The 72,089-nt window shown below is 40.5% G+C and overlaps 1 protein-coding gene across 1 annotated transcript; it reads left to right on the top strand.

The window, feature by feature from the left end:
* Positions 1–13,678: 13,678 nt before the first annotated feature.
* On the top strand, positions 13,679–50,668 carry AKR1D1 (aldo-keto reductase family 1 member D1). Its single transcript, XM_081147371.1, has 9 exons — positions 13,679–13,827; positions 31,323–31,490; positions 32,069–32,185; positions 37,133–37,210; positions 38,952–39,074; positions 43,611–43,720; positions 44,485–44,650; positions 47,179–47,261; positions 49,691–50,668. The coding sequence occupies exons 1-9, from the start codon at positions 13,735–13,737 to the stop codon at positions 49,731–49,733; spliced, it is 981 nt and encodes a 326-aa protein (XP_081003497.1). The 5' UTR covers positions 13,679–13,734; the 3' UTR covers positions 49,734–50,668.
* The last annotated feature ends 21,421 nt before the right edge of the window (positions 50,669–72,089 follow it).

Raw genomic sequence — 72,089 nt, 5'->3', positions numbered from 1 at the left:
CTTTCCCCGCATGGTCCCATTTCACCCCAAGCATAGTAGGCAGTTAGACAGACATGAACAGAGCAAGCATGATGGGCCGGTACAGAGGTCACCAGGGTGGAAAGCCCCGGCCCCAGGGTGACGTTTCCTCCCCTAGCATCTCTCTGGTCATGTGGTTCGCACACTCCCCTGACCTTTCTTCCCCTGGCATGTTGCTAGTTTTGCAGGCTAGACTCCACTTTAGAGGGGACCAAACAAGGAGGTCAGAGAGCAGCCCTTAAACATTAAGCCCCCAGGACAATAAAGTTCTGACCGGTATCAAGTTCATCTAGGCCTCTGCTTTGTTTCAGCTCCAGGCCCAGAAAAGCTCCAAAGCCAGACGAGTGGTGTCATGACTGACTTCAGGACCAGCTGTATTGATGAATGACCCCCTGCCCTGGCACTGAACGATCAGTGGAGACCCCAAGGACACACCTGGAAAGCTGATGAATAGTCTATTGTGATCCTTCCCTGAAATCTCTAGATAAAACTCTTCAAGACGAAGGACCCAGTGTGCTCCCCCTCTCTGAAGCACGCCCACTCGAATCTTCTTTTAGAGTGTACTTTGCTTTCTTTCTCCTAAGCTTTAAGGGCCCTTCTTTTGCCTCTGTAACTTGTTTCCTGAGCCCACGCCCAGCTGGCTCACTTTTCCTACCTCTGTGACTCTAAATAAACTTTCTCTACAATTTGAGTGTTGGCTCTGAATTCTTCTCTTAGCCAGAACTCAAGATCTGAGGTTGCTGAACTGAGGTCCAGTCACCAGTAATAACTGATGCTGTTTTCATCACCAACACAAGCAAACAGTATTAATTAACAGCTTGGGATACACCTTTCCACACTTCTTTATGCTCATATAATTCTATACAGATATACATACATTTAGGAAAGCTTGGTCAGTTTTTTTGAGGGGGGAAGTGCTTACTTCCTTACATTTTGCTTTTCTCACTTAATAGCAGATCTTGAAAATCCCCCAAGTCTTTCAATTGTGGGGCCTAAAAAATATTAATAGTTTTCCTCCCACCTTCTAAGCTCTTCTGATTGGGCTAATAACCAAATAAACAGGTTAACAGGAGAAAATCAAAGTTTACTACATGCTCATGGGGGAAATCACATAGACATGATAAATCCATGAATATTCCCAAGACAGAGAGGCAACATTGGGTATATAATACATTTTGGACATCGGAGGAAAAGTGGGGAAACGGGGTATTAGATTTCAGAAGTGAGAATGGGCAATTTCTAGGTAACTGAGGAAGAGACGAACACACATGGCAGGAAAATCCTTGCTGAGTGACTCAGAAACAGTGGGGGTGTTCAGCCAGCAGGCACCTGCCTGAAGCCCTCTAGTTTAACATAATTCAAGTTAGGAAGCAGGTTTCTCTAAATCTCTTGAGCAGGAAAGGGTGAAGGGTGAAGGGTGAAAGGTTCTTTCTGAGTCTTGTTTCCTAATAAACAGCCCAAAATCAATATCCCCCCAAAAAGCAACTTCAGGGTGGCAGAATGTTGGTCCCTTTGATACTATTGTAATTAGCTAGTTATTAATAATAGGAAAGGAACAAAAGAGACGCCAGACATTATAGGCTTGTCATTTGGGCAGCTTTTCAAGGAAACTACAACTTAACCTTCCCCTGGGAACCACAGACCCATTCCCTGCAGATCACTGGGGGGAGGGGTCCAACAAAGGGGGAGATGGGCGCATGTTCAGTCAAGTCCGGGTGACACAGGGAGGGTGGCTGTCAATCAAACCTGGGAGCAGAGATCGTTGGCTGGAGGGGGCAGGGCCATTGCAAGCCTGCAAAAATTTGGGGATACATAATTCCCCAAACAAAGGAGTTCTCTCTCTTGGCTCACTCTTGGCTCTCTGGTTCCTTTGGCTTTGCTCCTGCCCATGTTCCCTCCATAGCTGCATGGCCCATGGCCATGTGGACCCCATACACAATGGACTGGTGGACTGCAGCAGGGAACACAAGCTAAGCTAGCCTGATGCTATAATGGGGTGTGTAGACATGGAAAGGAAACTCTGGACACTGGCTGATTCTAGCTCTGCTGAAGCCGAAGCTACACTTGATATTTGGCCAGACAAGGAGAAATGGGACCTTGGAAACTCAGGGGTGTAATTACACAGAAATAAAGCTTCCTACAATATCTCAACCTCCCATGGGCGCCTCTGGAGATTCTTATTCCAGCTGTACCCCAAGAACCCCACTTCCACCAATAACACCTTTACAATATAAAGCTAATGCATTCTTGTTAATGACTGACTGGAAAAAGATTGTTAAAAAATAAAGTGAGGCATATTAAAAATTTTAACAGTTTATCTGGGCAAAAATCAATTCACATCTGACAGCATCCAATGCAGCAGAGAGAAAGGAGCTCTGAGGAGCTGACCAGCATGAAAGACTCTCATAGGCAGAAGGGAGCAGGAACTTGGAAGTTACACTACACAAAAAAGCAGGTTGGGTATGCAAGGTTACTTTCTTCTGGAGAACGGCAGGGGGCCAGTAGGTCATTTAACTGGTGCTGATTCCTTGATTCCTGGTTTTCTGGTTTAAGGTTCCATTCTGGGAGAGCAGAAACTGACATTCTGTCTCAGCCTGGTGAGGTGGGGCTGAGTGTTAGCGGCTGCACTTTGGGCCCATTGTCTTACATTTAACAGGATGAAGCACTTTTTGTTACCCCAATGGCAAGCATTTCCTGCGCTTCCAGATTTTACTTCCAGAGGCACCAATGACATATGGGACAATGCGCTTCTCTCTGTGGAATTTCCCTGCAGGTGACCTCCCAGGGGTGGGGAATGAGGCTCAGGTTGTTGAATTTGACAGCCCAGAAGCACAGGTACCCAAGGAGCGGGGAAGGGCTGGAGCCAGGGTGGAACAGAAAGGAGTGAGGACCCGAAGTGGCGTGAAGGGCTGCGGGCGGAGCAGGCGCCCCAAGGATAGTGCAGGCCCTCACCTCAGGAAGCAGCTAGCGCTGCACCCCAGAGAGGGCGGCGGAGGCCAGAGCGTACCTACAGGAGTGTGGACAACACCATCTGAGCTGATACTGAACCCAGGTTCAGGCGCCCACTGCTCCAAAGCCAGTGCTCGAGAGACAGGGTCTGACGGAAGGAAAGCAGGTGTGGCCGGAAAGGGGCCGCATGCTCACCTCACAAGCTCAGGGGAGGCCTGTGTGGCCTTGCAAACTCAGCGACCTACAGTAGCCACAAAGGACGGTCTGAAATGAAAACTTTTTAACTAAAAGTAGTTTATGGCAAGTAGTCATGTCCTAGGCTAGAATCTCCCGACAAAAGCCAATGTTTGGGTTAACTAAGCCAGTCTATTGTCTTTTGCGTCTAAAATAACTTACCTTTGATATGTCAGGGTAACTCCCCTTTTTCTGGACCCCCTCTGGGTACAAACAATGCACTAGGGCAGAGACTACAAATCTTCTCATTGTTATTTTTATCATATTAACAGTTGACTGTTAACTATCCTGTACCCACCTATGTAAAAGATACATATGTCTATCCTTTTACTTTCCTCCAATCCCAGAGGTTTTCTTTCCCTCCTTTACTTTCTCCAGCCTCTCTAATCTATCACCAGTAAATTTCTTGGAGCCCACTTACATCTTGTCTTTTGACAGCAATATATAAGATAACATACAAAACTGACATTCTCTGGAACATCACCTCCATGCGTTTAGATTTTACTTCCCCGCAATTGTGGACAGTTTGGCTCAAAGAAACACACAAAAATTCTTCACAGGTTCGAATGTTTCTTACACTACCACAGGTTAATTCAAGAGCCGGCAGCTTGAGAAGATGGGGGACTCTCATCGCAGGGACCATCCTAACATCTCAGTGCAACAGGAGTTTGGACGAGCAGGGGAAGGGAAGGCAGAGGGGGCCGCGGGCCCTTTGGAGGCTGCTATGTGCGAATTAGCACAGCCTGTTCCGATAATCATCTCTGAGCCGGTCAAAGGAGGGTCTGTTTTCCCTCATCCTGGCTTTAAGGTTTCCGGAAGGTAAGCAAATCTGGAGCTGAAATGCCTGGAGGCCAGGGCCCTCTTCCTCTGGGGTTAGCTCCTAGAATCCTTGAAGCATGCGGGCTGTTTATCAGTAGCTACATGTGAATTTACAAGTCATTGTTTAGAGAAACAGTATTAAAAGAATGGTGGGGCGGGTTACAAAATTAAATAGCTGGGCTGCAAAGAACAGGAACTGAAGGGGGGGGTTCCCCAAATTTTGTTCATTTTGACAACAATGCCACCATGTGGCTGTAGGAGAACATTGCAGCCAGCACACCCAAAAAAAAAAAAAAACGATCCGCTGGGAGCGCTAACAGCTGAGGAGTCACTAAATAGAACCAATTCTCATGTTCTAGATCAATTTCCAACTCCCAGTTCAAGATAGAGAAATTTCCATCAACCCAAAAACATGCCCTTGTGCTATTTTCTAATCTATACTGCCCTATAACCCCTTTTCCAACTTCTATTAGTTTTGCCTGTTCGAGAGTGTGGTATTGTGGCCAAAAAGGGGCCACATGCTAACCTGACAAGCTCAGGGGAGGCCTGAATGGCGGCCTTGTAAACTCAGAGACCTAAAGTAACCACAAAGGATGGTCTGAAATGAAAACTTCTTTAACTAAAAGCAGTTTAGGGTGGGTAGTCCCATCCTAGGCTGGTATCTTCCCTGACAAAGATCAATCTTTACCTTAACTAAGCCCGTCTATTGTGTTTTGTGTCTAAGATAATTTACCTTTGGAATGTCAGGGTAACTCCCTTTTAATCAGACCCCTCTGGGCACAACCAACCCACCAGGGTGGGGGGCCATAAATCCTCTCATTGTTACTGTTATCAGGTTAATTGTTGACTGTTAGCTATCCTACATGTAAAAACTATGTAAAATATGTACTGTCCCTCATTTCACTTTTTATCCAATCCCAGAGGTCCCCCCCTTTGCTTTCTCCTGCTTCCCTAATCGGTCACCAATGGATTTCATGTAACCCCCTTACATCTTCTCTTTTGATTGAACGGATAAAATAAGGTGCTAAACTGCCATTCTCCTGAGCACTGTCTCAATCCCATGAGATTCTGCTTCCCAGTGTTTGTCGACAGTTTGGCTCAAATAAAGTCACAAAAGTTTTTCTCAGGCTTGACTGTTTCTTACATTGACAGTATAAATGGACTCCTACAATACATATTCCTTTTTTTAAAAATATGTTTTTATTGATTTTAGAGAGGAAGGGAGAGGGAGAGGGAGAGGGAGAGAGAGAGAGAGAGAAATATCCATGATGAAAGAGAATCATTGATCATCTGCCTCCTGCACACCCCCTGCTGAGGATCGAGCCTGAAACTCGGGCATGTGCCCCGACTGGGGATAGAACCATGGCTTCTTGGTTCATGGGTCAAAGCTCAGCCACTGCACCACACTGGCCAGGCAGTGCATATCAGAGGAAAATCCTCTCCTGCTTCTGGCAGGGAGAGGGGAGGGGTAGCCTATTATTCTCAACAAGGCCTCATCTCAAAAGAAACTATTTCATCAGACCTAACATTTCACCAGAGTTCAACTGACCTGGGGAAGGAAAACACCCAACTCCATTCCCCTCTATCTAGCCTTTGTGTCCCACCAAGGGGGAGAGTAGACTGAGAGCATTTGTGAAGGTCATAGCCCAAGGCACAGCCTCACTAAAAGTCTGAGACCAAATCAGGGTGTCAATTGATTTCTCAATAGAAACACTTAAGGTCAGAAGGGACAGGCGTGAAGTACTCAAAGTAATGAAAAGCATGGGCCTGAATCCAAGACTACTCTATCCAGCAAGGCTATCACTTAAAACTGAAGGCGAAATAAAGAGCTTCCCAGACCAATACATAAATAAACAAATAAAAGGCTAAAGGAGTACATTACCACCAAGCCAGCATTGCAAGAAATGTTAAAGGGACTGCTTTCAGAAGAAGAAAAAATGAGAGGAACATAAAGAAAATTAAAATAGCAATAAATAAGTACCTATCAATAATAACCTTAAATGTAAATGGACTAAAAGCTCCAATAAAAAGACATAGGGTGGCTGAATGGATAAGAAAACATGACCCATATATATGCTGTCTACAAGAGACCCACATCAGGACAAAAGATTCATATAGACTGAAAGTGAATGGATGAAAAAATATTCCATATGGCTCCATAATAAATTTTTGGAGTATTTGTTCTAGATCTGTGGACTATGCCATTGGTATTTTAATAAGGATTGCATCGAATCTATAGATTGCTTTGGGTAGTATGGACATTTTAATGATGCTAATTCTTCCAATCCATGAACACTGTATATGCTTCCACTTGCTTATATCTTCCTCTATTTTTGTTTTCAATGTCCTATAGTTTTCTGAGTACAGGTCTTTTACCTCCTTAATTAAGTTTATTTCTAGGTATTTTTGTTGTTGTTGTTGCTTCCATGGTAAATGGTATTATTTTTGTTTGTCTGTTTGTTTCTCTTTCTGAGAGTCCATTATTGGTATATAAAAATTCCATTGCCTGGCCGGGCATGGCTCAGTGGTTGAGCGTCGACCTAGGATCCAGGCGATCGGGGTTCGATTCCCCGTCAGGGCACATGTCCGGGTTGTGGGCTCGATCAATGACTCTCTCATCATTGATGTTTCTCTCTCTCTCTCTCCCTCTCCTTTCCTCTCTCTGAAATCAATAAAGATATATTTTTAAAACAAAGATTTCTAGATTACAACATAGGAGAAAATCTAGGCGACCTTGGGTTTGGGGATGAGTTTTTTCATACAACACCGAAAGCAAGATCCATGAAAGAAAACATTGATACGTGAGACTTCATTAAAATTTAAAACTTTTGCTGCAAGAAAGATACTGTTAGGATAACAGAAAGGCAAGCCATGGACTGGGAGAAAATATTTGCAAGACACATGTCTGATAAAGAACTGGTATCCAAAATATACACAGAACTCTTAAACTGGGCAATAAGAAAACAAACAACCTGATTATAAAATGGGCAAAATATTGAACTCACACCTCAACAAAGAAGGTATGCAGAATGGCAAATGAGTATATAAGAAGGTGCTCCACATTGTATATCATAAAGGGATTTCAAATTAAAACAATGAGATATCATTATACACGATAGGATAGCTAAAATGCACACCACCAACACCACCAAATGCTAACAAGCATTTGGAGCAACAGGAACTCTTGTTCGTTGCTGGTGGAAATACAAAAACATACAGCCACTTTGGATGACGGTTTGACAATTTCTTACAAAACTAAATATACACTTTCCCTAAAATCCAGGAATCTTGCCTCTTGGAGTTTAACCAAATGAGTTGGGGAAACTTACAACCACATAAAAACCGGCACATGAATATACATGATAGCTTTATTCATTCATAATCACCAAAATTTAGAAGCAACCGAGATGTTCTTCAATAAGTTAATGGATAAACAAACTGGTATGTCCATACAATTAAGTATTATTCAGTGAGAGAAGGAAATGATCTATCAAGCCACAGAAAGACATGCATATTGCTAAGTGAAAGAAATCAGTTTAAACACCTACCTTCTGTGTGATTTCAACCATGTGAAATTTTAAAATGGCAAAAGTATATCAACAGTAAAAAGATTAGTGAAAGATCAGAGGTTACGAGGAATTCACAGGGAGGGAGGAAAAAAGGGAGGGGTCAATAGTTGGAGTGCAGAGGATTTTTGGGTCAGTGAAACTAATCTGAACGATATTGCAGTGATGGATCCATGTCATCATGCATTCACCAAAACCCATACAACTCAAAAGAGTGAACCATAAACTGTGGACTTTAGTTAATAATAATGTATCAACATTGGCTCATCAATGGTAAAAATGTATTGGGAAACCTGGGGAGAAAGGTTTAAGGGGGTATGTGGGAACTCTTTTTACTTTCTGCTCATTTTTCTGTAAATATAACTCTGCTCTAAAAAATGAAATCTATTAATTGAAAAAGTTGTTGTCACTTAAACTGCAAATTTAAAAATATAAAATTTTACTAATTCACTTTACAATTAATTCATATTAATCCCAAATATTTTGTCTGACCTTATAAACTGTACATTATAAAAACCAAAGACAGAGTTAATTCAGGTTTATTCTGACAATTTATTCTTTCTTGAGTTATTGCTAATAAAGTCCATTCTGACAAACTATATCACAAGAATAAATATCCTTTGGTTTCACCACTGCATAAGCCAACAAAGAAGAGATTGCTACATGTCAAAAATATGTGAGTAATCTAGAGAGTGTGGTACTGATGAAAGAACTAGCAAATAAATCAGTAGAACAAAATTAGAGCCCAACCTAAGAAGTTATATGCATATATGCATAACCCATGGACACAGTCAATAACGGGATGAAGGCCTGGGGAGGGGTGAGAGTGAAGTGGAGGGGGTCAATTGAGGGGAAAAATGGGACACCTGTAATACTCTCAACAATAAAGATAAATTTTAAAAAAATTAGAGAGCCCAGAAATACACCTGCACAAACGTATTCAACTGATCTTTTTTTTTTAATTATCTTTATTGTTGACAGTATTACAAACGTTTCCCTTTCCCCCCATAGATCCCCTCCACCCTGCACCCCTCTCCCCAGGCCTTTACCACACTATTGTCTGTGTCCATGGGTTATGCATATATGCACATAAATTCTTAGGTTAATCCTCCCCGCCCGCCCCTGCCTTCCCTCTGAGATTCGTCAGTCTGTTTGATGCTTCAATTGATCTTTGACAAAGGAGCAAAGGCAATTCAATGGCAAATGACCATCTTTTCAACAAATGATACTGACACAACTAAACACCACATGCACATGGAGTTGCAAGGGCCAATGAACATCCAAAACAATCTCAAAAAAGAACAAATTAGGAAGACTCACATTTACAGATATCAAAACTTACTATGAAGCAAGGTAGTGAAGACAGTTTGGTATTAGTGTAACAGTACACGTGAAGATCAATGGAATGTAATTGAGTGCCCCCAGATAAATTCATGTGTCTATGGTCAACTGATTTTCATCAAGGGTGCCAAACCATTAAATGGGGGGAAAGTAGTCTTTTTAACAAATGATGCAATTAGGACATGAATACTGTGTGTTGCTCTATTAATATTGCAGTATCTTTACAAAGTTTATGGCTCCACCATCCACGTAAACTGAATTTCAACAACCTTTTGTCAACCTCTATTATAGAAACTAGCTAGTCACTGAGAATTTTTCAGAGCATGTATCTCTCCTCCAAAAGCTCATTGTCCAGGAGAGATAGATACATCAATGAATAATTATATTAACCTGGCCGGGCGTGGCTCAGTGGTTGAGCGCCAACCTAGGTCCAGGAGATCGGGGTTCAATTCCTGGTCAGGGCACATGCCCAGGTTGTGGGCTTGATCCCCAGTCAGGGGCGTGCAGGAGGCAGCCGATCAATGACTCTCTCATCATTGATGTTTCTATCTCTCTCTCTCTTTCCCTCTCCTTTCCTCTCTCGGAAATCAATAAAGATATTAAAAAAATGAATAATTATATTATAATGGGTCATATGTAATAATGCATTTTCTTCCCTATAATATTGCAATATTGAGCAGATTTCATGGGAAGAGCCCTCAGAAATACGCTGATTCACCTTGGCCCCAGAATTCTGGGGTTGGTTCAGATTCATCCCAGATCAATGTCATGTTTACTTGATAAACATAATATAAAGCCAAAACAAGCATAAACACCCAACCCAACCTTTCACTAGGCTGGGCACAGAGGTCAGCAACCACTGGAAGGAGAAATAAATAAACTGAAATAACTCAATCACTGCTAGTGAAGCCAGGAAAGGGAAAGAAGAGTGGGAAGACAGAAGAGGGGGAAGGAGGGAGGGAGGAAAGGGCGTGGGAGAAAGGGAGGGAGGGCAGAAATGATTCCCCAAACCAACCATTTGGGTAAATCTAAATAATTATTGACTGAAAATAAAACAACTATATAATGTGGGGGCTATTAAAATACGTATAAAATGCATGATAACAATGATATAGAATTCAGGAGAGTGGTAAACTGAGTTAAAGTTAAACCCCCGAGAAGGGGTTAAAAGTACAACTAATACATTTTAAATCAACTGTATAGGGGTATAATTTACATACAATAAAATGCACCCCTTTTAAGAGTGTGATTATGTGTCTTGATTATGTGGCCTAAGAGTCATTAAAATCTTTGCTGGGAACTTCAGGTTTGTGTTCTTGCCTGAGCTAAGATACCGCACACTGATCTTGGTGGTTCAACCAGGAGACATGGCATGTTTTGTGTGTGAATATGGGCCCTGAGGAGCTTGAGCCTGGGAGGCCATCTCTCCAACCCATAATGCTTGCCTGCACTGCCTCGCTGCACTCTACCCTCACCTCTAAATCAAAGCATTACCTCACTATAGTCTCATGAGTCCTTTCAAATGTCCCAGTTTCCGAAATCTTTTCACTTAAGATGTCTTTTGCCCTGGCTGGAGCGGCTCAGTGGTTAGAACATCGGCCCATTACAGAAGGGTCTTGGGTTCGATTCCCGGTCAAGGGCTCATACCTGGGTTGTGGGTTTGCTCCTTGCTCCTGGTCAGAGCAAGTTTGGGAGGCAACCAGTCCATGTGTCTCTCTCACATCGATGTTTCTCTCTCTCTGTCTCTCCCTCCCTTTTACTCTCTCTGAAAAGCAATAGAAAAAAATATCCCCATGTGAGGATTAGCAACAACAAAAAGGTGTCTTCTGATGGCTCAACTATCATTGAATTACTAGAAAGACCACTAGGTACCACTAGGATTTGTTTTTAAAATAAGTAAAAATAATCAGGTTTGCTTGGCATTCTCCAACTTTGCATTCATTTGGAATGATTGTGCAAACTCTTTTGTTCACCAAACTTAGGAGGGAAGGGGTGGGGGAAGCCTGATAAATGAAAATAAAAGTTTATCTTCCTGGGTAAAAAATATTAATATAAATACATATCAATAATGGTATGCTTTTCAGGTTAAAAGAAACATGGCTATGTTTAAATAAAGGACTGGTGAAATAACTGTGCATTAAAAGATTTTTTTCTCCCAGGATTTTAGACTTAAATAGTCTTGTCAATTGGAAACAATTATAATGCATTTTATGAGATAAATTAAATGGCTTGAGACAGGTTATTGCCATCATTGCTTCTCCTTCACATATCACTATCCATAACTGTAGCATTTTGAACCCAACAACTCTCCTTCCCTCCCTTGATTATTTAACCTGGGCGAGGAAATTGTGTCTTGTCCACGCCTTTGGATATCCCTTTTGCATAGCATGGGTTAATCTCAGCTGGTTTGAATTGGCCAAATGCTGCATGAAGCCTAATTGAACTTTGACATCACTATTGATCTATTAAGTTCTATAACCATGGGCCAGTGAGTTGTTTGGAGGCAGATATACCAGCAATGTGTAATATTAGTAATTGGATTTATAGCTTGCTCCTAGTTTGGGGAGGGTTGAGAGTTTAGGTTGGTCACATAACTGGAATATGCTTGGGTGACCAGCTCACCTTAACAGGTTTAGGCTTCCTGGTACCAAAGTGCTTCATACACACAGCAGTGGTGGTTAAAAAAATGAAGACAAAGTATATCCTAAGCAACCCAGTGATGGGAGGGTAAGAGAGCTTACATCTGAGATCTCCAGGCCTCTCCCATTACATTCCCCTCTCCTGCCATTGGTGTCTTATACTTGTTGCCTGTAACATGTAAATTGAGCTCTGTGAATACTTTCAGTAATCAAACACTGAATGGAACATAGTAATGCACTTTTTGATAACCTTAATTTAATTTTGTTCGTTGCAAGTTCAAGTTATGTTACCACACATTAAAATTCACTCTTGGCATATGAGTCTTTTCCAAGAGTAAATTCACTTCACGCAATAGTTACCTGGACTAGCCTGCCATTAGCATGAAATTAAAGAGCAAATGTTGGTTCAATCAGTATTTTCTGCTAAACTTTGAACATTCTTTGCTTATTTTTAAGGTAGATAATACTTTTTCTTACCAACTATCTTATAAAAACTTCGAAAAATTTTGCCTTTTACCCCAAAAACTGTTATTGTCCTTATCATTCATCTTCAGAAAAATATAGAGAAACAAATTCTAAAACCAAAAATTATCAAAGTTCTCAGGGACTTGAATTTCCATGTCCCAAGTTACTTCCATTAGCTTTAATGACATCAGCACTCCCTTTATGAGTCCATCTTAGACTACCCTGTGCATTTAGGAGGAACATCCCCTCTAGTCCCAGTCTTTGCTGAACTGCATGTTGATGTGACTAAATGCTAGTAATCTTACCAATGTACAGGTAAGGTATAAGTGTGCTTTCTGATCTAACCACGCATGCAGTCTCTGAACGACCTGAAATCCAAAGGTCAGATTCAAAACACAATACAAAAAAAGTGAATGTTATCAAAATTAAAATTTTTTTTTGCTCCATAAAAAAATACTATTAAGAAAGTGGAAAAGCAAGCTACAGGATGAGAAGAAATATTGCAAACCATATATCCAGTAAAGAACATGTGTCAAAAATTTACCAAGAAATCTCAGCACTCAGCACTAAGACAAACAACCCAATTTAAAAATAGGCACAAGGCTAGAATAGGCTCTTCACCAAGAAGAGATATAGATGTCAAATAAGGACATGATAAATGTTCAACATCATTATCCACATGAGAAATGCAAATTAAAATAACCGTGGGATACCATGACAAATCTACCAGAATGACTAGAGTAAAAGAAAATACAAACAACCGCAAGGTTTTTTGTTTAATTTTTGTTGTTGTTGTTAATCTCACCCAAGGATGGAGGAGGGTGTGTGGGTGGAGGGGGAGAGAGTAAGCAAAGAATTTCTATGCATATATGCACAACCCAAGGACACGGACAATGGTGGGGAGAGGGACTGGGGAGGGGGAAGGAACGGGGTGGAACGGGTCATTGGGGAGAAAAAGGGACATCTGTAATATTTTAAACAAAAATAAAATTTAAAAAAAAAAGGTTCCATTCCTGTATTACTGTGGAGCTATGGAGGAAGTTAGCGCTCTCTTTGTTGGTTTTGAAGCTGGAACTGAGCCACCTCAAGCACTGATTGCTATCTTCCCATGAGTCAGCTGAGAGAGCCTCGAGGCAGAGGGTGTGAAACTGTTGCCTGGCTTATCATTTCTTCCTCTAGTCCAGCATTCCCCAAATTTAAGTGATAATAATCCCAGACCCCTTTCCAAGTCCTTCTGCAGCAGAATCTCCAGGGAAGTCCTGGGAAACTAACTACTCTAGTCTCACCTTAAGCTAGCCCTAATGTTGAGGTTTTCATGAACATGAATCAATAAATTTCTTCTATAGTCTAAGAGAATTTGAGAGAGACCTATATTACTTGGCAACAAAAGCATCCTAACTGATAAACCCCAGCTAGATTTCTTTCCTTTTGTAGTTTTTGCCCCCAATCTTCTCTTTGCAGAGGAGTAAGCATAAACGCTCAATGAGTTATTCCTATGTCTCATAAAGTTCAAAGGGCAATCTCAGTTAGGATTCAGAACAAGCTGGAAGAAAACAGGTTGAGAAATAGATCGGTTAATCTCTCTTCCCTCCCACTGCTCCTCCCCCTGCCCTCCTTTCTTTGATTAAAAAGGCCCTAGGACACCTGTTCAAAAAGTGTTTCGAATCACTCCTAGAAATTTGAAGTCCTAGGCTCTCCCGAAGATGAACCTCACTGCAGCAAATCACCGCATACCTCTAAGTGATGGGAACAGCATTCCTATCATTGGGCTTGGTACCTACTCAGAACCTAAGTTGGTAAGTTTACCTCTCTTTGCTTTTTTCTTAATAAGAAACTTTTCTAAAGTATAATCTGCAATTCATTTTGAATGGATCTCAGTGATTCATTTTTTTGTAAATCCAAAAGCAACCTCCAAGGACTACTGTTTGGCTGAATGAGTATTGAGCCAAACATTTCTGCTTTCTTTACTAAAATTCAGCTGGATGCTTATTCTTTGATTGATCTCAGGCACATTACATTACTGAGTTTATGGCCTGTGATTTTTTTTAAGTTCATATTTGAGCTTTTTTTTTTTAATATATCTTTATTGATTTCAGAGAAAGGAAGGGAGAGGGAGAGAGAGAGATAGAAACATCAGGGAGAGAGTCCCCTCCTGGGGATCAAGCCCGAAACCTGGGTACATGCCCTGACTGGAAATCGAACCCCAATCCCCTGGATCCTAGGTCGATGCTCAACCTCTGAGCCACATCTGGCTGGGCTGAGCATTTTTTAGTTCATTCTAACAAACATATAGTGAAAACCTACCATGTATGAAGCACTAAGCTCCAGAAGCTTCAGCTACGAAGAGAATAATCTCTGCTGCTTATGGTATAAAAATCTAATAGGAGAGGCTCCCTTTTTATTTTTATTTATTTATTTTTCATTTTTAAATGTTTTTATTGATTTTGGAGACAGAGAAAGGGAGGAGGAAGAGAAATATTGATGAGAGAGGAACATCAATCCGCTGCCTCCTGCATGGCCCCTACTGGGAATCAAGCCTGCAAGCCAGGCATGTGCCCTGAACGGGAATTGAGCCAGCGACCTCTGGTGCATGGGGCGATGCTCAACCAACTGAGTACCACCAGCCAGGGCAAGAGGCACACTTTTTGATAACTAACTATTGACCAATGAAGATGAGAGTAAATGCGTCCTAAAAATACAAACAGCATCTCTCTGAAAACACAAGAAAGGGAATGGTTAAAATTTTTCTTTTTTGTTTTAATTTTTTTTTTTCAGTTACATTCAAGATTATTTTGTATGAGTTTCAGGTGTACAACAGAGTGGTTAGACAATCATATACTTTACAAAGCGGTCCCCCAATATTTCAAGTACCTGTCTGGCACCATACATAACTATTAAAATATTATTGATGATATTCCCTATGCTGTACTCTACATCCCTGTGACTATTTTGTAAGTACCAATTAATACTTCTTAATCCCTTCACGTTTCTCACCTGGCAGGCCCAACCCCTTCTCAACTGGCAACCCTCAGTTTATTCTCTGTATCTATGAGTCTGTTTCTGTTTTGTTTGTTTATTTCATTCTTTAGATTCCATAGATAGGTGAAATCACATGGTATTTGTCTTTCTCTGCTGACTTATTTCACTTAGCATTATACCTTCTAGATCCATCCATGATTTCATTCTTTCTTATGGCTGAGTAATTTTCCATTGTCTAAATGTACCACACTTTTTATCCACTCATCTATCGATGAGCACTTGGGTTGCTTCCATATCTTGGCTGTTGTAAATAATGCTACAATGAACACAGGGGTGCATATATTCTTTCGAATTCATGTTTGGGGTTTCTTCGGATATACACCCAGAAGTGAAATCATTGGGTCAGGGAATAGTTAAATTTGACCATGGAGAGTGAAGCAGGTTTCCATTAAAACACAATAAAGTTTCTACTTAAATCTTTCTGGTCTCCTCATTGCAATACCACATTTTGTGCTGATTACCAAAATAAACAGCAGTATGTGTAGAAATGTTACTGAAAGTTGAGTGATCGTGAATGAATTAACGCTGTAAAGCTAAAACTGAATTTGTCAGGCAGAGAAGCAGAGCTGAGGCAGGACATTTTAGGCAGAAGGGGAAATGTAAAAGCACAAGATACATGATAGATATGTCCAGGAAAGGCCATGTGGACAGTGGCTGACACATGGAATTAGTGGTGGAAGTAATGGCAACTGGATCTGGAAATGCATTGATTTGTGGTTCCACTTATTTATGCATTCATTGGTTGCTTTTTGTATGTGCCCTGACCGGGGATTGAACCCAAAACCTTTGTGTATAGGGGTGACGCTCTAACCAACTGAGCTACCCGGACAGGGCCCACCTGGGACATTTTTTATTTTCTTTTATTTTTTATATATCTTTATTGATTTCAGAGAGAGGAAGGGAGAGGGGGAGAGAGACAGAAACATCAATGATGAGAGAGAGTCATTGATCGGCTGCCTCCTGCACTCCCCCTACTGGGGATCAAGCTCACAACCCGGGTATGTGGCCTGACTACGAATTGAACTGCAATCTCCTGGATCATAGGTTGATGCTCAACCTCTGAGCCACCCCTGGCAGGGCTGGAACATTTTGTAAAAATACAGAGCCTTAGCCCTGGCTGGTGTGGCTCAGTTGGTTGAAGTGTTTCCCCATACACTGGAAGATCATGGGTTCAATTCCCAGTTATGGCACATACCTAGGTTGCGGGTTCAACCCCTGTCAGGGCGCATACAGGAGGCAACGGATCAATGTTTCTCTCTCAGATTAATGTTTCTCTCTTTCTGTCTCTATCTGAAAATCAGTGAACATGTCCTCAGGTGAGGGTTTAAAAAAACAAACAAACAGATCCCTAGGCTTCACCTCAGGGCTACTGAATCTGGGTCTCTAGGGGAAGAGCCTAAGACTCTGCGTTTGTCATGCTCCTGGGATAATTCTGTTGTACAATCAAGTAGGTGCTCATCTTCCACAGGCAGCTCGAACTCAACATGACAAATCACACGCATCACCTTCCCTTCCCTTCAAAATACTCCTCCTCCTAGCAGTTAGCAACCCCTAGCCACCCATACTAGAAATCTGAGTATATTTCTTCTTTCTGCTCTCCCTCACTGCTCCCCTCCTCCACATTACACCCTAATGATTGCTAAATCACTGTGGAATTTGTCTCAGAAACATTTGCCCAATTCACACCCTGCTCTTTATTCTTTGTCGCCGCCTTAGTTTAGGCTCTTAATTTATCTTTGGCCTATCCTTCCAATAAATTAGCCAAAGTGGGGTGATCAGGAGCCTCCTCAGGCCTAAATCTGATCATGTCACTCTTCTTTTTAATCATTTCAATGGCTCCTTATGAGTTATAGGGTAGAGTCCACGCTCCTTAACTTGCACGCTGGGCCTTTATGGTTCAGTCAAGACCTGTCTGTTCCGCAGCACCTACCACCTCTCCCTGTGTGTAAAACATAACAACCTAAGTTTCTCGAACATCACTCCCACCTCTATGCCTTTGAACAGGCTGCCTTCTACCTGGAACCCCCTTTCTCCTGTTTTGTTCACTTGGCTTACTTCTATTACACCTTCAAGGCTCAGCTCAAGGGTATCTCTCCTTGGAATCCGATGTCCCAGCCACCACAACTTGCCCCTCCTGCGTGTTCACATAGCCAGCCCGTTATGCTCGACTCTATGGTAGCACCTATCATACTATATTGTAACCATTGTTTCTCCGCAACCTTCCCCGCAAGACTGAAATCCATTAGGAAAAAGACTATGTCTCCTTTAGTTCTGTATTCCCAGTAGAGTGTCTAGTAGGTAATGGGTGTTCAGCTAGTGCTTGTCAACTTAGGGACTGAGTTTGTGAAATGGGACATATATGTATGTGAGCATCGGAGGGCATGGAGGTGCAAATGGATGCAATGGTAATAGCTAAAATTTTTTGAACACTTAGCCATGGGCCAGGAAAGTGCTTCACATTACATGCATTTTTAAATTTAATTCTCACATTATGAATGAGATACCAGTTGACAAAATTTTGTAAAGGAGAAAACTGAGATTAAATAAATTGCCACAAGCTTCTAATACTAAGGAACAGAGCAGGGATTTGAACGAATGTAGTTCAGGTTCAGATCCTATGCTCTAATTCCTACACAATATTGCCTGTTATGAATATATCTTATATCAATTAAGCTGCATATTTCTAACTCTGACTTTCTGTGTGTATTTCTGTATATGAAAGTATCTAGGGATATATGCCCTGAAATATATATCTAGGATATATAAATGCTACAGGTTAGAGACATTCAAAAGCAGTTATGTGCCATTTCCCAAAAAGAGCTGTAACTTACTTCACAAGATATGACATACATCAATTAAAGAATATGGCATAAGAGGAATATCACTGGAAATGAAGATCATGTGTGCACAAACCACACTTGTGATCAGAAGTATTATCAGTTGTAAAACAATATATGAAGTTAATGATATGTCTCGCAAAATCAGAAAAGCTAATGTGAAGAAAAACATACAACGTGTATCTGAAAGATCTGGGGAAGCGGGAGGGGTGGAGCTGGGATTGATGGGGTAGATGAGAGTGGGCAGAATGGAGTATCTTGGATAGAGCAGGCTCATGGCTTTCTGTTCCAAGCCAAACAATGGAAAACTCCTTTGTCATCTACCCAGGACTTATGAGGCTTAGAACCACCTGTCCCCACGTCAGTCACCCTGACATAAAAGTGCTGCATGAGATTTAACTTCAGGATCAGTCTTACTCCTAGAGGTGGGGTCTGATGCCAGAATTTAGTCTTCTCCGTAAAACATGCCTGAGAGCCTTTTCAGAGCCTTTCATTCCACAAGAGATACAAGGTGAACTCCTGGTTGGGGTAACTCTTTAACTGGAGCTCGTTCATGTTTTGTGTACAAAGTCAAGTCAGTCAATATTGGTCCTGGGATCCTGCTCAGCTGTGATACAGCAGTTAGAGGGCTTGCAGGGCACCAGGCAAAGATCTGGGCCTGTCTTCAGGGAGAGAAGGAGTCGGGGCAGAGGTGAGAGAGGAAAATAAGGAGTCCATCTCCTCCTGCTTCTTCCTGGCTTAGGTTCCACTGGAACCTCTGGAGATAGGAACACTGGGAAAGCACCTTGGGAAACCAGTTTTATGGGGCTGTGTGAGGCCGACCAGCCAGCTTCCCCTGATTTACAAAGATTTTTCCCCCTCTCTCTTAATATGCCTGACTTTCTTGTAAAGGTGTTTGATGCCTGTGGATTGAGGGGATTTAAGATGAACCAACATTTAGTAGCTCTAGGCACTCTGTGCCTTACCTCACCTGATGATCACTAATGAGAAAAACTAAAGTGTACTAATTATCTATGGGAACTTTCTCTAGGAAGGCTTCCCAGAATGCTTTCATACAGGGATCAAGTTGTCTAGAATAGCCTCCCAACAAGCCTCCCTTATTTCTGTCTCTCTCCCTATAGCTCCATCTGGGTAAGTCCAATAGGTGAGAGTCTTGAGTCTTATCCCCCCCCTTTTTTTTTTTTTGCTTTGATAGAAATTAATTCACTTTTTTTGACTATTAGCTCATGGAGTTCATAGCTAACATTAATAAAAAACTTTAGGTAAAACCCAAGAATATTACCAGGTGTGCAAGTGATACAAATCCAGGACCAATGGTAAATATTTTGCCAAATGGACAACAATTTGGTTCAGTAAATATTTATTGTGTACCTACCATATCCAAGGCAATTTCGTAGGTAACACAGGAATTAAAACAATGAACTAGAAACAAGGGAGTTAAAATCTGTAAGTGGATGACTGAGGCAGCAAAAACGAATGCACATATAACCAAAATATAAGGCAAAGCCAAAGCACTTTGAGAGAGAGAACACCTGTTCAAAGGTGACAGTAACAATGAAAACATCTAGTTATGGGGTAGCTCAAGAAATACGAAGCTATGGGGAAGGAGTGGCCTAGGAAGGTGGGTTAGAGTCATAATTGATCCAGTATTTCTTTCTGTATGGCCCTGGTTGAGATTTCTAGAACTGCAAGTAGCTTTCACAACCTGGAGAGTGAGCCAAAGACTTTGCATATGAGGCAAAGGCGAGGTGAAGTCCAAGCCCTCAGTGAGTACCAAGAAGGAGCCTGAAACATCAAGTCCATTCTGCCCCTGGGCTGGGGAAGGCAGGGGGCGCAAGGCTCAGAACCCCTTCTCAGGACTACGCCATCCTTTAAATATTCCTTGCTTTCTTCTCAGTCTTCCTCTAATTCCCCTCTTCCTCTCCACCCAGAGAACCTTGTTTCACCTGGAGAAGGCAAAGCCTTGTTCTTACGTCAAGTATTATTTTTTTTATACTGGGGACAGGGTGTTAAAGGAAAATATTCAATGACACTTGCTAAAGCATGGTAAGGAAGGCTAGATTGAAGGAGAGGGACTTTTGATGGACATAGGGACCACTGTGATGGAATCTTACAGTAGGAGAGCTTGGGCTTAACTCTGAACACAGGACAGGCAAGTGGAAATCTGTAGCCAAGGAGCAGGATGGGGGTCAGAGGAGAGAAAACTACTAAGAGGAAACCTCAGAGGCAAGAAGGTGATTCTGGATTAACTGACTCTACAGGATTCTTGCTAAAGACAAAGCTGGGGGACTAGATATCACTGGGGGCCGAGGAAGGGGGAGGAAAACCCGATTAGACGTGGAAGGCGATCAGGTACAGAGGATGCGGGAGCACCGGGGGCGGGGAGGTAGTTGTTGCTAAAATGACTTAGCAGGGTTTTGCTCAAATTGGCCAATGCAGAGATGAGCATGGAAGTTCACGTTGGAAGAGAGTTCAGAGGGCCTGGTTAGAGCTGGGTCAGTGAAAGAATCTGTCAGGGGGAGGGTGGTCTCATGATGGCTACCTAAAGGGACAAGGGACATAGCAGGAAGCATAAACAAGTTGTCCTCTGGTGCTAAATCCATTGCTGAGTTTTGCTCTGCTTTCCCACTTTGATAGTGGACATGAATGCGAGAAATGTTTATTTTCTTCTTTGCTACAAGCAAAGAGGAAACCCATGCAGTGACACTCAGGAGACTATTGTCGGGCGAAGACATGGTAGGTAAAGTAGCAGAGATTTGCTCACCATCTGAAAGAGAATGGCAGTTTCTCCCCTGCCGCCAGTTGCCATGCAGAACCAAGGGCCCGGTGGGGCCTGATCTGCCAACATTTTTCAGAGAATTATTCATTTTTAACTAATGGCAACTTATTTATATTTTTGTAAAATGCTATATGCGCTAATATTTTGAGGGTCAAGGAACAAAGAAAAAAAATCAGTTGGTGTTTTGTTTTTACGTACAGGATAGTGTGTACCCTGCATTCTTTGCAGTACCTGGACCCCTTCACATTCACACTCCTGCCATGGCAGCCTTGGCTTTGAGCAAACGCCAGGACCTGACCTCTGCATGCTGTTATGTCATCCCTCCCTGGCAACAACAAATGCTGCCCAACAGGCTGCAAAAAGTGGTTCAGTGGGGGCGGTAAAACGGGAGGAGACAGAACACACAGAGATCAAGCGAGAGGGCTTCTGTAATAAATCAGACAAACAACAATGATTTCAGTTTGGTTGCTGGCTATGAGGAAAATCATTGGGCTGGAGCCTAGGAAAGAAGTAACTTGGCCGAAGGTTACAAATCATTAAACTCTGCAAAGCTTGGCAACCAACAGATCCAAGCAAAGGAGGGAGCGAATATTATACATTCAAGACCAGAAAAGAATGTTGCAGGCCAAGGATACTGCATTCTTGGCATCTTAGGTTTTGACACTTACTCTTATTTTAAATCTACCACCTTTTCTTTAACATTAAAATTTTTGAAATATAATGTACTTAGAGAGGGACAATACTTTTAAAACTAACATCTGTGTGATCACCACCCAGACTCAAAATTAGAAAATACCGAATCCCAGAAGCCCTATGTGCGCCCTTCCTAATCCAAACCTCTCTCTTTCTCAAGAGGTAATTGCTCTTATAACTTTTTTTCCCCTAAGGGCTGCACAACTTTAATATGCATTTCTAACAATATATTTTAATTTTGACAGTTTTTGGACTTCCTGTGAATGGAAACATACTGAAAGCATTATTTTTTTTGTCTTGCCTCCTTTCCTAAATATGCTGTAAGATTCACTCACATTATTAATCATGTCTTTGACCATGTTTATTGCTATAAAATCTTTAATTGTAACTTATCGGTATCAGTTTTACTGTTGGTGGGCACTTGTATTGCTCCCAGTCTGGGGCTTTACAGGCAACATTGCTGCAAAGGGCCTCACACAGGTCTAACTGTGCCCGTGCGTGTTCTTCTAAGATACATACTTAGGAGTGGAGCTGCCATGCCACTGAGTATCAGTATCTTCAGTGTTAGTAGATAATGTCAATATAGATAATTTCCAAAGCAGTTATATAATGTACACTCCCTCTGGCAATGTGTGAGAGTTCCCCTTGCTCCACATTCTCACCAACACTTGGTGTTCTTTAAAATTTATGCAACTCTTGCCCGGCTGGGCGTGGCTCAGCGGTTGAGCGTCGACCTGGGATCAAGGTGATCAGGGTTTGATTCCCGGTCAGGGCACATGCCCGGGTTGTGGGCTCCATCCCCAGTCAGGGGCGTGCAGGAGGCAGCCGATCAATGACTCTCTCATCATTGATGTTTCTATCTCTCTCCCTCTCCTTTCCTCTCTCTGAAATCAATAAAGATATATTTTTAAAAATTAATTCATTAATAAAATTGATGCAACTCTTCCCTGCCGGCATGGCTCAGTTGGTTGGGCATCGTCCATGCACCAAGAGGCCTCCAGTTCCTTTCCAGGGCACATGCCTGGGTTTCGGGCTTGACCCTCAGTAGGGGGCATGCAGGAGGCAGCAGATCAACGTTTCTCTTTCTCTCTCCCTCTCCCTCTCCCTTCCTCTTCCTCTAAAATAAATAAAAACATATTTTAAAAATTAAATTAAATTAAATTTATGCAATCTGGTGTGAAGGTATCTCTCTTTGTGATTTTAATTTGCACTTCCTTTATACTCTAGATGAGTTTAATGTTTCCTATTTTTATTAGACTCTTGGATATCTTTTGCAAAGTGGCTGTGTCTTCCATGCATTTTTCTTTATCAGATTTCCCTTTTCTTATTGATATGGTGGATTTTTAAACGTCTGGATATAGGTTCTTTATCAGTTATATTTATGTGAAAATCTCTCTTCCCATTTATCTTTTTACTCTTTTAATGGTGTCTTTTGATGAACAGAGAGTCTCAATTTTAATGTGGTCCCATTTAACACTCTTTTAATTTATCATTAGTACTTTCTGTAGCTCGTTTAAGAAATCCTTCTCTGCCCATATTTTAAAGAGGCAGGTTAGCGGGATGAATCCAGCTCTTGCTCTCCTCCGTCCTAACATCCGTCCTGAACTCCTCCCAGACCACCCACTCTAGATTCCCTAGGCCCTTAGCCACTATCTCTGCCAGTCTGGGTGACTTACCTGATTTTACGACCCAAATCTTCATCCCTGAGTTGTCTGAGTCCCTAGTCAACTACCCTCTCAAGCCACCCTGCTGCCTTGTTCATTAACAATCAGAATTGGTAACAAGCGTGTCCCTGGTTCACCTATCCCCTTGCGTAAGAGCCCGGCCTCCTCTGATAAGGGTATCTCACCCCTGCCAAAAATGCAACGCTTTCCCTTGAATGCTGAACGCCTACAATAAGGAGCCTGGTTTCACCCAGGAGTTAGGACCTTTAAATCCACCAGGTCTAAAATTCAGGGATGGAAAGCACACATTTTCCAAGTGGGTCAAAGGGAGTGATGCTGAGTCACTCCTACTGGGTTTTGAGACTCACATATTGTACTTACTGGGGACACAAAGCCATGTAAAGGATGTTGACCCAGAACATATGCTACATCATATATATATATATATATATTCATATAACTTTCATCCTCGAGGACTCTCTCCTTTCTCACGTGAAGGAAGGATGCTATTGGCCATTTGAGGAAACAGAACTCTTTATTTTACTGAGATTGTCCTTAACTGTGAAATAAAATTTTTGCACTTTAGATTCTCCTACCATATCACTTATTTCAGTCTCCAAATATGGCATTCTATTTGATCTTTCTGAGTTTTCCCCCTAAAACTGAATTTATATAGAATTCTCTTATGCTACATTTAAAAACTATGAAGTTTGTTTTTTATGTCCACATATCCAGCTAGTTTATCCAGATTGGTTAGAATTAATTAGTAATTAATTACTAAGCTAGTAATTAATAGTAATTCACCTCATTGCTGCTTCTGCCCTCCAATATTTCTTTAAATTATGTTTTTATTGATTTTAGAGAGAGAGAAAGGGAGAAAGAGCTAGAAACATCGATGTGAGAGGAACATTGGTTGCCTCCAGTACGCACCCTGACCAGGGCTCAAACCTGCAACTTAGGTATGTCCCTGACCAGGAATCAAACCAGCAACCTTTTGTTGTACAGAACAAGGCTCCAACCTCCTGAACAACCCAGCCAGGACTCCATTTTTAATTTTTTGAGGTAACTCCGTAGAGCTTTCCACAGTGGCTGCACCCATCTGCATTCCCACCAGCAGTGCACAAGGATTTCCTTTACTCCACACCCTCACCAGCACTTGTGGTTTGCTGATTTGTTGATGGAGCCATTCTGACAAGCATGAGATGATACCTCATTGCGGTTTTAATTTGAACCTCTCTGATGATTAGTGATGTTAAGAATCTTTTCATATAGCTATTGGACATCTGTATCTTCTCTTTGGAGAAGTGCCTACTTAGGTCCATTCCCCATTTTTTAATTGGACTATTTGTTTTTTTGGTGTTGAGTTTTATAAGTTTTTTACAAATTTTGGATATTAACCCCTCACCCGATGTATCATTGGTGAATATGTTCTTCCTTCAGCGGGTTGTCTTTTCATTTTGTTGATGGTTTCCTTTGCTGTGCAAAAACGTTTTAGTTTGCTGTATTCCCATTTGTTTATTTTTTTTCTTTTGTTCCCCTTGCCCAAGATGTATCAGAAAAAATATTGCTACGAGAAATGTTCGAGATTTTACTTCCTATGTTTTCTTCTAGGATTTTCATGGTTTCGAGTCTAACATTTAAGTCTTTAATACATTTTGAGTTTATTCTTGTATATGGTGTAAGTTGGTGGTCTAGTTTCATTTTTTTGCATATATCTGTCCAATTTTCCCAACACCATTTATTGAATAGACTGTCTTTACCCCATTGTATGTTCTTGTCTCCTTTGTCAAATACTCATTAACCATAAAGGCATGAGTTTATTTTTGGGCTCTCTATTCTGTACCACACTGTTTTGATTACTGTGGCCTTGTAATATAGTTTGATATCAGGTAGGGTGATTCCTGCAACTTTGTTTTTCTTTCTCAAGATTGCTGTGGCTATTCTGGGTCTTTTGTGGTTCCATATAAATTTTTGGAATAATTATTCCAGCCCTGTGACATATGCCGTTGATATCTTGATAGGTATTGTGTTGGACCTTTTTGCATCTCTGCCCTTCTACCAGTGTCAATGTGGCTTCTTCTGGCCATGGTGTATGATCTTTTTAATGTATTGCCGGATCCCATTTGCTAATATTTTGTTGAGGGTTTTAGCATCTATGTTCATCAGGGATATTGGCCTGTAATTGTCTTTCTTTGTAGTGTCTTTATCTGGTTTTGGAATTAGGCTAATACTGGCCTCGTAAAAAGAGCTTGGAAGTGTTCCTTCCTCTTGGATTTTTTGGAATAGTTTGAGGAGGATAGGTGTTAGTTTTTCTTCAAAGGTTTGGTAAAACTCCCCTGTGAAGCCGTCCAGACCAAGGCTTTTGTGTGCTGGGAATGTTTTGATTACTGCTTCAACTTCATCTGCAGTTATTGGCCTATTCAGGTTTTCTGACTCTTCCTGATTGACTTTTGGATGGTTGCATTTTTCTAGGAATTTGTCCATTTCATCCAGATTGTCCTGCTTGGTGGCGTATAGTTGTTCATAGTATTTTCTTACAGTCTTTTGTATTTCTGTTGGGTCAGTTGTTGCTTCAGCTCTTTCATTCCTGATTTTGTTTATTTGGGTCCTCTCTCTTTGTTTTTTGATGAGTCTGGCTAAAGGTTCATCAATCTTGTTTATCTTTTCAAAGAACCAGCTCCACAAGCATATACTTTAATATACATTCTTTTGACTTCTTTCCCTTGTATTAAATCTACTTTAGTTTTGTATCTAAATTATCAGTTTCACTCCACAAATTCTCAGTGATATTTCTAAATATATCTATCATTTCATATTTAACTTTATTCTTTTCATTGATACTATTGTATACATCTGATAATGAAATCAGTATTTTTATTTTTTTCCTCTGTAAATATATGGATTCTACTTGATGCTTCCTCTTGACACTATGTTTTATTGTCACACTTGTTGTCATTCATAACATCTCATTTTACAATTCGGGGGTTTTCTGGGCCTCAATTTCTGTTCAAGCCCTATTAATTATATAATGAATTAATCAGAGAGGTTCTAGAAGTGTTTTTCTTTCTCCAACAACTTAATATTTATTACTATGAATCCTATTGTCTAAACCATCTCTGCAGCCAGTTTGTTCATTTTTCATATCACTTATTTTCTCAATAGTGCTAACTTTCTGCTGAAATAGAGGGGGAATACAATTTATGCTCCTAAGGCTTTGTATTTCCAGCCCACGACTATAAAGCCAATAGAAATACAAGAGATTTTTTTTTGCCTCACTCATTTTACAACACATCAATAGCTGTGGGTCAGAGTTCACAGGCCCAATATGACTTGTCAAGCATTTGGTTAGAAAGCTGAAAATCTAGAAGCTAGCACAAGTACTTTTCATCATTTGTGAACAAGTATAAAATGATCACCTTAATTTGAGATCAGTAAAAATAAACCAATAGGATTAAACCTCTCCTCCCACACACACAACCTAAAATATGATTTAAAAATTTTATTTGATGAGAACTCCCCATCAAGGCTTATATTTCTCTCTCTCTTTTTAAATGTTTTTATTGATTTCAGAGAGAGGAAGGGAGAGGAAGAGAGAGATAGAAACATCAGTGAGAGAGAGTCATTGACTGGCTGCCTCCTGCACACCCCCTACTGGGGATGGAGCCTGCAACCCGGGCGTGTGCCCTGATTGAGAATTGAACCATGACCTCCTGTTTCATGGGTTGAAGCTCAACCACTGAGAGCCATGCCAGTTGGGCACTTATGTTTGTCTTTAAGAAAAAAAATGTAACTAAATTTAGAGACACTGCTTTTTCAATTACAGTTCAAGTGTACAGTATAGTGATTAGACATTATTGAATTACATTCAATATTATATTAGTTTCAAGGGCACAGTATAGTGATTAGACATTTATATAATTTGAAGTGATCACCCCAGTAAGTCTAGTACCCACCTGGCACCATACATAGTTATTACAATATTATTAACTATATTCCCTGTGCTGTATTTTACATCCCTGTGACTATTTTGTAACTTCCAATTTATAATTAATCCCTTCACCTTTTTCACTCAGCCCTCAACCCCCCTCCCATCTGGCAACCATCAGTTTGTTCTCTGTATCTCTGAGTCTATATCTGTTTTGTTTGTTCATTTATTTTGTTCCTTATATTCCACATATAAGTGAAATCATATGGTATTTGTCTTTCTCTGTCTGACTTATTTCACTTAGCATAATACCCTTTAGATCCACTCATCCTTTTGCAAATGGTAAAATTTCATTCTTTTTATGGCTGAGTAATATTCCATTGTACATATGTACCTCACCTTCTTTATCCAGTCATTTATTGATGGTCACTTAGGTTCCATATCTTTGCTATTATAAATAATGCTGCAATGAACATAGGAATACATTAATCTTTTAAATTAATGTTTTGGATTTCTTCAGATACATATCCAGAAATGGAATGGCTGGATCATAAGGTAGTTATATTTTATTATTTTTGAGGAACTTCCACACTGTTATCCATAGTGGCTGCACCAATTTGCAATCCCACCAACAATGCACAAGGGTTTCCTTTATTCCACATCTTTGCCAGCACTTGCTGTTTGTTGATATCTTGATGATTGCCATTCTGACAGGTGTAAGGCGATATTTCATTGTGGTTTTAATTTGCAGTTCTCTAATGATTAGTGAAGTTGAGCATCCTTTCATATATCTATTGGCCATCTGTTTGCTGAGACACACTCTTACATATTTAAAATGTCATCACAGAGCATCATGGTGGAGTATACAGACCCCCGTGTATCTCCCCTTCAATCTATAGCTAATCACACATCTATAATACAACAAAAGTTACTCTAGTCAACACACAAGCAAGCTTGAGAGATCCACACAGTGGTACATCTGAAGGAGGGTGTATTGGAATACATAGGGGAGGCAAGATGAGGGAGAAAACAGGGATGGTGCCTAAAGATGTGGTTCCACAGCCACCATGGCTAGCCTGTGGCCTCAGCTAAGGGGTTAGTGGTAGAGGAGTTGGGGTGCAGCCCCCATACTATGGCCCAGTGGAGAGAGTAAGAGGGGTAGAAACAACACCTGAGAACCCACTCACTCCCCTCCTAATTGCAGTAGAGCCTGGTAGCAGATGCAAAGATGTGTCTCTGGTCTCCCAGCTATAGCACAGTGGCACCAGGCAGGGTAGGAGCCAGGTAACAGTACACTGGGCTCACAAACCAAGCTTTCCCCTCGCCCACCACATCCTTGCACCACAGTAGTGGTGCCCCAATACCCAGATGACCAAAACACAGTGGGAACACTCACTACCCTATCACCCACGTGGCAACTCTCATGGCCCTAGTGAAGACCGGCCACCTCTAGGGGCAAGTAGAATAGGTAAGAGAAAGCAAAAGCTTGTGCTATAGCACCATCTACCAGTAAACAAAACAAAGACCTCCAATTATCAACCTGCCGAATTGTTAAAATCAGAACAGTACCTAAGTAAGAAAGAGATTCGCTACTTCAAATGCTCCAGCAGATGAACAACCCATCGAGCACCATGAGCAATCAAGGTAACAGGGCAACACAGGAAGAAAATGACGATTCTCCAGAAACCAAACTCGAAGTCATGGAAGAGAGTTACCTAAATACTACAGAATTCAAAAGAGCAGCCATGAAGAACCTCGATGATATACGAGAAAACTCAGAAAGGCAGGTCGATGAGCTCAGGAATAAAATTAATGAACAGAAGAAGTAATTTACCAAAGAAATCAAAACGATAAAAACAACCAAACAGAAATTCCGGAGTGGAAGACTACTCAGTAAATGAGGTGAAGAATGCATTAGAAAAGCATGAGAAATAGAGCGGACCACATGGAAAGAGGGTTTGTGAGGTTGAAGATAGAAATCTAGAAACAATTCAGGTGGGAGAGGGGAAAAAACTCAGGCTTTTACAAAATGAAAGAACTGACCAAGGGATCAGAACTGAATCCAGAAATAAATCCACACATATATAGGCAAGTAATTTATGACAAAGGAGCCAAGAACATAGTGTGGTGAAAGGAAAGTCTCTTCAGTAAATGGTGTTGGGTAAACTGGAGAGCCACATGCAAAAGAATGAAACTAGACAACTATCTTACACCATAAACAAAAATCAACTCAAAATGGATTAAAGAGCTGAATGTAAGACCTGAAACAATAAAATACATAGAAGAAAACACAGGCACTGTGCTTCTGAACATTCATCTTGGTGGTGTTTTTGTGAATTTGACTCCAAAGGCAAGGGAAGCAAAAGTAAAAATAAACAAATGGAACTAATCAAACTAAAAAGCTTCTGCACAGTAATGGAAACCATCAACAACAAAAAGGCAACCAACTGAATGGGAGAAGATATTTGCAAATGATACTTTTGATAAGGGGTTAACATTCAAATATAATAAAAATATATATAAAATATATATAAAAAATTCATATAAGCCAACAAAAACAAAAAACAACAACAAACAATCCAATTTAAAAATTGGCGGAGGATCTGAAGAGACATTTTTTCAAGAAAGACATATAGATGACCAACAGGCATATGAAAAAATGTTCAACATCACTAATTATTAGAGAAATGCAAATCAAAATCACAATGAGATATCATCTCACACCTGTTAGAGTAGCTGTTTTCAAAAAGGCAAGAAATAAGTGTTAAAGAGGGTGTGGAGAAAAGGGAACCCTCATACACTGTTGGAGGGATTGTAAATTGCTGCAGCCACTGTGAAGGCAGTATGGAGTTTCTTCAAAAAATTAAGAATAGAGCTGCCATAGGACACAGCAATCCCTCTTTGGGGTATTTATCCAAAGAATATAAAAACACTAATTTGAAAAGATGTGTGTACCCCTATGTTCATTGCAGCATTATTTACAGTAGTCAAGATATGGAAACAACCTAAGTATCTATCAAAGGATACATGGATCAAGAAGATGTAGTAGATACACACAATGGAATATTAATCAGCCATAAAAAAGATGAAATATTGCCATTTGGGACAACATGGATGAATCTTGAGGGTATCATGCTAAATAAAATAAGTCAGACACAGAAGGGCCAAAACAGCTCATATGTAGACCAACAAAAAAAAAATAATGAACTAACAAAACAAACTCCTAGATACAGACTATAGAATGGTGGTTACCAGAAGGTAAGGTGGCTGAGGGGAGGGCGGGATGGGTAAAGGGGGTCAAATGTGTCATAACGAAAGGAAATTAGACTTCTGGTGGGGAGCACGCAGCAGAGTATACAGATACCGAAATATGTTGTTCACCTGAAATTTATATAATGTTATTGACCAACGTTACCAATAAAAATAAATCAAATGTCATCAAAACTAAGGAACAGTAATTTATGTGTATTCTGAAAAGTGGGTAACTCATACCTCAAGTGTTAAGAATTTGTCAGGTTGTTTTTTTTCCCCTGTCAATGTTCAGGGGAGAGGATGTTCTCATTCTTAGGCTTCATGCAGGGTAATAAAACGAACAAAGCTTCGGCTGCCAAATTTGATAAAAATATATCTTGAAAAATCTAGCACACCCCTCAACAACCTTCCCCCCCAGCTTTACTGAGGTACAACTGACGTACAAAAAAACCACACAGATTTCAAGTATACAATCAGATGCATCTGGCACTTGTGCGCCCATGAAGCCATCGCCACGATCAAGATGGTGAATGTAGCCATCGCCGCCAAGTTTCCCTGTGTCCCTTTGTGATCCCCTGGAATCCCACATTCACAACCCCCACCCCAGGCGACCACTGACCTGTGTCTGTCACTATAGATTCGTTTTCATTTTCTAGCATTTTATATAGACGGAATCGTAAAGTATTCTTTTTTACATGATATACATCCATGCTGCTGTATCAATAGTTCATTTCTTTTAATTACTGGATAGTATCCCATTCTGTGGATATATCTCAGTTTATTCACCCAAACCTTTGATTTATAACTGAGCCTTCGTCAATGAACTTGTGCCCTCCCATAGCATGGACACCATGAAATCTCTTGTCACCGGTAAAATCGATCAAGTCACATTTCCGAAGCCACAAAGCTGAGGGCAGACCTGGGATGGATGGAGTCTCCCACTGAGGGTGGGACGCTCCCCTCTTCCGATCGCAACAGCATGGAATTGGGAATTTGTCATTTTCACTCTAAAACAATGTACAGCAAGGTGTCCTGATTAACAATGATTAAAAGGAAAGACTCATTCCTTTTCTCCCAAACCTCAATCCCTTTGTTCCCTCAGACCCCTAAGGGGATGTGTCTGACATCAGTGAAGATAGCCATCGATGTGGGGTACCGGCACATTGACGGGGCCTACATCTACAAGACCGAGCACGAAGTGGGGCAGGCCATCAGAGAGAAGATAGCGGAAGGAAAGGTGAAGAGAGAGGATATTTTCTACTGTGGAAAGGTGAGAGCTTCCCTTCACCCTTCATCTCCTCCTGTTAATGACGGCAACCATCAAAATGTTCTCGGCACCTATGAGTCTGTTTCTATTTCTGCTTGTTCACTTATTTTGTTTTCTAGATTCCACACATAAGTGAAAGCATATGGCATTTGTCTTTCTCTGTTTGACTTACGTCATCCAGCACAATACCCTGTAGGTCCGTCCATGCTGTTGCAGATGGCAAGATTTCTTTTTTTTTAATGGCCGAGTCATATTCCATTGTATATATGGGCCACTTCTTTATCCACTCATCTACTGATGGACACTTAGGTTGCTTCCATATCTTGGCTACTGTAAATAATGCTGCAATGAACACAGGGATGCATATTCTGGTACTGTATTCTGATAAAATTATACTCTGGGTGTCAAGAGTTATATCAGCTAATTCTATACTCAGATAAAACTTCAGCATAAACATATTTTTGTGCAATGAAATGAATGAATAAAATGTGCATGAAGGCCTTGTAAAGAATAAAGAGCTGCATTGTTATTTTTTAAAAATAGTGTCGATGTTAGTTAACCATCCCCTTATATTCTTTCAGCTATGGGCTACAAATCATGAACCAGAGAGGGTCCGCCCATGCCTGGAGAAGACACTTGAGGTCCTGCAGCTAGATTACGTCGATCTTTACATCATTGAAATACCCATGGCATTTAAGGTGAGTTCAGACGCCTAAAGGTTTGGCCTCCGCTCTTTGGCAACCACGAGCCAGCAGCTATGTGCACGAACGAGGCTGGCTCATCACTTAGCATCATAGAGTGTTACCATTTTGTAACTGTAGATCAGACAGCACTGACCTAGCCTAACAAATGCCCAGAAATATGTGTAACAGACTCAGGCTTGGTTATCATGTTTCTTGATTCATAACCCAATGCACTTTTTATGATATCACATCTTTACAACTGTAGTTTAAACTCTCTCCATCAAACCATCACATAGTCCCCAAATGGAGGTCCATATTTTCGCTGTCCAGCATCGAGACACACCCTTCTCACTCACATAGTCATGAAAATGTCCCTGCAAGACGTAATGCAAAATAACATACTGAAAACTTACTCACCTTCCACCCCCTCCAAAGAGAAATAACTCAAAGAATGGTCAGGTTTTTTGGAGTCAGCAACAAGATCAGGGCGATAGCCTTTCTTCTAGTTCAAATGCACTTCCTCCTTGAACTTCCCCAATCTATGGACTCAATTTAACCACCACCAACACATCCCATATGCACTGCGGAAGTAAAGTAGCTACATTAAAATTTCACTGAGGGAAGGAGAGACTGAAAATGAAACTGGTCACACGTGCAGGAGGCAAATCAGACCCTGCTGGTCAGGAAGAGCAAGGACTCGGCCATTGCAGTGGCCAGAATTGCTTTACGCAACCAACCTGGCTGCCCCTGTTCTGTTCTCCAGAAGCACTCTCCTTGATGACTCTCCTCTGTGGTTACACCCAAGAGGAACTTCGGGAAAGATTCCCCTTTTGCATCTACTTCATGTAGGTACAGGTTTGCAGGCTTCACAATGGCCTTGGGAATCAAAGGCTCTTATTGCTCAGGTTGGGATTTCACAGACAAGACAATATTCCTTAAAATTCTGCTAGGCTTTCAGTAAATTCACATTCAGTCAAGTCACATTCAGAAAGAATAATTAAAACTAGAGATCTTGCCCAGCTAGGCTTGGCTCAGCGATTGAGCATTGACCTAAGACCCAGGAGGTCACAGTTTGATTCCCGGTCAGGACACATGCCCAGGTTGTTGGCTCAATCTCCAGTAGGGGGCGTGCAGGAGGCAGCTGATCAATGATGACTTTCTCATCATTGATGTTGCTCTCTCTCTCTCTCTCTCTCTCTCTCTCTCTCTCTCTCTCTCTCTCTCCTTTCCTCTCTCTGAAATCAATAAAGATATATTTAAAAAACAAACACAAAACTAGAAATCTTATAGGGTCACTTTCTTGTATCTAACCCTCCACCTATGGTTTCTGCATCTTAGTAAAGGACCCCCTTGTTCTGCTCATCTGCTCAGTCCTCAGCTTAATGGTCCCCATTTGGCTTGAAATAATACAAAACAGGGACGCACAGATAATGTGTTCCTGGCACCCAGTCTGCATCTCATTGGATGGTTCTCTTTGTTGGGGAGGGCATTCATGGCCCGAGATCTTGCCTTCAGAGGATACTGACAAGGATCCTCCCAAAGTTCAATTTTATTTTCCTCTAGGATTCTTACCTTCCTGTCTTGGTTGACACTGACTTTTCTTACTCTAGAAGGCTCAGAGATGAACTTCTGCCATTTGAGAAGGCATCTAGAAGCAGAAAGTGCTTGCTTTAGCAAAATATGCTCTTACCACACGTCTTACATGCCAAGTACCAATAAATGCATTTATCTTTCTTCAGGTCTTGACTGAAGACTGAAAAAATGGCCAACAAACTCTAACACCCAACATTTTTCTACTAAGTCCCCTAAAGCTCCAATCTTAGGAAGCCCATTGTCAGAGTCTTAAGACACAACAAGGCAATAATTTAACCAGATGCCATGCTATTGCATAGCAAGAATAGCCAATTCTCAGCTGGAGAATCCTCACTGTCCACAATCCTGCAATGACTTAGCCAATTCCACATTTTTTGTCCATTACTTGCCATACCTAACACCTTTATATCAGTCAGGACTCTTGTTATAAATGGCAGAAATCCAACTCAGATTGGCTTTAGCAAAAAAGGAACTAAGAATTCCAAGGTTCGACTGTATCTAGAAGTTCAAACTATGTACCTACATCTGGCCCTTTCTCTATCCCTGTGTTCCGGTTGGCTTCATTCTCAAAAATCTGTTTTTATATGATTTCAAAATGCCCATTGACATGCCAAGCCTACCTTATCAATACAACTTAAGAATTCAGAGAAAGAGAGACTACACATTCAACCTCATAGAGAAGGCATAAGGATGGTAGAAAGCAAAAGGACAGATTCCGTTGTACTCATTAATCGGAGGTAACTCAGCAAGCATGGTGGTACAAAGCATGGGCTCCAGAGCCCTGCTGCCTAGTTTGAATCCCAGCTCTGTAATATGTGAGCCAGTTGACTTGGTCAAGTTATTACCTGATCTCTTTACACATCACCTAAACATGGTGCAGTGGAGTATGGGCTTTGGAGTCACACAGAAGAGGGACTGACTTCCAGCTTTATTACTCACTAGCATAGTCACTTTGATATTTCTGAACTTCAATTTCATTATTGGTAAATTGGAGACAATAATATCTAACTCGCTGAGTGTTGTGAGGAGTCATTAAATTATATATGTGAAATTACTGACACAAGGCCTGACATTTCACAGATAATAAAAGATAATGTTATGAAATGTCCTGGTGGAAATATATATTCCAATATATAGAGGCCCCAGGCAATGAAGTAGCTAACTTGGGTTTAAAATCCATCAGAGCCCGGCCGGGCATGGCTCAGCCGTTGAGTGTCAACCTAGGATCTAGGAGATCGTGGTTCGATTCCTGGTCAGGGCACATGCCCGGGTTGCGGGCTCGATCCCCAGTCGGGGGCTCGCAGGAGATAGCCGATCGATGACCCTCTCATCATTGATGTTTCTCTCTCTGCCTCTCCCTTCCTCTCTCTAAAATCAATAAAGATGTATTTTTTAAAAAGAGAGAGAAAGAAATACACATATATATTTATAAATAAATAAATAAATAAATAAATGAAAAAATAAAATCCATCAGAACTGGGACCAGATCCTGGGTCCCCTAATGTCAATCCCATATTTGTTCTATACTACACAGCCCCTTCTGCCTTATCCATTTTTTTAAAAAGGTGAATGACATTTTTAAAAGATAAATGAAGCTACTGCTGCACAGAAATGAGAATCAATAGCATGGGTTTTTAGAGGGTTGAATTATTGTTTTAATAATGCCTTACCATAGGAGCAGGAGTGGAGGGAAAAGACCATGGGATTATTCGGAGGAGGGATTAGTAAAGTAGGCACAGTGGAAACCTAAGAGGAACATCATAGAAATATCTAGCATGGGTTCAGGGGACTTAATTAAAGGACTTAATTAAAATCTGGGAAAGTAAAAAATATTAAACACAGTCCATGAGAGAGGCATGAAACCATTCCAGAACAGAAGTAAAACTGAGAAATGCAGAAGGCAAGAAATATGGAGGGAGACTGGAGTGGAAACGTGGGCCGCCAGTGTTGAGACAAAGAGCTTGGAAATCGGAGACAGAAAGGGTCATTAACATGAATGATTACGTGGCATTGTGGAATAAAGAGCCTTTTTCCTGCTCTCAGTGAGACAGGAGGAAACTGAGCCAAAATTGTCTTTGCTGGAGAAAGTGTTATCACCAGGGGAAAGTTTTGTTCAGGTGAGATGGCGGAAGAAAAAAAAAATTTTAATATAATGAATTTTGTCCAGTTGCTTGATTTTCAATAAAAATTTCTATTATCAAGGTCTATAAAGACTTCCGTGCTGCCAACCATATCCAGTAGATACATAATCCTCATATTACTTGATCTCTCTCAACACAGTTGGCAGCTATCTCCTGTAGAAATGTTCTTCTTGTGGCTTCTGTGATTTCACCCTCTCAGGATTTTTGGCAGCTTCTCCCCTGCCAGCCTCCAAATGTTCTGATGCCCAGTGCCTCTATTCTCAATATTCTTGTCTTACTGAGCCATACTGTCTCTATAGGTGATCTCATATAGGTGCATGGATTGAATACTATTTTATATGCTGAGGACCTCCAAGTTTCATCTGCAGTCAGGACCTCTTTCTGAGCCTCTTTCTGAGATTTCTTTGTTCAATTGCCTCCTCAAAAACCCATTTGAAGATTGGTCATTTCAAACTCAAAATATCCAAAACAAAACTCTTGATTGCTAACCCAACCTCAGGACATTATTACTGCCATACTGCAAGGAGCCTAGGAACCACCTTTCATTTCTCTCTATTCCGTTTTCAAGCCCATAAGAAATGGGTCCCATTTTTAGATAGAGCCAAGAAGGAGAAATCTGAAAGACAACGTCCCATACCACAGTTAGCCTTAGTTGGGAAAGGATCACCCAAAAACCAGAGAAGGAAATTTGACACTAGGTAATGTGTGAAGTAGGAAAAAGAAATGCTGAACTCCTGGAGGGCCCAAAAGCCAAAGGAAAAGACCAGTGAGCAAGTCAACCAGACCTGAGAAGTAATATGCTGTGCCGGCCTCAACTTTGGCAAGCAAGGCTAGGCTGTCAAACACTGAGTCTCAAAGTCCTAACTCTCAACCTTTAGTCTTTCTTGATGAGTAATTCTGTCATTAGGAGGGAAGTTCATGGCTTAATAATAATAACAACAATAGTAACCTGTCAATAAATCAAGGGAACATACATGCCAGCATAGGATGAGATCAATGTGTCACATATTTTGGAAAAATGAAAGAATTTCTGGACAGTCCCACAAAGGTGAGAAATTATAAATTATATAATTTATTATATAATTATATAAACATTTCAATAATCAAGTTTAAATTGCTTTCCCAGGGCTAGGGTATATTGACATAATGGCAATCCAAATTCCATAATTTCAATTCCCAGATGTAAATAAAATTAATTGCATATGTTCGTTTTGGTTTTTTTTTCCAGCCTGGAGATGAAATCTATCCTAGAGATGAGAATGGCAAATGGTTATATCACAAGACAAATCTGTGTGCCACTTGGGAGGTAAGATCAAGTGGGCCTTTTATTCTTTTATTTTAAAAGACTACATTTTTAATATTGTGATCTGATTATTGCTCTTTGACTTATGAAGAGATGCAGCTTTTACTCTCCCATTCTAAACTCCAAAGGCTGGGGATATACCCTAATGAGCATGGTACCTCTTTCTTATGAATGTCCCCCTCGAGGTAACAGCTGAAGATCTGAAGGATGGAGTTGTTTTGAGGGGTGAGGAGGCCACTACTGGTTTTCGGGTGCCTGGGGCTCTCTACCTGAGAAACCAAATACTCACTCCTGACCTCACTGGAGATGACTAGATTTGGAGTCTGGTGTTTCCCTCTAAGGGTCTGCCCGACAGGGTAGCCAGTATCCCCAGGAGAAAAAATGCTCATAGCTCAAAATGACAAGGTATTGATTTCACAGGGAAACAACATATCTCAAGTACAAGTCCCAACATAAACAGAACAGAGGATCAAGAAATTTTAAATTAGCCAATGAATATATTAAAGGAGATAAGAAAAGATATTAGCAATGTGAAACAAGAAAACATTTTTTAAAAACAAGCACAGCAGTTGGGTATCGACCTAGGATCCAGGAGATCGAGGCTCGATTCCCGGTCAGGGCACATGCCCAGGTTGCGGGCTCGATCCCCAGTCAGGGGCTTGCAGGAGGCAGCCGATCAATAACTCTCATCATTGATGTTTCTCTCTCTCTTCCTCTCCCTTCCTCTCTGAAATCAATAAAGACATATTTTTAAAAATAAATAAATAAATAAATAAATAAATAAATAAATAAATTCAGTGATATCAATAAACACAGTGTATATAGATAGTTAAAACAATTCAATTAAAAGGCAGAGGCTTTCGGAATGGGCAAGAAGCAAAACCCCACTATATATTATATATGAGAAACCCATTTTAAATAAAAACATACAAACATGTTTAAAGTCAAAGGTTAAAAAAATATCAAGAGGATAGGAAATCATATACTAGGCCAACAGTAATCAAAAGAAAGCTCGAGTGGCTATCTTAATATCAACAAAGATTTCAGAGCAAAGGTATTAGCAGGGATAAAGAAGTTTGTTTTATAATAAAATCAATCCTAAACATCTATGCACCTAATAACAGGACTCCAAAAATACATGAAGCATAAATGAAGATGGAAACTTACCAAGAAGATATACAATTTGAAACACAAATGTACCCAATAAAATATCTTCAAAATATGTAAAGCAAAAATTATATAAAAACATATTTTAAAATAGAATACATGAAGACATTGATTATAGTGGGAGATTTCTGACATGTTCCTTAAACTACTGAGAAGCCAGGAAAAGTGAGGCCTAATTTTGTATATAATGTGTGTGTACACACCTACATATATGTATAAGAGAGACTGAGAAACAGAGACAGAGGAGAGAGATTTGCATCCCAAAACAGGAAAATATACGTTTTTACACATATCAGACTCTTCTGAAAATTGATTAGCTACCACACCATAAAGAAAGCCTCAACAAATTCCAAGAAATAAGATCATTATGGACATTACAAAGGAAAGATATGGTATACGACACTCCTCAAACTCAATCACACAATTCCTGCTTGTCACTCCCACTCTTTTCTTTCACAGAACACCCACTGACAGGCCCAGGGACTTCCCTTTTTAAAGAACTTATATTAATCCGATAAACAGTCATCCTTGCTTGTTTTGAGGCCTCTTTCTTGACTCATTGGTGTTTACCCTGCAGGCTTTGGAAGCTTGCAAAGATGCTGGCTTGGTGAAATCTCTTGGCGTCTCCAATTTTAACCGCAGGCAGCTGGAGCTAATACTGAACAAACCAGGACTCAAGTATAAGCCTGTCAGCAACCAGGTACAGATTGACGGGGGCGGGGGGAGACAAGGGATTCCGATCGGTACTTAACCGAAAGAGCCCTGGGCTGGGAGTCGGCAAGACTGTATCCCACGGCCGCCCACAGCGGCTCCGACCAGCCCCGGCAGGGAAGGGGGCGAGTACGCGCAGGCAGCTCCTGCTCGGAAGGGAGAGGCTCCAGCCTCCCGCAGCCACATCGGAGTCACAACTAAAACCCAGAACCACCATCCCTCAGAGCCTCCTGAGATCGGGCTGCACAGAAGCCCCACAGCCAGGGAGCTGGGGAAGCACCGAGACCGGTAGGAAGGGGGAGACGCAGGCGGATCGGGGCTGAATCTCGGAGACGCAGCCCCGGGCCCACCCCTGGTGCTGCGGTTGAAACCCGGGAGGGAATCTCAGCGGTGGGGGTTTCCCGGAGGAGGGAGGGGTCCCAGCCCACAGCAGGCCCCCAGCCCAGGGCTCCAGGGCCGGGAAGAGAAGTCCCCACAACTCCGGGCTGTGAAACCAGCGGGGACTGTCGCTGAGGGTCCCGGAGGCTGCGGGAGCCCCAGCAGCTCCTCTAAAGGGCCCGGCGCGGACTCACTCGGACGCTCCCTCTGAGCCCAGCGCCGGGAGCAGCCGGAAAGGACCCGGGACACTCGGGGGGGAACTAATCTGCCTGGAGTCGGGGCGAGAGGCAGAGGGGCGGCTTCCTCCCAGGCAGAAGGGCTGGCGGAGGCCGTGGCTCCTGTGGCGAGTCCTCCCCGCACACAGCCGGCAGGCGGGCGCCATGTTTGAGTCGCCAGCACGTGACTCGCACCTTTGGCCCCGCCCCGTGATTCCCGGAGGCCCCGCCCTCCCCACCTGCAGCTCATCCAGGCCATTCCCAGGGGCTTTTCTGTGCAAGTGGCCTCTCGAGCCTCATGCTTAGGACTTTCCTAAAATCTCTCAAACAAGCAGCAGCTGCCCCATACGGCTTGATAAGGGGCCCCAGGCCTGGCACTAGCGGCAGCTGCATTGGATCATAGCTGGGCCTCTCCTGGGCACCTCCAAGCCCAGCACAAGCAGCAGCCAACTACGGTTTGCTGTGTAGCTCATGCTGGGTGGCCCTGGGCAAGGCACTGGCACAGGCTGACTCTGCACCTCCAGGGAGGCCCCAGAGACAGTGCACCTGGTGCTCAGACTCAACCACGCTGGATTACAACCCTACCACATCCACGAGGGACACACTCAAGGGGCACACTTGGTGAACACCAAAGCCCCACTGAAGTAAATCCTGCTCCATAGGGGTGTCTCCAGCACAGCAGCTCTCTGGCTGTAGCTGCAGCTGGTCCTCACAGCCGATTGGCCTGGGGGTCAATTCCTCCCAGTGACGCCAACAGCAACCAAGGCTCAACTACAACAGGTCAGAGCACACAGCCCACACAGGGGAGCACCTAGAAGGCCCAGCTCAGGTGACTGGGGAGGCTGAGCCATTGGGCCCTACAGGACACGTACTACACAAAGCCACTCTACAAATTCCAGGACACATAGCAGCTCTACCTAATACATAGAAACAAAAACCTGGAAGCAGCCAGAATGTGGAGGCAAAGAAACATGTCACAAAGGAAAGAACAGAAGAAATCTCTAGAAGAGGAACTAAATGAAATAGATCCAAGCAAGCTAACAGATACAGAGTTCAGAATTTTGCTTACAAGGATGTTTAAGCAGACTATTAGGGAAATAACTGAGAAAATTGATAACATAATAAAGTACCAATTTGAAATGAAGGCTACATGAACTGAAATGAAGAATAATTTACAGAGAATCAACAGTAGAGTAGAGGATGCTGAGAATCAAATCAGCAATTTGGAACATGAGGAAACAAAAAACACCCAAACAGAAGAGCAAAAAGAAAAAGAATCCAGAAATATGAAGATAGTATAAGGAGCCTCTGGGACAACTTCAAGAGGCCCAACATTTGTATTATTGGGGTGCCAGAGGAGAGGAAAGAGAGCGAGAAATTGAAAACCTATTTGAAAAAATAATTACAGAAAACTTCCCCTACCTGGGGAAAGAAATAGACTTACAAGTCCCAACAAGAGGAACCCAAAGAGGCCCACACCAAGACACATCATCATTAAAATGCCAAAGGTTAAAGACAAAGAGAGAATCTTAAAAGCAGCAAGAGAAAAGCAATTAGATACCTACAAGGGAGCCCCCATACGAATGTCAGCTGATGTCTCAACAGAAACCTTGCAGGCTAGAAGGGAGTGGCAAGAAATATTCAAAGTGATGAAAAACATGGAACTACAACCAAGATTGCTCTACCCAGCAAAGCTATCATTTAGAATTGAAGGTCAGATAAAGAGCTTCACAGATAAGAAAAAGCTAAAGGAGTTCATCACCACCAGACCAGCACTACAGGAAAAGCTGAAGGGTCTTCTTTAAGAAGAAGCTAATGAACAAAAGAATCTGACAAACTAAATAAATCCAGAGACATTGATGCACGCAACAGATGATCCTATTTCAGAGGAAAGAGGGAAGGGGGGTGGAGGGTGGGAAGAGATTAACCAAAGAAGTTATATGCATATATGCATAGCCCATGGACACAGTCAATAAAGAGGTGAAGGCCTGGGAAGGGGTTGGAACGAAGTGGAGGGGGTCAATTGGGGGGGAAAAATGGGACACCTGTAATACTTTCAACAATAAAGATTTTAAAAAAAGAAAAGAAAAGAAATGACAAAGAAATACACCAAAATGTTAGGTTTATTTCTGGATTTCTCTTTAAAGGTTTTGTGCTTTCTAGATTTTATATAATAAGCATGGATTACTTAATTGTCTAAAAACAACAGCCATGTTAATAGAGTAAAGATACTCATATCCAAGCTGTTACATGTGTGATTAATTCTCCACGTAGCCAGGCTTCTCTTGATCCCAACTGAACAAATTCATTCATAAGCACAAAATCTGTAAGAGTCACTGGCATCCAAAATTAAAAGTACTCTATGTAGAGATAATTCTGCTTCTAAGGTCTCTGAACTCTATTTTGCCTTATTCTTTTTGATAGTGAAGATTCTTTTCAAGAGAAAAAAAAGTCATGGTTTTTCCAGGGTCTATTGGGGGGGGGGGGGGGAATGAGAGACCTGTAATACTCTCAACAATAAAGATAAATTAAAAAAAAAAAGTTCCAGAACCGTGATGGCATCAAGGACCTATGACATTAGAAACCTTCACCACTCTCTACCTTAAACAGAGCTTCCAGTCCCAGCCTCCCAGAGCATCATTCCCTGGCCTGACATTCAATTAAGAAATTTATACTTCGTCTCTAAGCAGGGGAGTGATGTAATAAATCATGTGTTTTGGAAAGATTAGTCTACCAGTAATAACCAAGACTGACAACGATGAAGGGACTGAAAGTGGAGAGTGATGTTGGGAGTGGGAGAGGGGAGAGGAAAGAAACGCTGTGTGCACTATGGTTCCTAACTCGTTTTAGTCTCGTGCTGCTCTTTAGAATTGTTTAAGAAATGCTCCAAAGTGGGGGGAGACACCCACAAGTGGAAGAAAGGGAGCAAGGTTGTGATGGAGTGGGAAGAGAATAGGGGAAACTGGTATTTTTTTAAAGGTATAGAAAAATGGAAAAAGGAAAGAAGACCCACCGCTAAAAGAAGCCAGTTCACTTTCCCACAGCATTTCCTTGTGCCTTCTAGAAATACAACTTGTTAAATATTCAGTATCCCAGATGGTGAAAATAACAATTAAATACTTAAAATATTTTAATTAAACCTTTGTTGACCTTAATTAAAAAGAAAAAAACTTTACTAGGGGCTATAAACACACAATTCAATAGGCAGATGATGTACTGTGGAATTGTATACCTGAAACCTGTATAATTTTATTAAACAGTGTCATCCCAGTAAATTCAATATAAGAAAAGAAAGAAAAGAAAAGTGTAGGTCAAAACTACCAGTGTTTAAGAAGAAACTTTCAAACAATTTTGTTGACACTAATATTTTCAGGGCAAGACTCTTGTCATTAAGATACTGAAAAGGAAAGTAGGCTTACATTTGGTGGTGTAAAGAACTCTCGTCCAAGAAGACAAAATTCATCTTTAAATTTAGTTGTATACATGCTCTCCCTCCCATGAAAATACTCTTAGATGTTTGATAGCTAGACAGAGGGCTTCTGTAAAATGTCGCTTTGACTTCCTACGACTAAAATCTGAACATTGACACTGTAAGTTTGTTATGGAAATTGTATTTTCTAGAATGTTTACTATAAGTAATTGAGTCTCTTCACTTCAAGTTTTAAACTACGATAGATACACAAAGCTGAATTTGTTTCCCAATTATTTTAGAATTAACCCACAGATGGTGCCCTCACTAACTTTGTTGTAATTAATCTCACCAATATATAACCAATATAAGTATCCTTGTTAGGAAAAATATTTAGGATTCAGCTCATTATCCAAAATACTTTTAAATAAATTTTATTTAAGAATTTTTAAATAACTTTTTACAATTGCATTCCTCTACGAGGCCTTAATTTTGTGCTCTGCCCTCCAATGCAACCACACAGGTGGAGTGCCATCCATATTTCATCCAGACAAAACTCCTGAAGTTTTGCCAAAAACACGACATTGTCATTGTGGCGTACAGCCCTTTGGGGACCTCTAGGAATCCAACCTGGTAAGTAATGCTGGAAGCCCCTTCAGGAAGTAGAGTATAAGGCTAGTGTGAATCATTTTATTGAAATGACCCTATTCAGCTATGGGATCTTTAAAAAGTTACTTAACCCCCTCAGGTCATTCTCCATATATCCAAATAGAGCTAATCACACCTTCCTCACTTAGATGTCGTGAGCATTGGTTATAGAATGTGTATGAAATTACTTACCAGTGCCTAAGACACAGAAATGCTACATAAATGTTACTTTGGGTATTATTTGACAGAGTGTTTATGGCCATATTCTGAAATTTGGGAATTTTTTTATCTCTATATTCAATGGTGACAGTTCTACTGTGATGTGGTCCACAGACCATAGCAGACATTTTTCTACTCTAAGATGATTCCAAGAGTTGTACCTCTGTTTATTGCACTTCAGTCTTTCTACCTTCTCACATATGCCTACTTTCAACCCAGTTCTCTCTGTAACACACACCAAATATATATGTGTGTGTGTGTGTGTGTGTGTGTGTGTGTGTGTGTGTGTGTGTGTATACACACACATTATTTACTTTCTGAAAAAGGCAGCTCTATAAATTTGCCTCTCTTGGTCTTCCCACACTAAGAGCAGCTCTTAATTGAAGACTCTGCAGTCAGAGAAATGGGTTACAGGTGACCTGGAATGTCCTGGTAGGTTACCAGGTGAATGGGGAGACAGAGGAGGGCTGATTCACCATTGGTTCTCACTGATCAAGCTAAAGACAGTGCATGTTTTTCTTTTTTTTAAGGGTGAATGTATCTCTCCCACCTTTGTTAAAGGATGAGCTTCTAAACTCATTGGGGAAAAAGTACAAGAAGTCGGCAGCTCAAGTTGCTTTGCGTTTCAACATCCAGCGCGGGTTGGTTGTCATTCCTAAAAGCTTTAACCCTGAAAGGATCAAAGAAAACTTTCAGGTAAGAGAACGGCTTCTGAAAATGTAAAAAGTACGGTTATTTTTTTATTTAGAGAATTTCTATTTAGATTCATAAGAAACTTGTAATGCCTTCATGTTTTATTTTATATCAGCTCCCTGACCCACTCTGCCCATATCTGGATTTAATTTTAGCTGAATTTGAGACAGTTCCTAGTACTTTGGGGATTGCCTGGCTGCTTGTCCGTTACAGGAATACTTCTGTAATATTGGGATGCTGTTCCAGACCATACATGTATTGCAATAAAGCAAGTCACACAAATATTTTGCTTCCTCAGTGCATATAAAATTTATGTTCTCACTACACCGTAGTCTATCAAGTGTGCAATAGCCTTCAGCGAGTCGTAATCTTTTTGCTCGTGGAGGGCCTTGCCTCACTGTTGATGGGCTGCTGGTAGTTGCTGAAGGTTGGGGTGGTTGTGGCGATTTCTTAAAATAAGACAACAATGCTGTTTGCCATGTTGATTGACTCTACCTTTCATAAACAATTTCTCTGTTACATGTGATGCTGTTTGATACCATTTACCCACCAAACTTCTTTCAAAATTGGAGTTAATCCAACAATATTGACAGCATCTTTACCAGAAGGAGGTTTCATCTCAAGAAACCACTTTCTTTCCTCATCCATGAAAAACAACAACTCCTCATTCATTGAAGTTTTATCATGAGGTTACAGCAATTCAGTCACATCTTCAGGGTCCACGTTTGATTCCGGTTCTCTTGCTGTTTCCACCACATTTGTGATTATTTCCTCCACCGGAGCCTTGAATCCCTGAAAGTTATCCATGAGGGTTCGAATCAGCTTCTTCCAAACGCCTGTTAATGTTGATATTTTGACCTCTGCCCATTAATAGCGAATGTTCTTAAAGGCATCTGGGATGGTGAGGCCTTTCCAGCAGATTTTCAATTTACTTTGCCAGATCAGAGGAATCCCTATCTAAGGCAGCCATAGCCTTATGAAGTACATTTCTTAAATAAGAAGACCCGAAAGTCAGAATTACTCCCGGATCCATAAGCTGCAGGATGGGTATGGTGTCAGCAGGCGTAAAAGCATGAAGCTCGTTGTATGTCTCCATCAGAGCTCTTGAGTGACCAGGTGCCTTGGTCAATGAGCAGAAATGTTTTGAAAGAGGCGTTTTTTCTTCTGAGCAGTAGGTGTCAACAGTAGGCTCAAAACACTCAGCAAATCATGTTGTAAACAAATGTGCTGTCATCCCAGCTTTGTTGTCCCAGAGTAGATTTAGCATAATTCTTAAAGCTCTCTTTTTTTCAGAATAGTAAATAAGCATTGGCTTCAGCTTAAATCACCGGCTGCATTAACCCCTAGGAAGAGAGTCTTCCCTATTCCTGGGCTGGAGTCGAGGTCATGTGATGAACATGACAAACATGACTTTTCTTGTTTTGTTCTGTTTTTTTATTTATTATACAATCTCATAAGCTCCATTACTTGGATCCTAAGTAATCAAAGAAAGGGTTCCCTGAAAATAAAAAAGTACTGGGGAGCAATCTGTTGTGGAATAATTAAGTAAATTGTTGTTACATTTATACTATGGATGCTGAGGTTAATAATAGATAGTCAGTCTATGTATTTTAACACAAAAGATCACCAAGACGTATTCTGTGAATGAAAGGAAGCTGCAGAATAATAAAGATGTAATACAATTATTTCATGTTACTCTTACTGTGTGTTGAATGTTTGGAAAGAATATCCGGGAAGAAAAACAGGACTGCATGGTGGGTAACCACTTTCACTATTTATTCCAAGTGTATCCATGCACTTCTGTAGTGACTCCTTGCTTTACGAAAGACATACACTTATGAATGACTTATGTAATTAAAGATCGCAAATGGTTAAATATGCTAAAATAAAATGTAAGGGATAGAAAGATAAAAAATAAAATAAGAGAAAATAAATTATAAACAGATTGACCAAGTGTTAAAAATATAAATAAGCTAAAATAAAGTATAAAAATGTTAATAAAGGACAATTATAAAACCAGAGTATAAAATGCACAAGCTAAGAAAAAAATAAAACAATGAAAATATAGTAAGAATTAAAAGGTATGAAAAGAGACATTAAAAATGATGAGAGAAGTGATTAAGAGGAAAAACCAAAGCAAAGTAAAAGTTTTTTGAAAGTACAGAGGCAAATTTACAGACAAGGGGATATTTTTTAAGTGTAGGAAAGGCTCCAGCACAGAATCAAAAGTTCAGCATCTTCTCCAGAAATAACAGGAATTCTTCATTCTTGGAATTTCGGATGTCCTGAACATAACGTTGTTTCTCAGAATTTGGAATGTCCCCAGCAGAATTGTCTTAAGACAAGGCACAGGCGAGAATTCCTGCTCCACTTGGGTTAGGGGGACCCCCCAGGCCTTGTCCAACTCCTCTTAGACATTTGCAGAGATGTTCTTAAATCTTTGAAGGTTTCCAACTGCTGGCTTCTCTCCCAGACCCCAAGCTTGACCCATTTTCTATCATCATAAATGTCTTTTATTTCTGTTATTTCAGATCTTTGACTTTTCTCTCACTGAAGAAGAAATGAAGAGCATTGAAGCCTTAAATAAAAATGCCCGCCTCGTGGAGCTGCTCATGTGAGTTCTGGGGGATCATGAGTCAGGCCCTACCCAGGGGCGTTGGATTGTCAAGGTCAGAGAGCTCTTGTGAACCCGGACCTATGTCCACAGAAGCACAAGGCTAAAGGCCACTGGGCAGCCTATTCTGAGTATTAAATAGGTCTGGGGAAACCACATTCATTCTAGGAACTCCCTGCAAATCTACATTTTTATTTAAAAGAAGATTTCTGGCATTTATATGCCATCCCGTGACTGGTTAAGGCATAGCAGGCTAAAGACCTTGAGGAGAATTTAGTCAGAGTGTACACACAATACAATACAAATTAATACAATAGGGGCACAATTATTCCAACACATATGGATTTCTTCCTAAAAAATCAAAATGATGCACAAATTAGAGCAAAATTATCAACAAAAATCAATTCCTGGGATAGAGACGTAAGAGTGTAGTAGAAAGAGCACCAAGTTGGGAGCCAAGAAACTAGTTTTATTTTATTTTGTTCCATTTTATTTATTTTATTCAATTTATTGTTGACACTATTACAGATGTCCCCCCACTTCCTCCCCCCTTTACCCACTGCACACAGCCCCCACCCCACCCACCCCTCTGGCCATCACCACACTGTTGTCTGAGTCCGTGGCTCTGCATATATGTTCGCTGGCTAATCCCTTCACCTAAAGAAACTAGTTTTAGACGAACACTTGTCTATAGGATTTGAAGTTTCTAGCTGCACCATTCCAGCTCCATCCACCCACAAGCAAAATTCCTTACATTCCTTAAATGTGGTCAGATTCAGCTAATTAGTGAGGCAGCCCTTTATTCCCTAAATACTACAGGTCCTTTAAAATAAAAAGAAAACACACACACATACGTTGTGTATACACACACACACAATTTTTTCTTCTTAATCGCTTTATCAATATTCCCAGTTCTTCAGATCACCTGACTGTCCCCTGTTGTCAACCCTCTCTTTAAGAGCATTGACCGAAGCTCATTAAAACGGTTCGTATAGTTTGGGCACTTTGGGCCCCCCTTTAGTTCTAGAGTCAGAAACTGCTCTGATTGTGTTAATATCAAATTTCCGAATCCATTTCTGAATGAATGAAACAAATTCCTAATGTGAATTTTCCAGGAGGATAATTATCGACGTAGCCTCAGGAATTAAAGAGTAAACACAAACTTGGAACTAAGAAACACATCACTTGGTTAATGGGTCTTGAAGATAAATGATTTCTATTGACTAAACATCATCAAATGAAGAAGGGATAGTACGATATAGTCAATCCACCAATGTGCCGATTTTTTTTTACAGTTAGTTGGTAACATTATTTGGTTTGACATTTGACATATTTAATACCTAATTCTAGAAATACTGAGAAAATAACTCATTGTACCAGGAATAGAAAAATCAGCAAGGAGAAACAAAAATTAGGTCCCGTGGGTCAAAATGATGTATTATTTAGGCACGCTGGGCCATGATTCTTGGGCGGTTTTTGTTAGTTCGTTTGTTTGTTTGTTTGCTTGTTAATCTTCACCAGAGGATATTTTTTCCATTGCTTTTCAGAGAGAGTGGGAGGGAGGGGGAGAGAGAGAAATAAACAGCAGTACGTAAGTGCCCTTGACCTGGAATCAAACCCGAGACCCCTGGGTGCTCAGGCCAACACTCTAACCACTGAGCCACACTGGCCAGGGCAGATTCTTTTTTGTTTTCCATCCACTTAATCCTTGACTGAATTTCACAGTCTTTTTTTTTTTTTTTAATTTAATTTACATTTTAATTTAAAGCGTATAGGACTTGTCAAGAACTTAGTCTATAGTATTTGTAGAGAACTGAGTCTTAGATGTGCCCATCACACACACACACACACACACACACACACACCCCAGTCCTTTTAAAGACCGTTTCCCCATTGCATTTAACAGATAGGGCCATCATCATCATTGTCACCATTACAGCAGAAACCTCCTTTGCTGGTCACCACCTTCTAGGCCTCCAACTATCAACTCTCAGGAGGCCTAGTGCGAAAGGCAAGGAGCAGCTAGGCAGAGGGGAGGGTGGCCTGACTGGTGACAGAGCTGTGGAGAGGAGAGGTGCCTGTGTGGGGCACGGGCGTGGGAGGCCCCCTGCGGCAGGACAGCGGAGGGAGGAAGGAGTTGGAAGGGGGCCGCTTCACTCACCCCTGTGTTTTTGTTCTGAGCAAAGTGTTGGTATAGAGGCAGCCGGCCCCCTCCCCAGCCCCCCAGACACACACACTCAAGCCCAGGTGCCCTCCAGGGCTCCAGTAAAGGCGCTGGCTTGATGAAAACCGGCAGGAGGGCGGGTAAGGAACAGAAGGAACGATTAGGAGAGAGAGGGAGCGGCCAGTGGAACTGTCCAAGGATGCCAGGAACTCACAGCTGTGCGACTCTGCACTGAGATGTTCCCCTTGGGGACTTGTCTTGGCAGGTGGAGAGATCACCCCGAGTACCCATTCAATGAGGAGTACTGACGCCAGAGAGCTCCTGCGCTGACATGTCCCTCCTGTGTGTCCCTCCTGCGCTGACATGTCCCTCCTGTGTGTCCCTCCTGCGCTGACATGTCCCTCCTGTGTGTGCTGGACCTTTGGCTGGGTGCTTCCCCCAGATGGTGACAGGCTTAACTGCTGGATAATACAAGACACTTTGACTTAGCCGTGTTGAAGAAAAAAATGTTTCAATCTATTGAAATAATAGCTGGAACCAATTAAGTGGTGGGCAAAGCCATAATGATTTGGTGGTGGTCTGTTTCCACGCAATGTGAGTCTGATCGGTCTTTACGCAGCGTTAGGGATGGGTGGCTGCTAGTTCTCTCTTACAGGTTTCAAAGGCCTGAGCTGCAACATGACTAGTGAGCCACACTTACTGTCTGTCACTCATCGCTCCCTGCGCAATACAGCCACCACTGTGACAGCTTGAGGCTGCCAACATGCACAAGTAAAACCTTGAATTGTAACATGGTCCAAAGGTAGCTATTTGAAAAGAAGGCATTTGAAAAGGAGGCTCTCCGAAATATATTGGAAAAAGAAGCTTTATAAAATTATTATACTTAAGACTTTGAAAGTGTTATTGGGATAATTATGTACACTTCAACACTGCAAGTTCCAAAGATCACTGCTAATTTTACTATACGTACTTTTTTTTAAGTGAATAGGAAGATTATTATAATTCTGCAATAGAAATATTCCTATTTTCAACTCACCTAAAGCAATATATTTTATTCATTCACATTAGGTCGCTTTCACAGGGCAAGAGAGGTCTTTAACAATTATGTTTTGTCCAAACCAATTGCTTACATATAATCTTCAATGACCTGAAAATACACACTTCTGAGAAATTATTGCTTTAAAAAAATTTCGATCTTTTCATTATTGCCACTAACTTCAATATTAATACCTATAATGGTGTCCCCTGGAAAAAAAATTTTTCACAAAAATTAATAAACGATGATGATTTGCTCTACCACATCGATCTCCATTCTGTTGTGGGGATGGGGGGCTGGTCATCTGAGTGCCATTCAGCTGAAAAATCTTTGATCAAGTTCCTATTGCACATTTAGCACTGGGAAGAGGGAAGAAAAAGAAAGACAGAAATGAAAACGGAAGAACAGAAACCTGAGACCTGATCTCTGTCAAATCCCTTCCAAGTATTTTGAGGGGACTGGGGTGGAAGAGGGACCACACCTGTCAAACTATTTTTTTTAATTCATTTTTAGAGAAAGAGAGAAAAGGAGAGGGAGAGAGAGAAGTAAAAACATCAAAGTGGGGGCAAAATATCCATCAGCTGCCTCCTGCAGGCCCCCCACTGGGGATCAAGCCCAAAACCTGAGCTTGTGCCCTGACTGGGAATCGGACCTCGATCTCCTGGATCCTAGGTCAATGCTCCACCTCTGAGCCACACCAGCCGGGCTGCTCATATATTTTAACTGCTGCTACTTGATAATGCCATATTGAACATGTTCATATTGATATTTCTATACGACTATTCTGTAGTTTTCTTCATGTACACACTTTAATTATTTTCTATTATCAAATTGCGCTTGTTCCTTTATTAAAAAGAGAGAACAAGATTTTCTTTCACTCTCTCCATTCTAGTACAAATTAAATTTAAATGATTTGTTCCTTAAGGTGTTGGTGCAATTTACCTGAGAATTTCATCTCTGTCAATAGGGAGAACTGTACACTTTCTATCTCATCTAGGATCGATTTCTCAAATTTTTCTTCTTGAAATTTATCAGTGTCATATAGTTTAGCAAATGTATATATATCTGTTCATTTAGTCAACAGATTTTTGTGTGTGCTACTCTGCTAGGCTCTATCCCAGGCAGTTGAGACATATCAGTAAACAAAACAAAAATCCCTAAGCTTTCCTACAGGCTGGGACTCTTTTGATCCCTCTAGTTTTCCTAAACCTGTGGCTATTTCTCCCTTTTCATTTTTATTTTGTATGCCTATTTGTTGTTTTGCCTGCTAACTAATTAGTGGTTAATCAAGTCCTTTTTGCTTCTTTCTAGATCTCACAGCAAATTTCCCAAAGTGGGGGGGGAATCATTGATTAGTTCTGCTGCTTTTCTATTTCCTAATTCATCAATATCTTGTTTTCTTTTACTGACTTCTTGTCTATTTTTCTTAGTTTTTCAACAGACTTCTAACTTCTTAGGTTGAATGCCTATTTCATTGATTTTTGTTTGATTTCAGTTCCTTTCTTAAGAATAGAAACACTGATTATAATAAATTTTCTTCTGAGCACTGTTTTAGTTAAGATTTTATTAACCAGTTTTGCGATTTTCTAAACATTCGCAGCTTTGGTTTTGCTTCTTCCCTGGTTAACAGTTATTTACAAGAGTTGCTGTCTTATTTTCGTTTCTAGCGTTAGAGCTTTTTCCCCTGGCTTTTATATTCTACTTTTAACCACGCTGAACTCAGATAACATCCATCAACGTTTTGAATATTTCATGGGATTGTGACAAGGCGCATTCTATTTTAAAGTATTGAGTTGGACGTAATGGACTTACAGATGGGTTACCCATTTTTAGCCTGTAATATTAGAAGAGCTATTTTGGGTGAGCGGTTCTATCTATTAACATGGTTCTTCACTGGGGCAGTTCTGTCCCACCCTCCCCAGGGCACATCTGGCAATGTCTGGAGACATTTTGGGTTGTCTAGTGGGTGATGCTGACCTTTAGTAGGTAGAGGCCAGGGATGCTGCTAAACATCCTACTCAGGACAGCCCCCACCACAAAGAATTATCTGGGCCAAGGCGTCAGTATGCTGAGCATGAGAGACCATGCTAACACAAGAGTCTTTCTTTCTTTTTAATTTTTTCTTCTTTTTTTTTTTAAAGAGGGAAAGGTAGAAGGAGAGAGAGAAACACTGATGGGAGAAACATCGGTTGCCTCCCACACATGCCCCAGCAGGGAGGGGACCTGCAACCTGGGCATGTGCCCCGACCGGGAATCGAACTGCGACCCTTCAGAACATGGGAAGATGCTACAACCAACTGAGCCACACCGGCCAGGGCAACAGCCATCCTTGGAAAAGTTAAAATGTGCTATTCCTAATGCCATAATTTCAGCTTGTTGAATATAACTGAAAATTAACCCATTTAGGCTCATTTTTAGAGTGCTTAAAGTAAACCGCCCATTCTTTATAATTTATCTGTTTTTTCTTATGCATTTTATCTTCTTCTCAGATCATTAAACTAATAATGGGTTTCACGCTGTCAGTATTTGAGTTTAAAGCATATGGGCAAATGAATTCCGATAAAAACGAGTTAATGTAGGAAACAGAAATGATAAATTATCTCTTCAGTGTGACTCAAGAGAAAATTGCTCTGACAAGTAACAGGATGCTATTGAAAGATAGAAGCAATCTGAGAGATTAGATGAAGATGGCAATCTACTTTCCCTCCTGCCCCAAATTTCTTGAAATAACTAAGCAGAGAGCCAATTAAATAGACCAAACCTGTAGCACCTCCAGAATAAAGAAAGGGTACATCAGTGAACCAAAAATCCCTAAGGATAGAAAGCAGAAGTAATTGGATTGACAAAGAAGTAAGAGTAGAAAACTGTAGCCCAAAGTGCTTGCAGGAAACAACTGATCCAAAGATAATAGCAACTTTACACGTGCTTTAAACTGAGAGTCAAAAAACTGAAAGAAAGAAAAAAAAAGTAGAAGTTTTAATGACCTCACATTCCACCAGAGCTATTCCTCCTACACACAGTCCTGAGAGGCTGCCAAGAGCAGGGCTTGTTCCTCTGGCTGAAACCACTGCTTTCCTTTTTTTGGGGGGGGGAAATGTTTAATGTTTCAATTACAGTTGGCATTCAATACTATTTTGTATTGGTTTCAGGTGTTAGACACAGTGGCTAGACTGTGACATATAACTCACAAAGTAATTGCCCCGGTACGTCTAGTGCCCACCTGGCACCCTACGTAGTTATTACAATACTGCGGACTGTGTCCCCTGCGCTGGGCCTTCCATCCCTATGGCTATTTTGTACCTTCCAACTTGAGAAGCCACTTCTTTCTAATCAAAGTGAGTGCTATTCTGGAAGAGGGCAGGTTAACTCAATATATTGGAACTGGATTGAGAAACAGATCTTAGCCTTGGGCAACTTCAAAGAACCACCCAAAAGACAGGATTTAAAAAAACACACACCCCCAAACCGATTTTGCCACTTACTTCTGAGATAAACCTATGGAGTGGAGGGGGGAGAAGTGGCAATAGAAGGAGGAAACGGGAGGACATGGTATTAGAGGACACCCTTGGCTATGGAAAGACTACTGCGTTATGACTGAAGGAGACAGAAGGTGCCGCCCCAAAAGGTGCCACTTTGGCAGAAAGGTTATTTTGAGCGAAAGGCAATTGAGAAGAAACAGATATAAGAAAACCTCTGTTTGCCTACACAGGGGACATAAATTTACAGTGTTCATCATTCCCTCTCTACCAGGAGAGACAAGTTAATCACTGGAGACAACTTGAGATGCTTATCAGGTGGGAAGCAGCAGCAGGGGGACTTACATAACAAACTGTACAGGACCAGCCAGTGGGAAACGGAAATACATCGTAATATGGCTTTTATGTTGAACATGAAGTTATTTGACAGTAGCCTGTTTTAAGTTAAACATGCGTCAGGGAAACTCTACCTAGGGCAACCATTTAAAATATATATATATATATTTTATATACACACACACACACACACACACATATGTTTTTATTGATTTAGAGAGAGAGGAAGGGAGAGAGAGAGGAACATCGATGCGAGAGAACCACAAATCAGTCGGCTGCCTCCTGCCTGCCCCCTGCTGGGGATGAACCTGCCACCCAGGCGTGTGCCCCCCCCAGGAATCAAACCGGCAACCTCTCGGTACATAGGAAAACACTCAACCAACTGAGCCACACAGGCCAGGGCTAGAGCAACCTTTTTTTAAATTGAGCTAATAAGGCAATAGTGGAATAAATGCAATTTTAATATTTAGTGAATCCAAAAGAAGGCAAAAAAAGAAGATAAAAGTATCAAAAAACAGATGGAATAGAAAGCTTAAAACAAGATGGTAGAACAACATCCAAACCGATCATTACATCTAATGTAAATTATTCCAGAATTCAAAATAAAAGGCAGAGATTGTCCAACTCGATATAAATAAAAGACCCAGCTATATGCTATCTATAGGAAATTCACTTTAAATATAAATTAAGAAACAAAATAATGACATCCCTTTCCACTTGTTAAATTAGAAAATTTAGGGGATATTGGCCTTGACGAAGCGCTGATGGAAGTGTATTCTGGAGAGCAATGTGGCACTTGTGCAGATTGAGTCTGTGCAGCCCCTGGTCCAGCTAGTCCGTATCTGAGGATTTATCCTAAAGAAATACCCACCTGTGTCCATAAGACTGCATGCACGAGGCTATGAGAGAAACCTTGTTTGTGCAGCTGAGTGTCAGCAGCAATCTGGGGACACATGGCAGGGAGAGGGCGAGTGACACACAGCAAGCTCACACCGCGAGCACCGCAGCCAGGGAAGCTATGGGCCACTGTGAACATAGCAACATGGGTCTTTAAATCCTGCCGGGGGGAAATTAAAGGATAAGAGACGGAATGTGAAATACTGTATGTCAACTATAATTTACAAAACATCTTTCTAAAGTTTTAAGTCATAAAAATATGTAGGAACTCTAAAATTAAAAAAAAAAAAGAAATGGAATGAGATCTATAAGGTGATACAATTTACATGATTAGAGACGTGCCTGCTGAACATTACCCGTTTTAGAGCAACACAAACAAAAGAATATTCATTTAGAATATTAGAACGGTTCCCTACATGCATAGGGAAGTGCAAAGATAAAAGGGATCAATGACAATACACAAATACACATGTGCATATATAAAAACCAAAGAAAAGCCTCACACAACTAATGATATGGGTGCCACAGACTGAGGCACACGCCTAACTCGGCCCCCTGCCCATGAAGTCCAAGGAAGAAAAACACATAAAATAAAATAGCATATAGTTCAACCTGTCAGTGTTTTCCTTTAGACGTTCTGACTTTTTTACCCAACCCTAAAATCACATAAATTACCTTTATTCTTCTAATCAGTTCTAGTTGTTTTGTTTTTACATTTAGATCTTTAATTCATCTGGAAATGTGTTTTCATTTACTGTGGTCATAACTTGGTCATAACTTTGCACTTTTAGTGGAAATCGAGTTGTCCCAGCCCAGGTTAGCCCAGAGGCCATCCTTTCCTCCCTGGTTTTAAATGCCCATTTCTCAGACGCTTACCTCCCATGTGTACATGAGTCTATTTCTGGGTTCCTTTTTATTCCTCTGGTCTTTCATTTCTCCACCCAAACTATTCATTAGTGTTGCTTTATAACATATTTTAGGATCTGTTAGGTCCTCCCTCATTGTTAATGCTTTTCAACAGTTTCTTAGTAATTACCACTTTTTTCCCCCTTCAGATAAAAATAGAAAGTTTTCAAGATGCACCCCAAATGCTTCACTGGGATTTTGTTTGGAATTGCATACAATTTATATATTATTTTGGGGAAATGTTGACAGGTTTAGTATATTAAATTTTCCTACCTAGAACATGGTGTGTCTCTGTGTTCACATTTTATTTTATGTCATTCAGTAAAATTGTATAGTTTTCCTCAGATTAGTGTTCCGCCTTTCTTGTTTTATTGATTCTTGGGTAATTTATAGTTGTTGCTACTATAACTGTTCTTTTAAGTTTCCATTTCTAACTGAGATGCTATTAGAAAAAAACCTATTTTTTATATTTGTACTTTTTTAAATTTGAACATCTTGCATTTTCAATTTTCAGAAGGTGATAGATGATTGGTAACTGCTTTCCTTTTAGAGTGAGCAAGAGAAGAGGGAATTGAGAGTCAAACTATTTCTATTTTATACACACACGAGCAGAATGTTTCCAATATGACTTAAAAATTGGAAAATTTAAAAACACTTAGTTCACCAATATATAAGATAAAGGTTGTATTCAGGAGTAAATATAAACATAATGCAGTATTCAGAAAAAAGGAATTGTTTACTTGTATATAAAATAAATCAGCTATATATAAAATTAAGTGACTTCTATGGACCAGGCACAAGGCCAAACATAACACAGAAGCTTAAAGTTTAATATAGAAAAGCATTAACAATATTAAATTATTTTAAATGCACATAAATTTATACCAATGAGCAATATTATATCAGCTAGGTAATCTTCTCTTTGTTGTTAGCATGAGACTTTAAAAAGGACTATGCCAAAGAAAAAAAGGCCATGCAAGCTAAAACTGTGCAAAGCAATTGAAAGAAATCACAATTGCCTTGACATTTAAAATTTTTGTCAAAACATAAAAAATTCTCTTATTCTTGATTATAAATATATAGTAAAATTGAAAAAATAGAATTAATACTATTGACTATGTTTTAATTTTAAACTTTAGAAACTTTGAGGACTAAAGTGTTTTATTTCTTTGTAAAAAAAAACTTACCAAGACTAGTTTGAACAGTTTTTACATTTTTTTCTCACCTAAATTATGATACAGAGCAAACATCTTTTCTGGTCTTTGGAGAACTGTCATATTGCTTTCTAAGTTTGGATCAAATACCAACATTTTACCCTCTGTGTTTTCAATGTCTTGAGATATCTGAGAGCTCCTTAACAGACATTTCTCCAAAGAAGATATACAAATGACCAATACGCACATGAAAAGATGTTCAGCATCCATTAGTCACCAGTAAAATGCAAAGCAAACCCACAATGGGACACCAATTCATAACCACTAGAATCAGTATCAACTAAAACAAAAACAAAAACAACTGCTGTCAAGGATGTGGGGCGATTAGAACACTCATGTACCCCCAGTGAGAATAAAACTGTAGCTGTTTTGGAAACAGTTCGGCAGCTCTTCAAATATTAAGCATGGATTTACCATGTGACCCAGCAATTCTATTCCTAGGTATAGTCACAAGAGAAATGAAAACACAAAAACTCCTATATGAATGCTCATAGCAACCATTATAGCAGCCAGCCAGTGGGGGAAATCTGTATGACTTAGAATTCCACCAGAGAAACAGAACTAGTATGTATGTATGTATGTTTATGACAAGGCCTACTGCTAGGAACTGGCTTACCTGATCATGGGGCTGGCTTGGAAAGTAAAAAATTCATAGGAGAGGCTATAGGAAGGACAGGCTGGAACCCCCTGGCGGAAAAGAATGCTGCAGGCCCAGGCTGAATTTCTTCTGCCTTAGAGAAACCTCACACAACTGATCATCATGCAACCTGAGTGTCCATCAACAAACGAATCGTCCATCATGTGGTATATCCATACAGTGGAATATTATTCAGCCACGAAAAGGAATGAAGTGCTGATTCATGCTACGACGTGGACTAAACTTAAAAATGTTATGCTTAGAAGCTAGTCTCAAAAGATCATATATTCTATGATTCCATTTATTGAAACGTCCAGAAAAGGCAAATCCACAGAGACAGAAAGTACATTGGTGGTGCCTAGGGTTGGGAGATTCAGGGAAATGGGGACTGACTGCTAATGGAGACTTTTTCTTTTGGAGGTGACTAAAACTACTGATACTTCTACCTGGATTAGAAGGGAGGCTAAATTACCTGAAATTCCCTCAGTTGATTTGTCTACTGAGACTGTGTCAGTTCTTTTAAAAAAAGTATTTGACTAGGGCCCAGACATTATCAAGTCTAGTGACTCTCAGACTTGTTTTTAGCAGCAGAACCCATTTGGCAGAAAAACTGCATTTGGGATCCCAATATATAAGAGAAATAGCAATTGACATAATGCAGTTTACAAATTAAAATTTGTAACATTTACTTATTACAAAGTCAATTAATAAGGACAATGAAGCTGTTTTGATGAACCTCACAATTGAAAACACTCAATACAGGGTGGGTAAAAGTAGGTTAACAGTTGTTTGTTTGGAAAATAAGACAATAATTAAGAAATAATAATACAAGAATAAACTCTGTGTTTCCCGTACTCACAACTGTAAAGCTACTTTTGCCCCATCCTGTATTATAGACATCTCCAGGTCAAATTCCTTTTTAATTGCACAGTATTAAAAACCCGGACACAATACAGGAATAGTTGTAAAGAGTAACAATTATTTTTTCTTATATTTTAGCCACCTTATTTATTTATTGTGGGTAATTGTTTTCTCAGCACTGGTAAAAATGACAGCATAATAACATATATCTTTTTTTTTAATTTATCTTTATTGATTTCAGAGAGAGAAAGGGAGAGGGAGAGAGAGAGATAGAAACACCAATGATGAGAGAGTCATTGATCGGCTGCCTACTGCGCGACCCTAACTGGGAACTGAACCCGCAACCCAGGCATGTGCTCTGACCGGGAATTGAATCTCAATCTCCTGGATCCTAGGTCAATGTTTAATCTCTGAGCCATGCCCGGCCAGGCCATATATCATTTTGAATGCCAAAATCATTAGTATGAAATCAGTCATCACTTTTTTAATATCTCTCAAAACTGGAGAGAAGGGTAACATGAAGTGTTCATTTCAAAGCTGAATCACTAACAATATCTAAACCTCATTGGTGTCTTGACCATAAATATAAAAATTAAACATGAAGTCCCCCCAAATACAGTAAGGGCTGAAATTTTTATATAATATTATCATATGTGGTATGCCATACATTTACTTACTTCTGCATAATGACAACAACCAAATGACTATGAAAATTCTCAAGGAATCCCAAGACAAGGGCCCAGAATCTCTATCTTCCGTTGTGGAACAGTATAAAGGTGATCATAGATTTGTAATATATATTTAAATTTGGTGACAATTCAACATTAAAATAAAGTCATACTGCTGTTACTTGCACTATAGCACCTAAGTTTAGAAGGAGATAAGGGTACTAAAGATTCTGGGTGCCTGAGAATTGGTATAATATAATGTTCTGCAATCGTTGTGCCCAACATTTTGAGTCTGTGGCTATTGCAATATTGCATGACCTAACATATTTGGGTAGCAAATTTGACCTGAACACAGGATAAAGAGTGCTCTTTGAGAGTGAATGCTCGTATAACAGTGTTTCCACGAGAGAAAAGGAATGATTTTTGAAAAGGGGAGAGGGCACGTCTGTTTCCTTTCCCCAACTGATAAGGCCATAGCTCCATAACCTTCTTTGTAAAATAGTACAAACACTGCCTGACACCCAAAGCCAGTACTGTGCTGTCCCCCTGAGGAGCTATGGCCAATAACTCCATCTCCAATCTAGGACACCAGGGACCTGCCTTTTCAGGCTGGGGACACCAGGTGGCATACGGGGGCTGCCTCAGAGCCTTGGTAACCATGGCAACCAGCTACCCTTGGCTCTGCAGCTACCATCTTTAATCTTCAAGCAGTGCTTTGTGCACACTGTGAGTTTTGTATTGAAAAGGTGCACTTTTCATTCCTCATAGAGTCAGGGTCTCTACCTCTGGGAAGGGAATTCCAGTGCCAGAGACAGATAAACCCTGCGGCTTGGTTGCATTGATTTTATTTTCTGCTCATGATTGACGGTGTCTGCACCAAGCGGCCTGTGCCCTGGTATCTGAGAAGGCCACGCCTGTCACTGCAGCCTTTCTCTAGGGAGGTTAGACTTCACTGCAGCGAAACGCTTGATGGAGGGAGTGGCTCCTCTCTGGATTAAGGTTAAGAACAAATGTAAATGCCCAAGTCAGTGCTTGAATCAGCTGTTGGTGCAATGACCTGAGAGATGCCTGCACCTAAGGGATGTCTGCTGCAGCTATCACTGATCCGTGGACAGAAGATGTCTGTTCACCAACCTACCAGAAGAAAGTGTTTGGCATATGCAATATCTCCCCTCCAAATTTGTTTTCTGTTTGCCATGCAGCAATAAACCAAATATTTATGAACTGGAAAGTATTCCCTTCCTTTTCTGAGTCAAAAGCAATGAGATTCTCGGAGTTAACTGTCAGGCACTGCCTCTGGTGATTAGCAGTATATTTTAAACTGCGCTGCCAAAAGCCATTCTCTTTGCCACTGGGAAGAGAGCGGAAATGAGTAATGTTACCCAAATGTCTCCCCTAAATTCGAAAAAGGTTCTGTTCTGAACAAGGACTCATTTATAAACACGTCTATTTTAGCACAGTGCTATTCCTGACTATTTTGTTAGAGGGGCCATATCTTAAATGTGCATTCTTCAGATGAATGTTCCTTTCCACAGAATTAAAATTCTGTTAAAATGCACTCTTTTATATCACATGAAAAGTAAAGAATTCACATTGTATATGCAATGTAAACATCATGAAGGATAGACAAGAGGAACCTCTGCTGAGAAAATGAGTGAAAAGAAATATAATGAATATTAACAGTTCTGAGACTTTAAATGATTTTTTTCCCCTTTCCATATTGTGTTTTCTACTTTTTAATCAGAAGAATTTTTGCTGTCATAAACTTATGAAAATGTTAAAAATATTGTGTTTTATAATGCATTTTAATTTCATTAAAGCAACCTCATTGTTTTTCCATTAACATGTTACAAATGTAAAAGTTTTAACATTTTATTTGAAAAAAAAATTATTGGAAATGGTGAACTTCCAAACAAAATAATCTTAATTCATTTTCACTGTTAAATACATTTTAATGTCTGCTCTAAGAGAAAGCAAACTTTTTCAAAATCTATAAATAAGAAACTACTGTTAAAATCGTTTTTATCTGGTGTTCTCTGTAAATTAAAGTATTATTTAAGGGTGTCAGATGAGGGGAGTTATTACATTTGATTATATGTCAAAGTCAGCTTCCTGTTCTCTTATGGAAATATCTGTTGACGAAAGGCATGATAGATATATTTATTGTGAAAGCTGCTTCTTTGAGAAAATTAGTCATGGAGTTTTCATCCATTGACTGGTTCCATATTATGGCATGTTTTTCCAACTTTTGTTTATAAAAGAAGAAAGGTTTTGATAAAACTGAACCAAGAGAAGTAAGCAGTAGTAGATCAAGAGGCACCGGGACGCCACACAGGCTAATCATTTGGCCCCACTTCATAAATATTTGTCCAATATTTAGTTAAAGGAGCTTGTGTCACAGCCTGGAGGAAGCATGGAGGGGGGTCACTGAGAAATTTTTGGCTCACTTCCTCCTAAGCAATGCCATGGAGTAACTGCAACAGGCATGCCCCACTCAGCGCAGGGGAACGCTGTGGGGTGGTAACAACTGCCTTCTAGAAGCACACTTCAGAATATGGAAATGTATTCAAATTATGTCACTAAGTGAGGAAAAATTAAGATATTGAGATAAATGACAGGTAGACACACCCTCTAAGCAATTAAGAACCGTCATCTCTGTCACCATTTAATTAGGGCAATTGGAAGCAATTATTTTCTGATTTTCTTACATGTTGCAAATGTTTTCTGCTTGGCTGTTGCATTTTAACAACATTTTTCCTGATATCTTTTGTCATACCTCAGTGTTTTGCTTTTACCTCGTTAAATCTCTCAATCTTTTCTTTTTTGGATTATGGGTTTTGTGTCATACTTCAGAAGGCTTCCCTGCCCCCAGGATTATTAAAATATTATCAGTTTCTTCTATAATTTTTAAAGTGCTCTATCTATTTCTTTAATATCTGTAAAATGTATTTCTTTATATGCTGAGAGGTAGAGTTAATTTTACAGTAAGGAAATAGCTATTATTACTATTAAAGGGGTTCAGAACATGCCACCCCAAATCACACCACTTTGGTATGTGGATTATTTTGAGCTGAAGGCAATCAAAACCATCAGACGCAGGTCCTGCCAGTGTTGCTCAGTGGTTAGAGCATCGACCCTGGCACCTAGTAGTCGCACGTTTGATTCCCGGTCAAGGGCGTGTACCTGGGTTGCAGGTTCGATCCCCTGCCCCAGTCGGGGTGCATGTGGGATGCAACCAATCAATGTGTCTCTTTCACATCAGTGTTTCTCTCTCTCTCTCTCTCCTTCCCTTCCTTCCACTCTCTCTAAAATCAATGGAAAAAATATCCTCAGTGAGGATTAACAAAAAACAAACTAAAATATCAGACTCAGGAAATGCTCTTAAATCCATTTTAACTTTATAAAAAAATATAAATCTCCCCATTTGCAGGAGAAATCTGTATTTCTAAAGGAAACTTCTATTAGAAAGAGTACTTGTGCCAGGAAGAGAGTTACTATCGGAGAGAAGTTCTTTTTCACCTGAGAGACTTACCTGCAGGGCATGGCAAACTTTATTTACCGTGTTTCTTCCTCTCACCTTCCTGTGAATTAAACCACCCCAAGCCCTAAACACCGACCCCTTTCCTTAGTTCAGGGCGGTATGCAGTTGGCCCCTGAACAACCCAGGGGTTAGAGGCGCTGATGGCCATGCAATAAAAAAAATCTGCATGTAACGCTAGACACCTGTACAGATTCAGAACAAGTCACATCAAGATGTGTCTCTGTGGTACGTGGATTGTCCTGCGCTAAAGAAACCTTCTATCCCCCACTCCCCCACCTTAACTATCTGAATTAGGGGCCTTGCACATAATATGAGATCAGAGATCCCTTTTTTTTTAACCTATCTATATTGCAGAATAAATGAAGCTTCAAGAAACCAATTCATACTCCTGCAGGAAGATGGCCTAAATGAGGGTCCTTTGATACCTCTAAATTAATCCTTTGTGTGCACAATTAGAAAAAGCCAGCTATAAAATTAAGCAGAATGAATTAAAAGCATATTTAATTTATCTCTCAAAACTTCAAAGAGAAGATATAGATCAGTGGATCAACCTATGCTGTCGATTAGTGACAATCCAATTCTTTGAGGTACTAAAAACAGCTGTCCTTATTATAAAAAAGGGAAAGTCATCTGGAACTTGGCTTGTCAGGGATATAAATTGAACATGCCTTCAAAAAGAATTTTGGTTCCAATTGTTCTTTTATGAACTATCGAGTTTTTCTCATGGTTTGTGTCCGTCTGTGTGTCCATATATACATATATATGTTGTAAATGTGAGATAATTTCTACCTCTGATTAGTATTGTTAAAATTAATTTTAATAAAATAAAATCAATTTATTTGAAGACAAGTGCCTATAAGGATTGGATATCCTAAACTTCTCCAGAAATATAGAAACTAACCCAGTTGCTTTTCAAGTTCATGTGATCTAAGATTAATCTTTAATAAATAAAAGTTAGCTTAAGTGTGTTGGTTTAAGTAGAATGGACATGCCTTTTGAGTTATTAATAGTAAATATAATATTCATATTTTGCCCAGGTTACAAAAATAAATCCATGCTAATAATTGATTTTGATATCTATAAGCTATGTTTCTGGAGGTTATTAAATGTCTTCATAAAGTTGCCAAGCTAAAGAATGCTAACTGCTTGCTTTTTAGTTTTCATTAGAAACTGAGGTTTTTAAAGGATTAAAATCTCAATATATGTAGGTATAAATATGCAGTGTTCCAAACTCCCCCTGGAACACCTCAAAAAGATTTGTTTTCTCGCCTGACAAAGGAGAAATTTTAAACTAATCAGTCTTATTTTTTATGTTAAATTGCATGGGAACCATTGTAAAATAAGTGATAAAGAATGTCTAGGTTATAGTGTATGGGTAAACAATGGTTGTAAGTTAAACAAATAGTTGGGGCTGTGGGAATCCCAAGTTGGCCACTTGGTTCTTTATGGCTCCTTAGAAAATCCCATTTTTTTGGTTTTTACATTCCTCCATGCATCATAGTACATTTAAGCTGGATTTATGAGCTGACATTATTGAAAGGAGATATCTTACATATTGCTAAGGTTTGATAAAGTCACTTCAAGAAAATGCCAAACTGGTAACCCCTTCCTTTCACAGCAAGCTCCAGAAGACAAAGACCTTAGAGATCATGAACTTCCACCTGGAGATTTTTTTATTGACCCAGAGGGTTTTTCATAATGAAGCCCTATGTGACCTGATTGCCTTCCACTTACCTGTCCTTCCCTTTTGGGATAATTCAGCCTCAAGTCACATTTCACGATTCTAGTATTACCCTAGTCCCAATAGTCCAATATTTCAACAAGATGATGTTGATACTTAAACTGCCTAGGAATGAGCCTTCCTAGTGCTGGGAGACCATACTATCCAACCAAAAGGTTGGTAATCATTGCATCCTTCTGATTGATTCATGACAGAAGAAGAAATTACAGATGAAAATGGAACACTAATAAATCTAACTGAAAGTAACCTCATAGTGTTATCTGATCATAAATTCCTAAGTGGGCAGGTCTTGATGGGTAGTCAAGCCTCTGGCCTATATCTCCTTTAGTAAACGTTTATCTTTGCCTTAAGCAAGCCCTGTCCATTGTTTCTGTGTATCTAGATTAACACACCTTCGAAAGCCTCTTTTTCAGACCCCTTGGAAGAGTGACCACCCTCAAGAGAGCACATAATCTTGTTAACTTTCCTGTAACCCATTCCCTGCCTGGCTTCTTCCCACCTTCATGTAATCTTCCTTATGTTCCCTCCTTAATTTCAAACACATGAAAGAAACTGCAAAACTCTCGTTTTGTAGAAGCATTTGAGATCTTGCTTCCTCGCATTGTCATTAGTTTGCCTCAAATAAACTGTTATGAAAATTCTCTATGGGTTTAGATATTTATTACATTGACATTACAGATAGTCATCTGGTTATTGTGTGCATTTGTGGCCAAAGATGTAAGTGACATAAGGAAGGAGCTGCAGTGCTTTTTCAAATGTACTGAGCCCAGTTTGTTCATGCAATTATTAGTTGACTTTTGATGGATGTCCATAGTTTCAATAATGAGGCAGGTTGAAGCTGGGAGCAAATCATAACAGACTATATGTATTAGAATTTAGCTTTTAGTTAAAATTATTAAATTAGCTCTTCTTAAGAGTCATACCTGCACTGGAATGTAGTCATGTCCTGGGGCCCGGAGGCCTGCCTGTAAAGCAAGTTTCACAAGGTATACTCTGCTAAAGACCACAGAGGAATGTGGCCTGTTAAGCATGAAATGTATAGCTCTGTTATTTTCTTTCTGCTCTCACGATCCCAAGATGTCTTAATAACCAAACCTCTTTTTCTGTTTGAGACCGCCTAGCCGTACTCACATAGACCCAGACAGGATATCGCCAGGAGCTGAATAAATCAGATTGCTGAAGCATGCATCAGAACTGACCTATCGACGCAGCCCACAGCCCTGAACCCCTTACTCATAATTACTCATGATCTTTGCTCTATAAAACCCTTGTCTGGCCCTGGCCTGTGTGGCTCAGTTGATTGGGCATTGTCCCATGCACCAAGAGGTTGCTGGCTTGATTCCTGGTCCGGGAACATCCCTGGGTTTCAGGCTTGAAACCCAGTAGGGGGCATGCAGGAGGCAGCCAATCAATGTTTTGCTCTTGCATCAATGTTTCTCTCTCTCCCTTTCCCTTCCTCTCTCTCTAAAATAGCAATAAAAATATATTTAAAAAAAAAACAAAAAAAACCCTGCCTGGCTGATGTGGCTTAGTGGTTGAGCATCGACCCATGAACTAGGAGATCATGGTTCAATTCCCAGTCAGGGCACATGCCCGGGTTGCAGGCTTGATCCCCATGCAGGAGGCAGCTGATCAAAGACTCTATCATAATTAATGTTTCTGTCTCTATCTCCCTCTCCCTTCCTCTCTCTGAAATCAATAAAAACATACTTTAAAAAACAAAAGCAAAAAACCCCTTGTCTGTAAACCATTGGGAAGTTTGATTTTTTCCAGCATAAGCTGCCCGTTCTCAATTTCGTAGTGTTATACAAAAAGTACCACTTTCTTTCACTACACCCTGGTATCATCAAAAGTGGTTAGCTACAGCACCAGGTGGACAAATCTTTACTTGGTTACAAGGTGATAAGTACCAGGACCTCACTTCCAAATGGTATATTATAATGAAAGTAAGTCTTAGAGTTCATTCTGAGGTCATTACATCTTATGTATAAATATTTCATAATTGCCACCCCCATCCCAAAAGTCATATGATTTGTTTAGTGAGCTTAATGAAGTCTTAACTCTCTGGCCTTAAGCTGCTCCAACAGCACCCTACAAGGCATTAGAAGCAGGGAGAATATTGTTCCAACTTTGGAACAAATTTAAACTAACTCTCAAGTCAGAGTAAGGTGACAAAACCTGTCCATTATAGACCTAGACACAGTTTTGTTTCCCAAGTATGGAGAGATGATCCAAAGTACATAAACTGTTAAGCTGGCTAGATTTTTTTTACCCCATTTATGCAAAGGCAAGAGTACCCCTAAAACATTTTTAGCCAATGCACGTAAATTGAAACTTATTTTGTTAGGGGCAGAAATATTAATCATGCTCTGTTAACAATGACTTTTAGCTCTAGTTATAAGAAATATTGATCATGTTCTGTTAATTGTGATTGTTCTGTTCCAATTAGAAAAAGTACTTTCTAACCTGGCTGGGAGTTGTACACCCTGGGACATGGGAGTTGACATTTGGAATGTGAGCCATTCTTTTATCATGGAAAGATAATAACTTTGTTCTGGAAACAAGGAGTCCTGGAGGCACCCGCCCTTTGTTACCCCCCAGCCCGTTTCCTGTAACCTGTGACCATGATACCTTCCCTACTTCCCCATGCCTGTAATCCCTACTTCCTACTTTCCCCAATGATCTTTGTCCTTCTACCCAATATATGCAGCTGGCTTGGGAGGAGGGAGGTGGAGATGGTAAAACAGATTTTCATGGATGACGCCTACTGCTCTCCCATATTGCCGGCAATATTGGAATAAACACTCATATATGATTCAACCTGTCTCTGTTTAATTGGCTCAAGTAGGGACAGGCAGCCAAGACTCATTGTTGTCCAGTCTCAATATCCCCAGTGAGTGATAAAGGGGCCACAAACTAAACTTAGAAGCTCAGGGGAGACCTGCATGGTGGCCTTACAAACTCAGAGACCTAAAGCAATTACATAGGATGTTCAGAAGTGAAAACATCTTAGCTAAAAGTGAGTCATGGTAAGTCATGTCTTAGGCCTGTACCTTCCTTGGCAAAAGTCAATCTTTACCTTAAATGAGCCTATTTATTTTCATTTTGCATCTACAATAGTGTATCTTTGGAATGCCAGGGTAATCTTTTTTTTTCTTCCAGACCTCTCAAGGCATAACCACTGCACCAGATCAGAGACCACAAATCCCGTCACTGTTATTGTTATTGTGTTTATTATTAACTATTAACTATCCTATACCCGCTTATGTAAAAGAAGTATGCGTTTATTCGTTTTACTTTTTATCCAATCCTAGAATTTCCCCGATTTGCTTTCTCCTGTCTTCTTTATCTATCACCAGTGAATTTCACGTAATCTCCTTATGCCTCCTCCTTTGATTAAAATGTATAAAATAAGGTGCAAACCTGCCATTCTCTGGAGCATTTTCTCAATCCATTGAGATTTTGATTCCCAGCAATTGTTACCAGTTTGACTCAAATAAACTCATAAAAAATTCTTACAGGTTTAGATGTTTCTTACATTGATACACCAGTAAGAAATTATTTCTATACTATTCTTCCCTACCCCACCCCCAAGCCTGCTGCTTATATTGGGTAGAAGGACAAAGATCACTTGAGAAGTAGGAAGTAGGGATTACAGGCATGAGGAAGTAGGCAAGGTATGGTCACCAGTTACAGGAAATGGGCTGGGGGTCACAACGGGTGGGTGCCTCCCGGACTCCTTATGCTGATTAAATAACAAAGCCCCTAAAGTAGATTCAAGATAAAGTTCGCTGGAGCCGTAACCTAACTCCTCTGGAATGTGGCTTCTGAATTGAGAATTTCAGATGTTTTCCAATTAACGTTCTTCAAATGTCAAGTAACTATTTCTAAGAAGAGAGAAAAACTAACTCAGATACATCATACCACATAAATGCCGAAGCATTTTAAAATACGTGTAAAATAATCTAACCACATACTTTCATTTTTTTATGAGTTATCATAATTAGCTAGTTAATATTAATAATAGGAAGAGAGCAAAAGGGAGGCCAGACATTATAAGCATGGTCAACAGGGCAACTTCACCAGGGAGCTACAGCTTCATGCTCCCCAGAAAACCACCAGTCCATTTCCAACAGATCACTGGGGGATGTGATGGAACAAAGTGAGAGATGGGCACATGCATAGTCAAGTTGGGGTGATGTAGGGAAGGTAACTGCCGATCAGTCTAGCCTGGGGAACGATGGGTTGCCTAGGGAGTGGACTTCATCATATGGGAGCTAAATCTTGGAAAGTTAAAAAATCCCAAATGAAGTTTGCTTTCTCTTGTTCTCTCTTGCTCTCTCTTACTCAATGACCCGCATTCTCCTTTGTTTTCATGAGTTCTCTCTCCATAGCCATGTGGCCTTAAGCAGTCATATGACCCACACCACGCAGACTCCACATGTAATGGGCTGCAGCTGGAAACACAAGCTAAGCTAGCTAGATGCTAGACTGGACTAGACTTTAATATGAAACAGAAATTCTGGGCAGTAGCCTTAATTCTGACCTTGCTGAAGACAAATTGGACTTCTTCCATGGCAAGACAGAAGGAGATGGGACCTTGGAGGGAAATCCTCTTAATTTTATATCATCAATAAAGCTTTCCATGAAACCGCATTCTCCCATGGGGGCCTCAGGAAATTATTTTTCTCATGGCATCCTAAGAACTCCACTTTCACCAATGACAATTTCTTGGGGATATTCTGTTTTATATTTCCCAGTCTGAATTAAGGCAACATGAGTATTCCTGTCATTACAGAAGATGAAACTATCACCTGCCTTTGTTTATTTTCAAATTTGTCTTTATTGATTTCAGAGAAAGGAAGGGAGAGGGAGAGAGAGAGAGAGAAACATCAATGATGAGAGAGAGTAAATATTAGGCTTGCTGAGGAGGAACACACGAGGCCAGATAAGAGGGTAAAGGCAATTTTAGGGCATCTGAATATAGATGGACTGAACTCCAAATGGCATCAGGCCAGAGCTGTTGGGGAGTAGACAGTTCTGAGTGGGAGGAGACAGTCGCTAAGTATAACAAACAGGTTGTTGCTTGAGTTCATCTAAAAGTTATTTTCTCATGCAAGGGAGGGGTGAGCCCTCAGGAACATTAAGTATTTGTCCAAACCTAACAGTCATTGATCGGCTGCCTCCTGCACGCCCCCTACTGGGGATCAAGCCCGCATCCCGGGCATGTGCCCTGACCTCGAATGGAACCGTGACCTCCTGGTTCATAGGTTGACACTCAACCACTAAGCCACATCAGCAGGCTCACCTGCCTTTAAGAAGGACATTTGGTTAAGGCTTGGGGACCACTAGGAAAAGCCATGTCTTCCTTTATCTTATGAATAACACCCTCCTTTCAATACAGTCTAGGATTCTCAAGTGGAAGTGGGATATTGGGAAAGAATCCCACCACAAGTTTCGTTTATCAGAGTCTCCTAAGGAAAGACATCTCTATTCTGTTAATCCTGCCAAGAGGGAAAGTTACAGTTCATCTTCCCAAACCCAGCGCTCTTAGGTTGCATTCCCACAGGACTTCTCTACAAGAGTCTATATTTTACCCTTCTTTTGACCTTCAGCAGTAACAAAGGCCTTTATAATTCTACCATCACATGGCCCCTGGCCCAGATATAGAAACTCTTAAGCTCCCTAGCCTTCGGGCAGGTCTGTCTATCACATTTCTCAAAAGAAGAAGAGAGTGTAGAATAAAGAATGCATAACCCTTAAGCTTTCTTGCTTTCTTTCTTTCTTTCATTTGTATGCTTGCTGGCTTCCACAGCCTGAGGCAGTGGAAGGTAAATAAGCCTCTGGTCTGTTCTCCCTTTGTTCTCTGAACTAGGACTCCCCCCCCCACTCCACCCCCCAGGAGATTTTCTTCTCCGATTAGATTTGGAGAGGTCTTTTTTCTTTTGCTTAGCTGACTTGAACTGATCATTTGCATCTACAAAGGGAATTAAAGAAATACTGAATGGCTACTGCTCTCACAGAAGACACTGCAAAGGCCCTCGTGTGAGAGCAAGAAGACAGCCAAAGTGAATGAAAACCTAAAAGCACATTTTCAATGCCAAGTTTATTGTAATATTGTCTCTGGATAACTCTCTATGGTCAAACAGATTTTAAGTCACCAGCCTTAAAACCAGGAAGAACATTGCAATAATTTCAACAACATAAGCAAATAAAAACATAAAATAAAAAACAAATTAGCCTAGTATCGCGAACAAAAACAACCCAGTATTACAAACAATGTAAGAGCAAGACAGCAAAGGCTCGTAAGAAAATCTCACACAACCCCACCTCTAACTGGGTTCCTTCATAAAGCATAGGATTTTTTTAAATGAAATATATGCAGTTTATTCTTAGTGAGGTAAAACACTGCTTTTCTTTATTAAATCAGAATAAACTTTCATAAGAGAAATAATATGACAAAACACATAGCAGCTGAAATAAAATAGATTAAAAAAATGAATGGAAAGCAGGCATTGCCAAAGAAATCAGAACAAATGGAACAGAAGCAAAACCAAAGTTATAACACCAAAAAAATGTTACTATCAAAAGAAAACATAACGGATTGTGAGAGATCACCATGTCATAAGGAGGGGAATGTGAACAGAGAACAGGACTCATTCATACCTTGGGAATAGTTTTAAATTCCAAACACAAAGGCAGCAGGGACTCAGCCTGCAGCTTTCTGTTGAAGAATTAATGAGGTTTCTCAGCCCCTTCATCTAGCATCTAATACCAGAGCCACCTTCACCTGAAAACTCTCCTGCTTTCCTCACACACCACCATCAAACACATTATAAAAGAGAGCTTTAAGCTTCAGGAAACAGCGGATACTGACATAGTTCTGTGGAAATCAGAAAGCGTTAGCTTGATTTCACCAGACTGGCAATAATAGAAATGTAAGTTACATTAACAGCTAATAAAAAGTTTGATGAAATCCAAAATGCTGGGCTGGCCATTATTTTTCTCAGTACAAACGAGAAGGTGTTAGCTAAAGATTGTTTACCTTCTGGTGATAACCATTTTTTTAAAAAAAGGAAAGAAAGAACTAGTGATAAAGATTCTTTCCTTGACTAAACTATAATGAGGTTCCTCTGAGCCTGCTGCTCAACTACATCTGCTGACCTTGGACTTCTTTGTCCATCTGTACATTGCCCAATTTTAGCAAGAATCTTGTTAGGTCAGGTTAATGAAGAATTACCCTGCTGCCTCTTAGTAAGTTTCTATCCACTGACCCCCCTAATCCCACCCATTCTGCTTCTCGGATATAAACACCCATTTTTCTCTTGTATTTAGAGCGGAGCCCAATCTC

The sequence above is a fragment of the Miniopterus schreibersii genome (genome assembly GCF_964146895.1).
Source record: "Miniopterus schreibersii genome assembly, chromosome: 9".
NCBI lineage: Eukaryota > Metazoa > Chordata > Mammalia > Chiroptera > Miniopteridae > Miniopterus > Miniopterus schreibersii.
This window is presented reverse-complemented; position numbering and strand designations above follow the sequence as displayed.

Excerpts from the sequence above, each read along its gene's own strand:
- AKR1D1 (XM_081147371.1), top strand. The coding sequence starts at position 13,735 with ATGAACCTCACTGCAGCAAATCACCGCATACCTCTAAGTGATGGGAAC. Across the intron at positions 32,186-37,132 it reads AAATACCCATGGCATTTAAG|CCTGGAGATGAAATCTATCC; the intron begins GTGAGTTCAGAC and ends TTTTTTTTCCAG. Across the intron at positions 44,651-47,178 it reads GGATCAAAGAAAACTTTCAG|ATCTTTGACTTTTCTCTCAC; the intron begins GTAAGAGAACGG and ends CTGTTATTTCAG.